Below are 57,714 nucleotides of genomic sequence, written 5' to 3'. Positions count from 1 at the left end.
TATATATATATATATATATATATATATATATATATATATATATATATATATATATATATATATATATATATATAAATAATAATAATATTAATAATAATAATAGTCAAAAAAAAAAAAAAAAATTGAAAAATAAATAAATAACTGAATTAAAAATGATAATACATAAATAAAATATAAAAGAAAAATAATAATAACCAATCCAGTCTCCATAACTCACTATACTCAACTCCCTCTCCCCACCCCCACCCCGCCAACCTTACCTTAGCTCCTACCCACCCTTACGTTCCCAGCCCACCCTTACCTCTTCAGCTCTTCTTCCTCCCCTACCCAACCTACCAACAATAATAAAATTTAACAAATTCCCCCAAAAAGATAAACTTTTAATTTCTTTTTAAATTCAGGTACCTGTTCCGCCACTCTAATGTTCAATGGTAGCTCATTCCATACTGATGGACCCAGGTGTTTCATTGAAAATGAAGACCTGGTACCACGACGCAAATCAACAACTATATTATCATTTTGCCTAATTCCATAATTATGCAGATCACTATTAATTTCATAAAAAATCTTTAAAGAATCAGGGGTTAAACCATTCTTACACTGCAAGACAAATCCTGCAGCTTGTTAATCTCCTATCTGACCCACGTTAAGAAGCTTCAGGTATCTAAAATAGGCACGTGTGTCATATACATCCTGGACATACCTACCGATTGTTCTAATAGCTTTGTTTTGTAGAACTTGCACTCTTCTATAGTTGCATAAGAAGTTAGTGCTCTTAAGAAGGCGACCGTAAGAGATGTATGGACAAACCAAGGAGTAATATATAGTTAGAATCATTCTTTGAGGGAAAAAGGTCTGCAGATGGTAAAGTATTACTATCCCGCGGGCCATTTTTGATGAAATTGTGTCACTGTGACACTTCCATGCCAGGGGGCAATCAAGATAAAAACAGAGGTAGCGGAGATGATCAACTTGCTGAACCAGATTACCACATAAAGTTACCTGGCCAGACACATCCAGTGGTGCACCAACTCTACAAAACTTCATTAAAAATATCTTGCTAACATTTACACACAATAGACTTAACGAAATGCAAATTTCCACACATACTAAGACAAGATTCACTTCTCTAGCCAGGTCCTTCACGGAAGAGGCAAACACAGTTAAAGCGGTATCATCAGCAAACGAATTAAGACACATATCTTTCAAATAAGGATGAACGAAATCAACATAGATGAGGTAAAGCAGGTGACCAAACACTGATTCTTGTGGTACTCCACATGCTACTGGAAATACTGCTGAGCACACATCATTCAATACTGCTTTGAGGGATCTCCCTGTGAGATAACTTTCAAACCACTTCAAGCACTTTCCATGGACACCTAACGACTCCATCCGACTTAGTAGAGCTTGAAAATCAACTATATCTAATGCTTTGCAAATATCTATAAATATAGATAAAAGTGTTTTACCTCTGTCCATACCACTGTTGATTGATTCTATAAGTTGTTGCAAAGCATTCGTCGTCGAGTGCCCTTTGCGAAATCCGAATTGGGTCTCACTCAGCAAACCATTAGTTTTTAGGAAACTATATAGATGTTTATGAATAACTTTTTCTAATAATTTCGAAAACAATGAAAGGATCGAAATCGGTCTCCAACTCTCAATTTCCTTTTTAGGGCCACCTTTATGAAGTGTTATCACTTTTGCAACTTTTAGCTAGTCAGGAAAAATGCCCTTTTCAAGTGACAGGTTTATAATAAAAATCAGACACGGTAGAATATAATGCATTATTGCCTTAAACACTCGAAGAGATAAGCTGCCCACTCCCGCAGAATTTGATTTCAGAGATTTTATTATTTTAAGAAGTTCATCACTTGTGCACGGATCAAAGGCTATTTCAAAACTCTCCCCTTTGTTACCACATATAATGTATTCTTGAAACTGTTCACATTTATTTTATAAACTATTTTGCACTTTAATACCAATAGTGGAGAAAAAATTACCAAATTCATTTGCAACTCCAGGCTTATCATCAGGGGCGAACCCTTCAAGTTGTACTTCATTCCTTCTAATTTGAGCATTCCCATTGGTCACGTCATTTATCAGTTTCCATGTTTCTTTCATATTTCCTTTACAATTTGAAAACTTTCCATCGTAATATTCGGCCATAGCTTTGCGACGCAATTTGTTCACTAAATTACGCTGTTTTTTGAACAATTCATACGAAACATCACTTTTATCATCTAGATATTTTTGATAAAGCTCAATCCTTAGCTTTCTTTCTTCCAGTATTAGTAGAAAGGCCCTTATTGATCGTGACAGGGCTCCTTTTATGGGCATAGAGTCCCTAGGGAGAACACGTGGTAATGTCAGTCGTGACGGGGCCCCAAATATGGGCATGGAATCCCCAGGGAGAACACGTGTGCTGTCAGTCGTGACGGGGCACCAAATATGAGCATAGAGTCCCCAGGGAGAACAGCTGTGGAATGTTGTTGTTGTTGTTGTTGTTTGACCAAGTGCACGCTCGGGGCGAATGTTAAGATCCAGGAATAGGGGACAGGGTCAATAACACCTTCCAAGGTCGATTTATTTGTTGTTGTTGTTTGGCCAAGTGCACGCTCGGGGCGAATGTCAAGATCCAGGAATAGGAAACAGGATCACGTGTTTCCTTCTAGACCAATCAGAGACTCGCTTACATCTCCTTCTAGACCAATTAGAGGCTCACTTACATATGGTTTTCCCCATTACATAACAATTCGCCCTTGGGATTTCGTATATAACGGACATGCGTTGTGATTGAACATTCAGAAAGTATTGTGACACAATGGATATAACATTTAATATTATCGACCTTGAAGCTTCATCTGCAATGATTAACAATGTGAGTACATTTTCATTTTTTATTTCCAAAATAAAATTATTTTCCTTGGTCACCCTCCAGTATATCTAAGTAAATCCCCTCCCCCACAATACAAACTCCCTAGAACTCACTACTCACTAGAAAACATAAAATATGTTCTTTTTACTACATAAACCCCCTCAAAACCCCCCACACTGTTTTTACAACGATAATTCTTGCAAATGGAATAATTCCCTTTTCGATAAATTCTTGCTTTTCTGTATTGTGATCTTTTCTTACCACTGACTTCTGTCAATTCTTAGACATTTTGTCGCTCTGTTTTGAAATAAAGCTCCGCACAAGCTTAGAAACAGTTTTATCACCTCTTTTCCTGTTTTGTTTACAATAGTGTTTGGGCTAGGCAATCTAGGTTTTCAGTGCTTTTTACGTAATTATGGGTTTGTCTGAAAAAAGCTGAGAACTAATTGTCTACAAAATTAGCGATAGATATTTAGGACATTAGAATTCTTTATACTATGTAAGAGCGAAACATGTTATTCTCCAAAAATAATTGCTAACAATATTATTATGGAATTGCTGAAAAGGGGGGAGGGGGGGTGTTTTTCTCCATCAAATTAAAACGGTTTTTCAGACAATTGCAATAATTAAGCGCAAGCCTATGCAATCTGTATTTGGAGGAGTGAAACGAGTTATTTTCAAATTAAGGTCTAACAATATATTTAGGACATTCCTGAAAGGGGGGAGGGGAACATGGCACAATTCTATCTCCATCATTGTAAAGTGAAAAAACAAAACTGTTTCTTCGCGTTAAGCAGTAAGAGGGCCGGGGGTTTCTAAGAAAAAAAAGATAGCTTTATTATGTGTAGCGCATATATATCATTTACATCCAAGATTGTAATTTAGGCCTATAACCTGCTAAGCTAACAATCTTTTTCTATTTGAAAAGCCTATAGACGGGAAACATTTTTAAAAATTTCTCGGCAAGGTAAAAATATGGGCATTTCTCGCAAATTTTACCTTTTGCTTTGCTTTTGGCTTAGGGGGAGCGGGCTTCTTAGTGATAAATGCTTTCTACACAAAATTATAGTTAGGTTATGAGTACTAATTTTCCTTCTTTAAAAAAGGGGGAAATTATTTTCCATACTAAATGTTTTCTTCTTTTTAAGGATGATTCCGACAAATGCCCGCCGCCTCCCAGTAAGAGAACAAGAGAGGATGAGGCAGCCCATATGCAGCCAGGCCGAAAACCAAAAAGAGACTGGATGACTGCTTTTAATGCCGCAGCACCGCCTATACAAGATTGTGAGCTTGCCCTCCAACATGCATTGCCCGAGTTTTCAAGACCCACCCCGCCTATACAAGATCATGAGGTTGCCCTCCAACATGCGCTACCCGGACCATCTGGCACCCAAGTGCAGCTGGAATTTGCAAATGCGAGCATTTTTTCTTACCTAACTTATCAGGTATATCTAAACATAGCCATTTTTCATCGCGTTGTAAAAGTGTGTCTCAGAGATATTAAAATATTAACCCCCCGCCCCCAACCATTGTTTTAAATTTCTCTGTTCCCCCCTCCCTCACAGATTTCTAAATATAATGTAATTTTTTTGCTTGCTTGTCAAAGAAAACCACTCTCTTTCCAATTTTCTCTGGCCCCACTGTAGGCATCTTTGCTATCTCTTCGATAATATTTTTAGCTAATTTCTAGTCAATTACTGTTAGAGAGCCTTTATATCTCAAAATTCTATTTTCACTAGAATATTATAGTTTTAAGGATTGTCTTCCAACAATCGATTCATTTCAACACTGTAAAAGTGTGTCTCAGAGATATTAAAGGACATTGTTCCCCCATTTTAAATCAGATCAATTATCGTATACATTCAGCCATCTGTATTCTCATAGTGAAGCCGAAAAGGGACACTATATCCCGGACATAATTTCCTCATAGAAAATTCTTTACGTTATAAACTGCTTTTATTTAAACACAATTCACTATCGGAAAGAGACAATGGCTATCAAGTAAAGACCGCGGTTTTTTTTTAAAGCTTATTAGTTTCTACCTTTTCTTCCATCTTTTAGGACTTTTCTTTTCGATTTTTTTTAAACACTGTAAAATTATGTCATATATTTTAAAAGATTTTTTCCCCCCACTAAATTTGAAGGACAGAGATTATACCATTTATCTCTTACACATATGGATTCTATTTTTCGTAATATTGTTGACAGCTTTCAACCTTACAACTTGCCAAGATTTTGGGGAGACATTCAATAAGAGTTAAAGGTTCCCATTTAATTGTATTTTCCTGAATATCTTGATTGTATAACAGACTGCTATTTAGAATAATTAAGCTCATGAGTTCACAAATACTGTAAGGAAGTAGAGAGAAACGACATATGGTCTAACAATATTTTTTTTTTGACATTATGTAAACGGCTATATAGCGCTGGTGGGCCCGGGAAGCGCCACGGGTCGGGTAGCGCCGCGGGAAGCGCAGTGGTGGCCCACTGGGCCGCTTGGAGGGGAGCATTAAATAGTGGAAATTGAGGGGGGGGGAGTTGTTTGAACAAAATCAAAACCTATTATGTATTGTAAATATCTTATATTAAGTTGGAACTTTCAGAATATCGATTGAGTAGGGAATTCAATGCTACTAAGCGTGTTTTCAAGTAATAATTCAATTAAAAAAAACAGTAGGGGTGATTTGAACACTTTGAAAATAAGCTATTTTTCATTTATAGGTTGCATTGGTCCCATATTCTTTGTCTTCCCCCTCATCAGTTGAAGAAGAAGAAGAAGAACCCTTTGACGCACCTATGGACTTCCACAGCAATTCACTATGGAGTGGTAATTCACTTGAAATACCAGACAACATTTACGACTTTTTAGGTGATTTTTAAATGTAGATTATAGCGCAGTTGAGCAGGGGGACTTACCTTTGCTGAGTCAAAACACATTACAGCTTTTAGATGATTTTAGCTGGGATTTAACAGGGAATTCTTCTCCCCCTCTAGCCTCCTATACCCTACGTCCGTTTCAATCAAATGAAGTGGCTTCCATTATCCAAAATATTTAAAACAGTGGAGGGGGAGGGGGTGATGATAATAAACAAAAGGGGGAGGAGGAGGGGGGCAATGTCCAATTTACACCATTTCCCAAATTTCAGCTGTCCAACACAATTTTAAATGCAATAGTTGTCTAGACTGCGACTTTTGGTGATCCTTTTAATTTACTTGGGTGTGTTAATTTTATGTTTGGTCACGTATAATTAGTGCAGGGCAACGTATATAAACTTTGGGAACGACTGGATAACTACATTCAGGTATGGGGAGGGGGGGGGATTTGATTCAGGTTTCTATAGTGTTAAAGGTGTTCTAATTCAATGAGGGAAAAGGTAAAGTTTACCACCATTATATACACTCCGAGATGCGCGTGATTTATCCGAATTTAGAGAATTTTGAGTGTTTTCATGGATCGGATAGGCCACAGTATTGCGCATCTTGAGAATTTTAATGAAAATGGGAGCGGCTCTGTAGTTGTTTATGTTGAAAATTTAAGCGTTAACATCTGTAAATTTAAGAAAGATTTTATTTTAAGAGGGGGACATAGTGATACGGGTATAGTTTTAAAATATAATCCAGATCTAGAAGGATGTAAAGGTGTGCAGTGGATTTGTTTTGAAACAGATCAAAAATGTTTCAAGTACGCTTTCCTCATATCAGCATTCGAGCCTCTAGCACGTAACGCTAACAAAACGAATTTAGACGATTGAGTTGTACATGGCTAGGAGGGATCTAATTTCCCCATTATAGATTTCACTGTTTTAGAGGGAAAATATCCAGTAACGCTAAGATATGTTGATATTTTTGAAAAGGCTAATGCCCATTTAAATATCGGCGTTACTGTGGTTCAGTATGAAACTGAATTTGAAGATGGGCTTCGTTCAAAAAAGAATGGGTTGGTTTTCCCAGTAAGGGGCCCGTCGATTGATTTGGTCAAAAACTGGGTTTGGTTGTTGTATACACCACCATCTAGTGACCTGGCCAATTCAATTGGCCATTTCAATCCAATCACAGACATCAGTGGAGTTCTGGGGGAGGGTAAGAAACAGAGTCCCCGTTTCTATTGTCCAACATGCCTCTCTAGATTATTGACATAATTAAAGCTGCGAAATCATGTGAAGCACTGTAGAAGGCCTGTCTACCAGACAGTGGAAACGGTTTCAGGGGATAGGGCCATTATACGTTTCAAAAATTTTCAAAACACCCTCCTCCAGTTTAAAAAAACATCTTTGGACTTTGAAGCTAAGCAGGTGGAGGTGAATGATCCTCAATTTTCAGATCAAGTGAAAGACCACCAAGCTCGTTCCGTTGCCAACGTCCATGCCAAAAAATAAAGACCAGGCGTTCTGCAGCTGTTGTAAATAATAGAAAATTCGGATGAGGGAGAGTTCATGGTCTGGGCATCGACCAGCCTAATCTGTACAGCTATTGGTGGTCTTTCTTATTTATGAAATACCTATTATCCTACGTTGTTGTCTGCAGATGATGGTCTCGCGATTAAAAATCAAAAAATATGTTGGGTGTGTAAGGGGGAGTTCGTAGAGGGGGTTAAAGGGACTAAAGGGAAAAGAGAGGGGAGGGGGAAAGTCAGAGACCATAATCATCGTAGGCAGGACATATCCTTTGAGGGTAGTAATCTTTGAGGGGTTGTGCATCAATCGTATAACTTAAATGTTAGCCAACAGTTTTTATCCCAGTTTTTATCCATAAAGCGAAATACGACTTAAAATTTTTTTACCGGCACTGGCATGTAAGCAAAGGGAACGAGGGGGAGTAGATAGTCCATGGGTAAACAGTTCAGTTACCGATCAAAACAGCACCGAATCAAATTAGAAGGTCCTGCTTCTCGAACTTGAAGGACAGGTAGTGGATAATAGACATACGTTTTGTAATAAAGTCAGTTACTTAAAGTCCTTTAGTTTTTTTCCCAAGGTATTGAGACACGCGATTAAAATGCAAAAATACTGCAATTTTGATAGCTGACCCTTGCTTAAAGAGCACTTTCCAGACATTGAAATTTATGACCTATTGACCTGCAAAGGTGTATACACATACGACTAATACTGTTCTGGCGCTCGCTTAAGCGAGGTGAAACCACCTCCAATTGAAGCTTTTTACAATTCACTCACCAGTAGTGAATGCACAGCCGAGGTGTATGAGTTTGCCAAGAAGGTGTGGGATAAGGGGAAGTGTAAAAATGGGTGGGATTATTGTAGACTGTACTTGGCCAGTGACGTTTTAACTCTGTTGGATATAGTCTGTAAGAAAACAGACCAAATCTATTCAGAGTTCGGGTTAGATATAGGTTACTATTTTTCCACACCACATTTGGTGATGGATTTGATTATAAAAGTTAGTAGGGAGGAAATAGGCCTAATCACCGATGTAGATCAGCCCCTTTTTGTAGAGCGTTCAATGAGGGGAGGGTATATTTTTCAATGGGGTCATGTCTTGTCGACCGATCCGAGAGGACAAAACAACAGCACAAGTGTAAATTCAACTGCAGTGTTCTTGGACATAAACTCATTGTACCCCTCGGCAATTTATTAATACTTTTTCCCGTGTGGGAACAATCAATAGCTTGAGAATCCTTGTGAGTTCCCCGACATTACCACCGTTGAGGACAATGGGCCACAAGGATGGTTCTTTGAAATTGACGGGCACATTCCACTGGCACTTCCCGATTCAGTCAGAGATTTTAGTTTTCCCTGAATCAATTGGCCTGTGAGCAGGGTCTCATTGAGACCCTATAATCGATCACATGTTGAGGATATGGGGTGGCATTGGCCCCCCTCTAAGCAAAAACTGATTGCTGATTTGGACCCTAAGGAGAATATCGTTGTTCACCATGTGCTTTTGCACTGGATGGTGAATAATGGTTTCAAGATCACCAAAATACATAGGGTCCTACAGCTCAATCAGAAACCATATTTAAAGACGTTTATCGACACTTTTGTTGATAAAAGCTCTAGGGCAAACTCCAAAGTAGAGAAGGAAATGTACAAACTCATTCTAAATTCAGCGTTTGGCAAAATGTGTGAAAGCGTACGTAACAGATCTCACTGCGACGTCGTGACTGACCCTCTAGAGTGTGCACGAATTATTGCCGACCCTAATTTTACATCGTTCACGAGCGTAGAGGCTGGCATGCTTCTTCTACACAGGAAAATGTGAAATGTTGTACTGAACAAGAATATAGCAGGCGGTAGTCCAGTACTTGAAATTTCCAAAAAGCTCAAGTTGTCGTTTTTTTAAAAAGTGTGCAAGGTTCAATTAGCCCGGGCGGGGGACGTTCAAGTTTAATCTTGTGATACACATTCTATGCTGCTAAATGTAAAAACTGAGGATGTATTGGGTGATTTAGAAAATGGGGTGCACATCAGCTCGCGGATTGATTTCACCAACCGGAATCAGTCGCTCTACCCCGAGTTGGTGAAACGTCAAGCCCCCAACCAACTATTAATGTTAAAATCAGAGACGGGGAGTGATTTGATATCCAGGGGTGTGTTCCCGGGTCCTAAAGTTTATTGCGTTGAAATTCATAATGGGGATGAAAAGCAGGCGTGTAAAGGGGTGCCTACAAATTTTGTAACGAGCAATTTCAACATGAGTGTGTACAGGGACTGTCTAGAAAGTAGTCTAGTGTCGAGAGCACTGGTGCTTGAAATTCGCTATCTAAAGTATAGAAACTATACTGTAAGAGTGGAAAAAAATGCAATGTCGTGTATATCTGACAAAGTCTATTTTCTCGAAAATGGTGTAAGTGTACTGCCACATGGCCACTACCGTATTTCAGACCGAGTTGAATGCATAGACTATCGCAATCAACTTGGTCTGGATAAATTAAGCTAACCAACTAACCCAACGACTAACCACCACCACCAACCCGTTCATAAATTAAATGCTCTAACCCGTTCATAAATTAACTAACCCAACCTCAACTAACCCAACCTAACCTGCAGTGACGACAACTATTGTACAGTTTTTTCCATCGCGGCTCCCGGGGGGCCCTTCCCGCGGCCGGCCCCGGGGGGTGGGGGGCCTCGCCCGTGGCCGGCCTTCGGGCCCGCGACCCCGGGGGGGTGGGGGGCCATTTTTAAATTCGTAATGTTCAACTGTGCTATCAGTTTTCCATGTGTTTTTTGTTTTTTTCAATTGCTGTTGTTGTTGTACAGAAAAGTGTGCTACTGTGTGTACTAGTGTTCTTGCTGGACAAAAAGTGTTTTTTTTTAAGACAATAAGTGTTGTTCTTGTTGCTGTTGATGGACAAAAAGTGTTTTTTTTAAGACAATAAGTGTTGTTGTTCTTGCTCTTGTTGATGGACAAAAAGTGTTTTTATAATAAATGTTGTACATAAAGTGTCATTTTTATTGTTGTTAATGTTGAACAAATAGAGTTTTCATGTTGCAAATAAATGATCATGAAATATTGTTTTTGTTCTTGTTGAACAAGTGTCATTTTTATCGTTGTTTTTGTTATTGTTCATGTTGAGCAAATAGAGTTTTCATGTTGAATAAATGCCCATGAAATATTGTTTTTTTGTTGTTCTTGTTAACGTAGATAGATCTATGGGAAAATTATTACTACTACTTCTTATTCACTGGACACGTATGATTTACAGTTATTCATAGTCCAACTGTTGTCAGCAGCAGCAACAGCAGCATGTATAAATTTAAAACACCCTTCAGATCGTTTCTGTGTGGTCCCACTATGTCAGGGAAAACAACACTTTTAGCTAAAATAATTCAAAATTGTCAGAAAATGTTTGTGGAAAAACCAAAGAAAATCTACTATTGCTATAGTATTTGGCAGGAGTCCTACGATCAAATAAAATCCAGTACCACAGCCATACCAATACAATTCATACGAGGACTTGATATTTTCAATAGTATTGAACGGAACTCGTGGCTGATTATTGATGATTTGGCTGAATCCATTGAAAAGTTCTCACAGGGAATGCCACAGCTGTTCGCTGTTCGCTCTCACCTTGAGAACATTTGCATAAACCTAGTTCTATATAATTCGTTTCATTAGAGCAAATGTATGCAAACCCTTGGATTGAATTGCACTATCTATATTATCTATCGAGTTGTTCGTGATTCTAGCTCGCTAATAACCCTCAATAAACAGATCTATCCAGGCGCCCCTAAATTTCTGTTGTCAGCGTACACTCAGGCGACCAGTAAGCCCCACGGGTACATTTTGCTGGATCTTAATCAGAGCACGCCAGAGGATCTACGCGTAGTCACTGACATTTTCAACAATGAAAATACAGTATATCTCCCCGCGAACACTAAAAAGACTATTAGTTGCCATTATGACACTGAAGAAACTACATGAACAACGGCATTTATTTTCCATTTTAAGAATTTCAAAACCCTCGCTTAGGAAGGCCATACTCAAACATGGTGTTGACAATGATTTCATTAATCTAATATCTGAACTTTGTTTAGATTTAACTGCGGGCAATGTTCACCTGCCAGATGGTTTTAGACAACAGACAAAGAAACATGGTTCCACTGTACGCGCCTTGGCTTGTAAAAACAAGGTAAAAATTTTTAAAGGAAAACGACTCCTTCAAGCAGGCGGTAGCTTTTTCACACTTTTACTGCCAATAATTGCAGGACTTGTAAACAGTTTTCTCTAGAGAGAGAATGGCTAAACACTATAAATTGACACCATTTGAACTTGTCCTCTCGCCCTTCGAACATTTTGAAGACAATCTAAGCGGATACATTAATGATGAGAATATTGCCGATGACAAAAAACTCCTTTTAGATCAAGATGTATTGCGACATGTGGACAAGCATAGAACTTATCGTGAGAGACCCGCCGTTGTCGCCGTCATCGATCCCTCTAAACAGGAATCATCTCCTCAAGACTCAGTAACAGCAACAGTGCACTCAAAGAAGAAAGACTTAAATTCGAGTGTTTTGAGAATTGGAAACTTAGTGCCACTGACCTATCGTAAACAGAGTAAAAGAGTATTATTATGTTTCGAGTCTGAAACTGATGGTGATCAAGTTTAGTTTGACAGCGTTTTGGAGTGTATTTTATTTCAGGGAAAAAGATAGAACCTATTTGATGTAATATTCTATATGATGACGACTCATACAGAGATTCTACCCTTTTAAAGACAACTATACACCTTTCTAAGTCTATCAAACTTCCCCAAAAGCCTTGTTGGCAATAAGCAAATTCTTAAGAAACTAAGAGAATATAGTCCTCCAACAACGCCAACACCACCATTTAAAAAAGAAGAAGATTCAATATTTGAAAATACTATCAGCAGTAGCAGCAGCAATGATTTTACAATACCCGTGGCTGCTAGTCAAAAGCAAAGACAAATTGATTCACCCTTCAGTGTGCAAAAGGGGAGTGGACATTACACTACGTGTTTGCGTTCAAAATGGATGAAGTTCTGTGTCTATGAAAATATTGGTAAAGTGGGAAGTTTAAGTTCTCCCAAAACGCTTTCTAAAGTTGTCTCTGACAGCACATTAAAAAAAGCAAAAGAGTATCTACAGAATGAACCGAGTTACACACTACATCGGAATCACAGGCTTCGAGGCAAATACTATCGACAAACTAAAGCCGTTATCCCTCTGCATATAATGTAAACGGATCTTTTAACTTTAGACGCAATTCAACGGCGTCACAATGCACCCAACAAATATATTCTGGTGGCAATCGGTGTCTTTAGTCGCTATGCCTATGCCATTTCATTACGGTCAAAGAGAGGTGTTGAAGTTGCTCAGGCCATTAAAAGTATTCTTGAACAGGATTCGTATAGAAAAATTCAATCGGATCGTGGCAGTGAATTGGTTTATCCACACATGCAAAAGTTTCTATCAAAATATAACACATTATTTTATCATACTCAATGCTCGATTTAGGCTGCATTGGCTGAACAATTAATAAGAACGATTCATCAGTTAATTTCAACACTTTGTACCCTGAAAAATACACGTGCTATTATTAATGATTTAGATAAAATCATGCGGATATACAACCATCGACCTCATCGATCTCTGTCTAACTCAAGCCCTCGGGATGTTCACTGCAGTGAAAATACATTTGATGCTTTTCTAAAGCAATACTCCAATGGTGGAAAAGAAAAAAAACTTTGAAGAAGAAATTCAATGTTGGTGATACTGTTCGAATTAATAGAACCACCAATATTTTCGAAAAGGGGAATTATTTATGGAGCACTGAACTTTTTAAAGTGTCCAAAATCCTGGACACTAAACCCACGACATATCAACTGCGAGACACTAAAGATGATATAATTCTCGGCGTTTTGTATGAATATAAACTGCAAAAATTTAGAAACACTAGCGAAATTTATAAAATTGAAAAGATATTAAAGAGTAGTAATCGTAGGGGCAAGAAACAGTTGCTTGTTCGCTGGCTAGGATACAACTCTGATATTGATTCTTGGATCGGTGCTGAAGATATTAACAATGCCCAATGATTTCTATGTGACTTTCATGTCCAATGTTTCTGATTCTCTCTACAACGACTTGAATAAAACAGGCGATTTTTGGACGAAACTCTCCCCCACCATCAATGTCGACGGAAAGCTTGAAGTGGCTCTTGTCGATTGTATTCTCAAAAATACCTACGCCATCCTGAGAAAAGATCCTAAATATGAAATTAAAATTAGACCCTCTGATTAGCCACTGCCACCCACAGTTGATCAAGAATAAATTCAAAAAATCAATTGGATGGATTATCCATATATTGAATTACCCTATGAGGAACTCAACTGTATGAATGATCTATGTCGTTCTATTAATAAATGAATTTCAGCTCGTTAGGATCTTTTCATTTCAACTATTCAAAGGAGGAGGGTATCATCTACATTAGTTCACCTATTGCCAACGAAAAGGTTATTCTCAATGATGATCTAAAGGATGTTCTTGGCTTTAAGCTTAATATAATCAATGGTAAAAATGCCGGAAACCCTAATTTCATTTTGGCTGACTATCCGCCTGCCTTCTCCACGGACACTTGTATATTTCTCTACGCCTCATTTGTGGAAACATCTCGGGTTGGTAATTCAACTGTTCCCCTCCTACAAGTGCTTGCACGACAAACCAATCAAGAATATATTCACCACTACAATATAAAGCATCTTCAATATAGTCCTGTAAACACTTCCTATTTGGAACTCTGTCAGTTAACACTAGGAACTGAATTGGGTGATCCCATAGCAATTATCAAAAGGTTCTGCGCTGTGATTACAAGTGCACATTTTCGTCCCATCGTTACAACAGCAAGATGTCGTCCAACTAGAAAAGTGAGTATTCACTTGTCCTGATATTGACTGCTATGTTAATACTCTTGCCAAGCCGGCTCGGCAACTGGACCTCAACAGGTCTTTCCGCAGCACGTTCTATGAATGTCTATCGGACTTCATTACAATAGTTGGGGTACAAGATTTTCGAAGACTCGTGTACAAGATATTAGTGTCTATGCGCCCAAGTCGGTAGTTGAAGAGCGTAAACTAGCTTAGAAACCAACTGCCAAGACCGTAGCCAGACATTGACGAGCGACCTTTGTAATAGTCCATTCCATTGCCCTGTTGTCTTGGACCAAGAGTATAACATAGCAGTCAATATCAGGACAAGTGAATATCACTTTATCTATTAGACATCTTGTTTTGAACGATGTGGATCGAAAATGGCATGTAATCACAGCCAAACCTTTTGAAATTGCTATGGGATCACCCAATTCAGTTCTTAGTGTTAACTGAGCGAGTTCGAAATAGGAATTGTTTACGGGAATATGCTGAAGAGGCTTTATATTTTTGTGGTGTGTATGCTCTGGAATCGTTGTCGCTTCCAGAACTCGTAAGAAGGGAGCATTTTAATTATGAACCCTAGTTGTTTCCGTAAATGAAGTGTACAAAAACATACAAAGATCCGAGGAGATGGCAGACGGGTAGTCAGCATGAATGAAATTGGTGTTTCCGGCACAGTTACTATTGATTCTATTGAACTTAAAGCCATGAACATCCCTTAGATTATCATTGATGATAACCTTTTCGCTTACAATAGGCGAACTAATTTAGATCTTGCCCTCCTCCTTCGAATAGTTGAAATGAAAAGCTCCCTTTTTACGAGCGGCAATTCTTTTATTAATATAACAATATAAATAATTCACACAGGTGAGTTCACCGTAGGGTAATTCAATATATGGATAATCTATCCAATTGATCTTTTGAATTTATTCTTAATCACCTGAGGGTGGCGGGAAACAGTCATAGTGTCAAATTTTTGTTTTATACTTACAACCCTCTCTCAGACTGTATAAGGAATTTTTAAGAATACACTGACCACGAGCCACTTCACACTTCCCATTGTGGTTGAATTTGATACTCGAAGACAGTTTTGTCCAAAAATAACTTGTTCTATTCAAATTCTTGTAGAGTAGATCAGAAACATTGGAAATAAAAGTCACATAGAAATCATTTAACATTGTCAATATCTTCAACATCGACGCAAGAATCTTAATCAGAGTTGTATACTAGCCAGCGAAGAAGCAGCTGTCTCTTGCCCCTATGAGTACGAATCTTTAATATCTTTTCAATTTGATAATTTTCACTAGTATTTCTAACTTTTTGCAGTTCATATTCATAAAAACCGCCGAGAATCTCATCATCTTTGGTGTCTCGCAGTCGATATGTCGTGGGTTCGGTGTCCAGGATTTTTGGACACTTTAAAAAGTTCGGTGCTCCATAAATAATATCCCTTTTCAAAAAAATTGATGGTTCTATTAATTTGAACAGTATCACCAATATTGAGTTTCTTTTTCACATTTTTTTTCTTTTCCACCATTGGAGTATTGTTTTAGAAAAGCCTAAAATGTGTTTTCATTATAGTGAAGCTATTAAGGGCCTGGATTGAACAGAGATTGATGAAGTCGATGATTGTGTATCTGCATGATTTTATCTAAATCCCGAATAAAAGAAAGTGTATTTTCAGGTTGGAATCTTTAAATTAACAGATGAATCGTTCTTATTAATCGTTCAGGCGATGCAGCCTTTGTCGGGCTGTTACTATAATAAAGTGTTGTATCATATTTCATAATATCCTGTTGAACATGTGGATTAACAAATACACTGCCACTATCCAATTCAATTTTTTTATACAAATCCTATTCAAGAATAGTTTCAATGGCCCGATCAGCTTCTAAATATCTCTATTACCGTAACAGGGTTTCACAGGCTGAATGAATAAAGATAATGATTGACAGCATAATATATTTGCTGGGTGCATTATGGCGCCGTTGAATCGCATCTAAAGTTAGACTATCCGTTTGCATTATTTACAGAGGGAAAAGGCTTTAGTTTGTCGATATTGTTTGCTTAGAAGCCTGTGATTCCGAGGCTGTGTTTAACTTGGCTCATTCTCTATATACTCTTTTGCTTTTTTTAATGTGCTGCCAGAGGCAACTTTAGAAAGTATTTCGGGGGATCTTAAACTTCCTGCTTCACCAATATTTTCATAGATAGCTTTCTTAACTTCATCCATTTTGAACGCAAACACGTAGTGTAATGTCCACTCCCCTTTTGCACACTGGAGGGTGAATCAATTCGTCTTCGCTTTTGACTAGCATCCACAGGTGTTTTAAAATCATTGCTGCTGCTGATAGTATTTTCAAATATTGAATCTTCTTCTTTTTTAAATGGTGGTGTTGGTGTTGGAGGACTATATTTTCTTAGTTTCTTTAGAATTTATCTATGTCCAATAAGACTTTTGGGAAAATTAGATGGACTTAAAAAGGTGTATAGATTATTGTCAAGGGCTAAAAGTCCTTTAAGATTCGTTACCATATCACAAATTAAATCAACTAGATTATAACCTTTTCGCTGAATTTTAATTTGATTTCCTGTGCTGTCGACTTGAACTTGATGCATCATCATTTTCCAACTTCAGATAAGACAATACTCTTTTGCTTTTTTCTGGATAGGTCACTGGCAATAGGTTCCCAATTTTCGAAACAACCGAATTCAATTCCTTCTCCTTTGATTGCACTGCTGCAGAATCTTGAGGAGATGTTTCCTGTTTAGAAGGATCGGGGACAGCGGTGGGTCTCTCACGATAAGGTTTATGTTTGTCCACACGTCACAATGCATCTTGAAGTACAAGCAGTTTTTTTGTCATCGGCAATATTCTCATCATTAATGAATTTGCTTAGATTGTCTTCAAAATGTTCGACAGGCGAGAGGATAAGTTCAAATGGTGTCAATTAATAGGGTTTTGTCATTCTCTAGGGAAAACTGTTGACACGCTCTGCAATTATTAGCAGTAAAACTGCGAAAAAGCTACAGCCCGCTTGAAGGAGGCATTTCGTTTTAAAAAATTTTACCTTGTTTTTACAAGCCAAGATGCTTAGTGTGGAACGATGTTGCTTTGTCTGCTGTCTAACACCGTCTTGCAGTTGAACATTGCCCTCAGTTAAATTTAAACAATGTTCAGATATTAGATTAAAGAAATCATTGTCGAAATCATTTTTGATCATAACCTTCCTGAATAGAGGTTTTGAAGTGCCCAAAACGGAATATAGATGCCGTTGTTCGTGTATTTTTATCAGTGTCATGACATCAACCAATAGTCTTTTCTACTGTTCACTAAAAGACGATCAGTAATTTTTCAGTTAAAAAGCTCGCTGACCGAATAAAGGTGCTCCGATAAGCTCTTATTACGATCCAACAAAATATAACCATAAGGTTTATTAGTCGCCTGAGTGTACGCTGACAACAGAAATCTTGGGGCACCAGGGTATATTTTCTGTCCTAGTTTTGATCGCGAATGAAACAAGAAAGTCTCGATATGTAGTATAGATGTTACAATTCAAAGCAAGGGTTCGCATACATGTGCTCTGATAAAACAGATTGTGTATAGCTTATGTTATGGAAATCTTCTCATGGTGGGAGCGAACAGGTAAACAGTTGTAGCATTTCCTGTGAGAACTGTTCAATGGATTCAGCCAAATCATCAATAATCAGCCACGAGTTCGGTTCAATACTATTGAAAACATCAAGTCCTCGTATGAATTGTATTGGTATGGTTGTGGCAATTGCTTTTATTTAATCGAATGAATCCTGCCAAATACTATAGCAATAGTAGATTTTTTTTGGCTTTTCCAAAAACATTTTATCGCAATTTTTAATTATTCTAGTTAAGAGTGTTGTTTTCCCCGACATTGAGAGACCACACAGAAACGATCTGAAGGGTGTTTTAAATTGATACATGCTGCTGCTGTTGTCAACAACAGTCAGACTACAACTAACTGTAAATCATACGTTTCCAATGAATAAGTAGTAGTAATAATTTCCCCATAGATCTACTACGTTAAGAAGAGTAACAACAAAAACAATATTTCATGATCATTTATTCGCAACATGAATACTATATTTGTTCAACATGAACAACATAAAAACAACACTTTATGTTCGACAAGAACAACAATATTTCATTGTCATTTATTTCGGAAAAATTTAAGCTATATATGTTCAACATGAACAACATAGAAATAACACTTTTTTTACAACATAAAAAAAACACTTTTTGTCCATCAACAATAACACTATCTGTACAACACTTTTTGTCTTAAAAAAAACACTTTTTTTTGTCCAGCAAGAACACTTTATGTACATTAGTAGAGTTGTACACTTTTCTATACAACAGCACTTGAAAACAATAAAAACACTTAAAAATTTATAGCACAGTTGAACATTATAAATTTAAAATGGGGACCCCCCCCCCTCTGGGGCTGCGGGGACGAAGGCCGACCGCGGGTGGGACCCCCCACTCCCCCGAGCCGGCCACGGGCGGGACCCCCCACCCCCCGGGAGCCGCGGGGGCTAAACAGTATACAATAGTTGTCGTCACTGCTGCTACAGGTTAGGTTGGGTCAATGTTTAAGGTGGTGAGATGAGGTTAGTTAATTTATGAACGGGTTGGTGGTTGGGTTAGTTGGTTAGGTTAATTTATCCAGACCAAGTTGATTGCGATAGTCTATGCATTCAACTCGGTCTGAAATATGATAGTGGCCATGAGGCAGGACACTCACACCATTCTCGAGCACATAGACTTTGTCGGATATACACAACATTGCATTTTTTTCAACTCTTACAGTATAATTTCTATACTGTAGAGAGCGAATTGCAAGCACTTGTGCTCTTTGCACTAGGTTACTTTCTACACAGTCTCTGTACACACTCATGCTGAAATTGCTCTTTACAAAATCTGTAGGCACCCCTTTACAAGCCAGCTTCATCCCCACTATGTGTTTCAACGCAATAAACTTTAGGATCCGGGAACGCCCCCCTGGATATCAAATCACTCCCTGTCTCTGATTTTAACATTAATAGTTGGTTGGGGGCTTGACGTTTCACCAACTCGGAGTAGAGGGACGAATTCCAGTTGGTGAAATCCATCCGCAAGCTTATGTGTTCCCCATTGTTTAAACCTCCAAATACATCCTCGGTTTTTACCTTTAGCAGCAGAGAATCTGTAGTCGCACAGTAAAATTGGACCGCCCACTTTCACGGCTATTACGCCTTGAATATATATTAAGAAAATGATATACAAAACCTTTTTGACATTTCTTGTAATGGCCTGCCGTCTACCATACTCTTGTTCGGCACCATAGTTCGCTTTTTCCTGTGTAAAAGAACCATGCTAGTCTCTTTGCTCGTGAAAGATGTAAAATGGGGGTCGGCAATAATTCGTGCACACTCTAGAGGGTCAGTCACGACATCACAGCGAGATCTGTTACGTACGCTTTCACACATTTTGCCAAACGCTGATTTTAGAATTAGTTTGTACATTTCCTTCTCTACTTTGGAGTTTTCCCTAGAGCGTTTATCAATAAAAGCGTCGATAAACGTCTTCAAATATGGTTTCTGATTGAACTGCAGGACCCTATGTATTTTGGTGATCTTGAAACAATTGTTCACCATCCAGTGCAAAAGCACATGGTGAACAACGATATTCTCCTTAGGGTCAAAATCAGCAATCAGTTTTTTCTAAGAAGAGGTCCAGTGCATCCCCACATCCTCAACCAATGATTGATTTTAGGGGCTCAGTGAGTCCCTGCTCACGGGTCGATTGATACAGGGAAAAACGAAATCTCTGACTGAATCGTGAAGCGCCAAAGGAATATGCCCATCCAATTTCAAAGAGACATCCTTATTGCCCATTTTCCTCGATGGTGGTAATTTCGGGGAACTTACAAGGATTCTCAAGCCATTGATAGTTACCAAATGGCAAAGAGTAGTGAGACATTGCCGAGGGGTACAATGAGTTCATGTCCAAGAACACTGCATTTGACTTTGCACCGGTGTTGCAGTTTTGTCCGCTCGGATCGGTTGACAAGACGCGATCCCCATGAAAAACCTACACACCCCTCATTGAACACTCTACAAAAAGGTGCTGATCTACATCGGTGATTAGGTCTATTTCCTCCCTAATAATTTTTAAAATCAAATCCATCACCAAATGTGGTGTGGAAAAATAATAACCTATATCTAGCCCGAACTCTGAATAGATCTGGTCTGCGTTCTTGCAGACTATATCCAACAGAGTTAAAACGTCACTGGCCAAGTACAGTCTACAATAATCCCACCCATTTTTACAATTCCCCTGATCCCACACCTTCTTGGCAAACTCATAGTCCTCGGCTGTGCATTCACTGTTGGTCAGTGAATTGTAAAAAGCTTCAATTGGAGGTAATTTCACATTGCTTAAGCGAGCGCCAGAACAGTAATAGTCGTATGCGTATACACCTTTGCAGTTCAATAGGTCATACATTTCACTGTCTGGAAAGTGCTGTTTAAGCAAGGGAAAGCTATCAAAATTGTCGCTTTTCTGCACTTGAATCAATTGACTCAATGCCTTGGGAAAAAAACTGAAGGAATCTAAGAACCTGATTTTATTCCAACACGTATGCCCATTATTTACTACCTCCCATTTCAGCTCGAGAAGCAACAACTTCTCGGCCGATTTGGGAATAATTTTATAGGTAAATGAATTATTTACCCATGGACTGTCTACTCCCCCTCCCTCCCTGTGCATACGTACCAGTGCCGGTAAAATAAACTTTAAATCATAATTTGCATTGTGAATAAAAACTGGGATAAAAAACTGCTGGCTAACATTTAAGTTACACGATTGATGCGCATCCCCCCTAAAACTAATACCCCCCGATGATGTGATCAATCACAAGTGGTCATGATCTCTGACTTTCCCCCTCCCCCCTCTTTTCCCGTTATTACCATCATCCCCAGCTAACATGTCTCCCTTACACACCCCAACTCTGTTTTTATTTTTAATCGCGAGTCGATCCTCTGCAGACAACACCATTGGGTAATGCGTATAACTTACACTATAAATAGTACCATTATCTTTGTAAATTAATCTGGTCAGTGTATTGACCACAAACTCCCCCTAATCCAAAGTTTATACTATTTATAACAACTGCATGGTGTCAGAATTGTCTCTCTGGGCATGGGCAGAGGACACTGCAATAACTTGATGTTCTCTGACTCGGTTTGGAAATCGAGGATCGTTCACTTCCACCAGCTTAGCTTCACAGTCCAAAGATATTTTTTTGCACTGGAGGAGGGTGTTTTGAAAATTTTTAAAGCGTAAAATGGCCCTATCCCCTGAAACCGTTTCCACTGTCTGATAGCCGTGCCGCCTACAGTGCCTCATATAATTTAGCAACTTCAATTCAGTCAAGAATCGTGAGAGAAATGTCGAACAGTAAAAACATTTCCCCCTCTTCTTGCCCTACCCCAGAATTCTACTGTTGTCTTTGATAGGATTCAAATGGCAAATTAAATTGACTAGTTCACTAGATGGTGGTGTGTACAACAACAAAACCCAGTGTCTGACCAAATCAATTGACGGGCCCCTTACAGGGAAGACCACCCCCTTCTTTTTTGAACGAACCCCATCTTCAAATTCAGTTTCATACTAAACCACAGTAACGCCGATATTTAAATGGGCATTAGCCCTTTCAAAAATATCAATAGATCTTAGCTTCACTGGGTATTTTCCCTCTAAACAAGTGAAATCTACAATGGGAAAATTGGACCCCTCCTTCCCATGTACAGCCCAATCGTCTAAATTCGTCTTGGTAGCGTCATCTGCTAGAGGCTGAAATGCTGATATGAGGAAAGCGTACTAGAAACATTTTTGACCTGTTTCAAAACAGATCCGCTGTAAACAACGACATCCTACTAAATCTGGATTGTAATTTAAAACTACTGCCCACCCCGACCCTGCCCCCCTCTTGAAATAAAATCTTTCTTAAATTTACAATTATTCACGCTTAAATTTTCAACACAAAGAACTACAGTGCCGCTCCCATTTTCGTTATAATTCTCAAGATGCGTAATAATATGACCTATCCACTCGCAAAAGGCATCCTCATAATTTTCTAAATTTGTATAAATCACGCGCATCTCGGAGTGTATATAATGGTGGTAAACTTCACTTTTTCATTTAATTTCTTTTCATTTCTTCACTTCCTCATTTAAATAGAACACCTTTAAAACAATTGAAACCTTAATTGAATCCCTCCCCCCTCCCCATAATTGAATTTGGTTCTCCAACAGTGCATGAATTCTATCTAGGTAGTCATGCACAATTTCTACGGGGTCAAACACGAAATTAACACACAAAAGCGAATTAAAATGGTCACCAAAAGTCGCAGTGTAGACAAATATTGTTTTTCAAATTGTATTTGTTAATTAAAATTTGGGAAAAGTTGTAATTTGGACATTACCCCCTCCCCCTCCCCCTTGTGTATATTATTATCATCACCCCCTCCCTCTCCACATTTTTAAATGCGAGGGGTCTTGGAAGCCACTTCATTAGATATAATGGGAAGTGGATTATAGGGGGCGAGAAAAGGAGGGTTCCCTATTAATTCTGGGGTAAAAACATCCAAAAGCTGTAAGGTTTTTGGACTCAGCAAAGGTAAGTCCCCCTGCTCAACTGCGCTATAATCTACATTTAAAAAATCAGTTAAAAACTCATCAATATAATCTGGTATTTCAAGTGAATTACCACTCCATAGTGAATTGTTGGAGAGCTCCACTGGCATGATCTCTCCTTCTCCAACTGACGAGCAGGGGGAGATGGTGAGTATGGGACCAATGTAACCTATAAATGAAAAATAGCTTATTTTCAATCTGTCTAAATCACCCTTACTTTTTAAAAAAAAATTGAATTATTACTTGAAAACACGCTTAGTAGCATTTAATTCCCTACTTTATCGATATTCTGAAAGTTCCAGCTTAATATATTTTAAAAATGACATAGAAGGCAATTTGATTTGTTCAAACAACTCCCCCCCCCCTCAATTTCCACTATTTAATGCTCCCCTCCGAGTGGGCCAGCGGGACACCGCAGCGCTTCTCGACCCGCGGCACTTCCCTACCCGGGCCCCACAGCGCTTCCTGGCCGCCACCGGGCTCCGCGGCTCCCGGCCGTTTACATAATGTCCTAAAAAATATTGTTAGACCATAATTTTGGAAATAAGTCGTTTCTCTAATTCCTTACAGGTTGTGAACTCATTAGCTTAATTATTGTAATCTCGTCTGTTCTGTTCCAAGATATTCAGGAAAATACAATTCAATTGGAAGCGTTAACTCTTATTCAATGTCTCCCCTAAAATCTTGGCAAGTTGTAAGGTTGAAAGTTGTCAACAATATTACGCAAATTAGAATCCATATGTGTAAGAGATAAATGGTATAATCTCTGTCCTTCAAACTGAGTGGGGGGAAAACATCTTTTAAAATCTATGACATAATTTTACAGTGTTGAAAAAAACACGAAAAGTCCTAAAGGATGGAAAAAAAGGTAGAAACTAATTAGCTTTTGAAAAAAACCGTAGTCTTTACTTTATAGCATATCTCTTTCTGATAGAGAATTGTGTTTAAATAAAAAGCATTTTATAATGTAAAGAATGTTTTATGTGGAAGTTATGGCTGGGAAATAGTGTCCCTTTTCGGCTTCACTACGAGAATTTACCAGGCTGAATGTATACGATAATTGACCTGATTTAAAAGGGGGAACAATGTCCTTTAATATCTCTGACACACTTTTACTGTGCTGAAATGAATCGATTGTTGGAAGGTCCCTTAAAACTATAATATTCTAGCGAAAATAGCATTTTGAGATAAAAAGGCTCTCTATCAGTAATTGACTAGAAATTAGCTAAAAATATTATTATGAGATAGCAACAGTTTATGGCCTACAGTGGGGCCAGAGAAAATTGGAAAGATTAGAAAAAGAGAGTGGTCTGACAAAGCAAAAAATAAAAAAAAAACATTATATTTAGATATCTCTGAGGGAGGGGGGATCATAGAAATTTAAAACAATGGTTGGGGGCGGGGGGTTAATATTTTAATATCTCTGAGACACTTTTACTGCGCGATGAAAAATGGCTATGTTTAGATATTTCTATAAGTTATTTAAGAAAAAATGCTCACATTTGCAAATTCCGGCTGTATTTGAGTGCCCGAAAGCCCAGGCAAAGCATGCTGTACCTCCTGACCTTGTGTATGTGGGGCAGCTCTTGAAGGTCCATGGAGAGCGGATGGGCCGACGGCGTTACGTTCTAGTGCAGATTGGGCTGCGGCTTGTGCAGCAGGCACGGGATTGCACCGATGAGACGGCGGGGATCTCCTTATTATGAGAAGCCGCCCATTCTCTTTTTGGTTTTCGACCAGACTGCATATGGGCTGCCTCACCCTCTCTTGCTCTCTTAGATGGAGGGGGCACACATTCTTCACAGTTTGCCTTAAAGAAGAGAAAATAGTTAGTATCAAAATAATTTCCCCCTTTTTTTACAGAAGGAAAATTAGTATCCCCACCCCCACTAACCATAATTTTGTGTAGAAAGCATTTATCACTAAGAAGCCCCCTAAGCCAAAAGCAAAGCAAAAAGGTAAAATTTGCGAGAAATGCCCCTATTTTTACATTGCTGAGAATTTTTTTTTAAATGTTTCCCGTCTATATGCTTTTAAAATAGAAAAAAGATTGTTATCCTAGCAGGTTATAGGCCTAAATTACAATCTTGGATGTAAATGGTATCTATGCACTATACATAATAAAGCTATCTTTTTTTTCTTAGAAACCCTCGGTCCTCTTACTACCCTAACGCGAAGAAACAGTTTTGTTTTTTCACTTTACAATGATGACGATAGAATTGAGGCATGTCCCCCTCCTCCTCTTTCAGCAATGTCCTAAATATATTGTTAGACCTTAATTTGAAAATAACTCATTTCACTTCTCCAAATACAGATTGCGTAGGCCTGCGCTTAATTATTGCAATTGTCTTGAAAATGTTTTAATTTGATGGAGAAAAACAATCCCCCTCCCCCCCCTTTTCAGCAATCTCATAAAAATATTTTTAGCAATTATTTTTGGAGAATAACTTGTTTCGCTCTTACATAGAATATAGAATTCCAATGTCCTAAATATCTATCGCTAATTTTGCAGATAATTAGTTCTCCACTATTTTCAGATAAACACAGAATTACGTAAAAAGCATTGAAAACCTAGATTATCTAACCTAACCGCAAATGAAAACAAAACAAGAAAAGGGGTGAAAAAACTATTTATAAGATTGCGCGGAGCTTTATGTCAAAACAGAGCGGCAAAATGCCTAAGAATTGACAGAAGTCAGTTACAGAAAAGATCACAATACAGAAAAGCAAGAATTTTATCGAAAAAAGAGAAATATTTCAATTGCGAGAATTATACTTGTAAAAACAGTGGAGGGTTTTGAGGGGGGTTAGGTTTATGTGGTAAAAATAACATATTTTATGTTTTCTAGCGAGTATAAAGATAGCATAGTGGTGTTTTTATTGTGGGGGTGGGGATTTACTTAGATATAGTGGAGGGTGACGAAGGAAAACAATTTTATTTTGAAAATAAAAAATGAAAATGTACTAAAACAGAACTCACATTGTAAATTGAGGCTGTCAAGGCTTCAAGCTCATCAATAATATCCATTCTTGTTTCCACTGTGTCACAATACTTTCTGATAATTTAATCACAATGCATGTCCGTTATTTACGAAATCCCAAGGGCGAATTTTCATGTAATGGGGAAAACCATATGTAAGCGAGCCTCTGATTGGTCTAGAAGGAGATGTAACCAACCCTCTGATTGGCTGAGAAGGAAACACGTGATCCTGTTTCCTATTCCTGGATCTTAACATTCGACCCTAGCGTGCACTTGGCCAAACAATAACAAAAAATAACTTGACCTGGGAAATTTAGTTCCCAATCGATTACGCAATCATTCTCCCTGGGGATTCCATGCCCATATTTGGTGTACTCGTGGGACTGACAGCACAGGTGTTCTCCCTAGGGACTCTATGCCCATATCTGGTGTTCTCGTGGGACCTTTACCCCCCTTTCTACTGTTTTAACAAAAAAATTTACAATAAGGAACGAACTGTAACCCATAGTAAGTGAAGTATTAAATCAAACATTTCATGATCATACTAAAGAGGTGTGTAATGGCTTATTTTAAAGCAAACTTCTGTATATAGAACCTTTTTGTAACTAACAAAAATAATGATTATAATAAAATAAATTGTTATGATATGGTAAAGAACTAACTCTAGGCCATAGTAACTTTGATTGAATTTTTAAAAGAAAGAATTACCGCAGAAACCTAAATGTTCGTATAAGTAAGCTATATTTCATAAAAACCGTCCACCGAGATTTGAAGTCAGATCGCAGGATTCAAAGTCCTAAGTGCTAACCACTACATCAAGAAATGTTCATATAAGAAAGAATTTTAACAGTATATGATAACTTAAAGACCGAACTCTAACCATCATCTGGGTTACAGTGGTAGCTAGAAACCTTGTAAGAAACGATCACGCACCATGGTAAAAACTAAGGTAACCCATAACTCCTGAAACAAGATTCAGATCAAAACAAAAAGTACAGTATTTGAACCGCCTTGTCCAAAACATCTATATAGCAAACTTACCGTCCCTTGGGTGGAATAACAAAAAAATTATATTGGCTTGAAAATCAAGAAAATTTACTTTAACCACGATATTCTCCACATACGGCATCTTTTTTTCTTTCCGCTTGATTTTACTCTTCAGCTAGCTGGGCACTGGAAAATCATAGAGAGCTGTATAATGGCTCATTTTATTACATTAAAGAACGAACTTCGAACGAACGAACGAACGAACGAGCATTAAAAAAGAACGTCAAAAGAACATGAAAAAGAGCGTTAAAGAACTAACGAGCGTATCAAAGAACTCTATTTTAGAAGTTTCAAGTTCCTATCTGCAAAAATGTGGAATTTGGTATTTTTTGCCAAAAGAAAGATCACGAATGCGTGTTAATTTGCCTTTTTTTGTTATCAGGGATGATTGTATCGACACAGTGGTCCTAGATTGTCACGAGAGGGCTCATTTAAACAGAAATTCGAAGATCTAGTGCCTATTTTAATCAAAAAACAAAAAAAAATGAAAAATAGAATCACTTTTTACAAAAACCTGCATTTTTTATGTCTTTTCATAATACAGTCTTTTCAAAGATATTTTATAATAAAGAACCACCTCTAAATTTTACACGCCACTTAAATAAAGTATAGGTTAATTCCACAGATAGTTATATTAAAGATCATATGCGGTTTCACTTCAGAACCAATTCACTAACTAGTCCGTCGTTAAAGAAACATTAATGACACCATATCTTATAAAAATCCTCACTAAACATGACATTAGAAATTTTTATAAAATTCATATTTTAGGACAAATGAAGTACATTAACTTATATTAATAAAATGTTAAGGTAAATTCATTTACGGGGTATAACTCGTATAAGGTTTATATTCTCCCCGAGGGGTGATTGTTCAGACAAATATCATCATACACTTAGGGGGTAATTGACGCCTATTTAATTCCAACACAGATTTTATTTCTTACAATATAACGTCATGCACCTATGGTTTCTGAGTTTTAAAATCTTCAGTTTATCTTTTCTTCACTTGTAAACTTTACAATAGCAAAAATAACTTATGTTCAAGCTTTCAATAAACATAACATGAAAATAATATTTAGACACGAGTAATAAAGTTTTAATAAGAATTTAAAAAGAAGCACAACAGCAACTAATTGCTTGGTTGACTTTAGTTAGGACCAAATAAAGCAGAAAACAATGGCTAGTAATTTCGAGAATAAGATTATTAGACATGTTGAGTTCTACTTTGGTGACTCCAACATTGTGAGGGACAAATTTCTTTTAGAAGATATTCAGAAAAATGATGAAGGATGGGTTCCTATGGAAATTTTGTTTAAATTCAAACGACTGGCATCTCTGTCGGATCATCCGTTATTAGTAACTGGAGCATTGAGGAAGTCTGAATCTGGTTTGATTGAAGTTTCTGAGGATGGTATGAAAATCAGAAGAGTAAAGCCTATACTAGAAATTACAGATGAGATTAGGAGAGAAATTGCTCTTAGAACAGTTTACTGTAAAGGTATCAATAAATCTGCAACACTGGATGAATTATTAAAGTTTTTTAAAAACTTTGGAGATGTTGAAAAAATCACAATGAGGTACTATGGGTCGAAAAAAGAACCGCACTTTAAAGGTACTGCATTAGTTAAATTTAAAACTAGAGAGGATGCTGGTTTTTTTCTGAAACAGGAGAACGTTAAATATGAGAATGTTTATTTGTTCAGACAGTGGTATGATGATTGGTCAGCTGAAAAGCGCGAATTGTTTAGTAAAAAGGAAGCAATGAAGAAAGAGAAGCTTGACAGGAAAGAAAAAGAAAAGGAGAATCTAATAAAGAAATTGACCGAAGCAACTAAACATGGCTCAATTATACTTATTACAGATCTTGATAAGAGTGTTTCCTGGAACAGTATTAAAGATAAATTCAAAATCCTTGTTGACCCAAGTGAAATTAAATTTGTAGACACTACAGACAAAGATGGTAAAGTTGCTGCCTATGTCCGTTTGACTAATGCTGAAAAAGCCAAAGAGGTTAAAGAGAAAACTGGTGATATTGTCGAAATTGATGAATGTGAAGGTAAAGTGAATATTCTAGAAGATGATGCTGAGAAAGAATACTTAGAGACTGTTATTGAGAAAAGAGTGAATGCAAGATCAGGAAGAGGGGATAAGCCCGGTGGAAAGAGGTCTTTCAGAGGAGGTAGACAAAGGGGAGGAAGACCATTCAAAAGAAAGAAAGTTTGAATTCAATTGTTTTATTGTCTTTCGTACTGAATTAACTTGCATTTTAGATTAAGGAAGTTTGTTGTAAAAAAAAGAAAAAAGATACACATAAGAGGAACACCATCTTTAATGAATAAATGTTGTTCCTAGTTTACTTGTGCAGCTACATTTACAAAGATAAGAGACATTTTCAAAGGTTATTTATGCCTATATTGAACCCATCTGCTCTGAATTCCATTTCAAAGCTCAAGTTTGCTGTCAGCTAATTTAGTGCTGAGATTTCAATATTCTCTGCTTGAAGTATCTGGAAGCAAATTAACCCATCTACTTTACGTATCAATAGATGGCCTTGAATATATACTACAATTATTGCATTTTTTTTCTTTTTCTACAGTATTCTCTGCAATATGACCGAGATGCTGGTAATAATAATTTTTGAGGAGATCAATGACTGATGGTGCGAAAATTTAATTAATAGTAAAACAGCTTCTGCTTACTATAATCGAGAATTTTTTAAGTTAAAAAGCTACTAAATACTGAACTGAATGTTTCAAGCCCCTTGCTAACACATTTGAAAGGTCAGGACAATATTTTTCGCATGACCTAAATTTGTTATAGTGTACCCATTCGAAGCTTTGACCATGCGGGAGGCAGTGGACGCAATGGTTGTATCCAAAGTGAATGAACTCGAAAATTACAGTCCCTTAGCTTTATCAACAAGGAAAATTCATTGACTTGAAAATCCAGGAAGTCTTTGCAACCTAGTAAAATCTGCATGGGAGGCATCTTTTCTTCCGTTTTTGTTTCATTTGCAGCCAGTGGGGCACTGGAATAATATAGAAAGTCTAAGGGCTCATTGTGATTAAAAATAGACCCGACTATAATCTGTGCTTGGCTAATCATGGTTACAGCTGATATTTGAACCCCGGAACCCAAAAAATAACCTTCAACCCCCTAAAAATAGTGTCAGATCAAAGCACATATGAAGGAAGGACTAATTTTAAAATTTTTGGTTTTTTTTCTGGTTTGAATTACAAAACTAAAATTATACCGTTCCTTGATCTTTTGTTTGGCTGTCTCAATTTTTGCATGTCTATAATCTTCATCATTGTGATAACACATCTTGCTGTTTTCTTTTGCTCTCTCAATTATTACTTCTCGATACGCCTGGTCGGTTGAATACCTTTGTTTTGCTCTCTCAATTATTACTTCTCGATACACCTGGTCGGTTGAATACCTTTGCTTTTTTCTTTTCAAGTTACTATCTCTGTTGTTTGTGTAGTACTCTTTCTTCAACTTGCGTATAGCCTGCTTTGATCTAACCATTATTCTAATCAAGAATGAAAGAATTTTCAGTTTTGACTTTCCTTATATACTAATTATGACGTTACTCTATTCACGTCATAGCTCTAATATAAAACTATGATGACGTTCATTATTTATCTAGTAGGGTTTCAGACAAGGTATTTCTAATGATGTACTTTTGTTTTGATCTGACTCTATTTTTAGGAGTTTTGGGTTTTTATATTTCTTAGCATTGGACTGATCGTTTATTACTAGGTTGTTAGCTACTGCTGCAACCCAAATTCACATATATATTTATTTATGAGAGGCAGCCTGGCCGAGTGGTCCAAGGCACTGGTGTTAGCCACCAGTCTCTTCAGAGGCGTGGGTTCAATTCTTACCGCTGGTATACGATTATGTTTGAAAGACTGCAGTGTGAAAAGACATCAAAATGCAGTTTTTGGTGGAAAAATTTATTCTCTTTTAGAAATAATTTATTTTAGTTACTATATATTTATAACCCAATTAATTTCCTTTAAAATGAGCTATTGAAAAACCCTCTACGATGTTCCAGTGCCAAGCTATCTCTGAATACAAAAAAAGAAAAAAAAAAGAAAAAAAGAAAAAAATATCCCGTTTATGCAGAATATTGTAGTAGCTGCCACTTTTCTTGATTTTCAAGCCAATATATTTCCCTTGCTGTTCAAGCCAAGGGACAGAAATTTTACTATGCAGGGGTTTCGGACAAGGCGGTTCTAATGGTGTACTTTTTGTTTTGATCTGACTCCTTTTTTAGGAGCTATGGGTTTTTATATTTCTTAACATTGGACGTGATCGTCTCTTACTAGGTTGCTAGCTACCGCTGCAACCCGGATTCAATTCTTACCGCTGGTATAAGATTATGTTTGAAAGACTGCAGTGTGAAAAGACATCAAAATGCAGTTTTTGGTGGAAAAATTTATTCTCTTTTAGAAATAATTTATTTTAGTTACTATAGATTTTTAACCCAATTAATTTCCTTTAAAATGAGCTATTGAACAACCCTCTACGATGTTCCAGTGCCAAACTATCTCTGGATACAAAAAAAGAAAAAAAAAGAAAAAAAAAGAAAAAAATATCCCGTTTAGGCAGAATGTTGTAGTAGCTGCCACTTTTCTTGATTTTCAAGCCAATATATTTCCCTTGCTGTTCAAGCCAAGGGACAGAAATTTTACTATGCAGAAGTTTCGGACAAGGCGGTTCTAATGGTGTACTTTTTGTTTTGATCTGACTCTTTTTTTAAGAACTACGGGTTTTTATATTTCTTAACATTGGACGTGATCGTCTCTTACTAGGTTGCTAGCTACCGCTGCAACCCGGAAAAAAGCCCACGGCTTTTTCGTCTTTGAAATAGTAAGAGACGAACCTCAAACGATCAAGTAGCTAACTAAGTCTATTGTAAGCAATAATTTATTATTCCAATGATCTTCTTTTAATGTAATAATTGACAAACACCATTTATGATGAGCTATATTGGTCCTTTATGTAAAAATTTTACGAATGTTTTACAGGGATTACAAAAAATATTCAAAATTAAAGATTAAAAATATCTCTGAAAGAATAGATTTTGTTGAAAAGTCAGCTAGATATACTTTCGCAAAACTTCATAGTAATATCCAAAAGAAGTGTTGCATGTTTAGTGAAAAGCTTCCAAGGTATGGACCGGCAACTGTGGAACAGTTTACAGATGTAATGGGAAATCTTATACATCACTGTGAATATATGGAGGCATAATTGTCCTTTACTTAGTTTCAGCTTAAATTCGATGATCGAGCCTTTATGTAACTACATCCAAAGACTATGACGTCATTGATTAATATTGTATATAAGAAATTAAGTTTTTCGTAAAAAAAATTAATTAAAAAAAAATTAAGTACAAATAGCGCTAGATCTAGAGATTTCCTTTAAAATGAGCCATTGAACAACTCTCTACGATGTTCCAGTGCCAAGCAATCTGTGGAAAAGAAAGAAAGAAAAAAATATCCCGTTTGTGTAGAATAACGTGGTTAAAGTCAATTTTCTTGATTATCAAGCCAATATATTTTCTTTGTTATTCAAGCCGCAGGGCGGTAAGTTTCCTTTATAGGGGTTTCGGACAAGGCGGTTCTAATGGTGTACTTTTTGTTTTGATCTGACTCTGTTTTTAGGAGTCAGGGGTTTTTATATTTCTTAACATTGGACGTGATCGTCTCTTACTAGGTTGCTAGCTACCGCTGCAACCCGGAAAAGCCCACGGCTTTTTCTTCTTTTAAATAGTAAGAGACGAACCTCAAACGATCAAGTAGCTAACTAAGTCTATTGTAAGCAATAATTTATTATTCCAATGATCTTCTTTTAATGTAATAATTGACAAACACCATTTATGATGAGCTATATTGGTCCTTTATGTAATAAAAATTTAACGAATGTTTTACAGGGATTACAAAAAATATTCAAAATTAAAGATTAAAAATATCTCTGAAAGAATAGATTTTGTTGAAAAGTCAGCTAGATATACTTTCGCAAAACTTCATAGTAATATCCAAAAGAAGTGTTGCATGTTTAGTGAAAAGCTTCCAAGGTATGGACCGGCAACTGTGGAACAGTTTACAGATGCAATGGGAAATCTTATACATCACTGTGAATATATGGAGGCATAATTGTCCTTTACTTAGTTTCAGCTTAAATTCGATGATCGAGCCTTTATGTAACTACATCCAAAGACTATGACGTCATTGATTAATATTGTATATAAAAAATTAAGTTTTTCGTAAAAAAAATTAATTAAAAAAAAATGAAGTACAAATAGCGCTAGATCTAGAGATTTCCTTTAAAATGAGCCACTGAACAACTCTCTACGATGTTCCAGTGCCAAGCTATCTGTGGAAAAGAAAGAAAGAAAAAAATATCCCGTTTGTGGAGAATAACGTGGTTAAAGTCAATTTTCTTGATTATCAAGCCAATATATTTTCTTTGTTATTCAAGCCGCAGGGCGGTAAGTTTCCTTTATAGGGGTTTCGGACAAGGCGGTTCTAATGGTGTACTTTTTGTTTTGATCTGACTCTGTTTTTAGGAGTTAGGGGTTTTTATATTTCTTAACATTGGACGTGATCGTCTCTTACTAGGTTGCTAGCTACCGCTGCAACCCGGATCTAGTAGCAACTTTTTTCTTATGTTTGTTTCGGTAATATTTATCGTTATCATACCGTTCCTTGCTCTTTTGTTTGGCTGTCTCAATTTTTGCATGTCTATAATCCTCATCATTAACATAACACTCCTTGCTGTTTTGTTTGGCTCTCTCAATTTTCGCATCTCGATACGCCTTGTCGGTTGAATACCTTTGCTTTTCTCTTTTCAAGATGTTGTCTCTGTTTTTTGTATAGTAATGTTTTTTTTTAATTACGTATAACTCTATTAGAAGGCATCTTATTACAAAACAAGAAATAATATTCTTATCTAATTGAAACTTTTTAAGACTCGTATCATGTACCCATAACCTAACAAAAAATAAAACTAATTTTTAAATTTTCAGGTATTTTGTTATTTTTAATTAAAATATTAAAATTATTGCTCATATATCATAAATATTTTTGCAGTTTACATAATAACTTTAGCGATTCTAAACTGAAAAATGAAATATATTAAAAAATTGAATTTTTTGGTCTGAAAATACATAGTAAATTCCACATCGGGTCGTTAGAACCTAACTAAAAATAAAACTAATTTTAACATTTTCAGGTATTTTTCTAGCTTGAATTGAAATATTCAAACTTTTGCTCGGATACCATGGATATTTTGCAGTTTACACAAGCTGCAAAGAACGCATAAGGGCAAAATTAAAAATTATATTCAGAAGTCCAAAAACATGGCAACAATGCTGGCTGATCTTAGTAAATTTAGAAAAATTTTACGAATTTTTTACCGGGATTACGAAAAATATTCAAAATTAAAGATTAAAATTATCTCTGAAAGAATGGATTTTGTTGAAAAGTCAGCTAGAGATGCTTTCGCAAAACTTCATAGTAATATCCAAAAGAAATGTTGCATGTTTAGTGAAAAGCTTCCAAGGTATGAACCGGCAACTGTGGAACAGTTTATAGATGTAATGGGAAATTTTATAGATCACTGTGAATATATGGAGGCATAATTGTTCTTTACTTAGTTTCAGCTTTAATTCGATGATCCAGACTTTATGTACTAACTACATCCAAAGACTATGACGTCATTGATTAATATTGTATATAAAAAATTAAGTTTTTCGTAAAAAAAATTAATTAAAAAAAAAATTAAGTACAAATAGCGCTAGATCTAGAGATTTCCTTTAAAATGAGCCATTGAACAACTCTCTACGATGTTCCAGTGCCAAGCTATCTGTGGAAAAGAAAGAAAGAAAAAAATATCCCGTTTGTGGAGAATAACGTGGTTAAAGTCAATTTTCTTGATTATCAAGCCAACATATTTTCTTTGTTATTCAAGCCGCAGGGCGGTAAGTTTCCTTTATAGGGTTTTCAGACAAGGCGGTTCTAATGGTGTACTTTTTGTTTTGATCTGACTCTGTTTTTAGGAGTTAGGGGTTTTTATATTTCTTAACATTGGACGTGATCGTCTCTTACTAGGTTGCTAGCTACCGCTGCAACCCGGATGATCGTCTCTTACTAGGTTGCTAGCTACCGCTGCAACCCGGATCTGACTCCTTTTTTAGGAACTATGGGTTTTTATATTTCTTAACATTGGACGTGATCGTCTCTTATCTCTTAGTTCTAATAGTTCTAATGGCGTACTTTTTGTTTTGATCTGACTATTTTTCTAGGAGTTAGGGGTTTTTATATTTCTTAACATTGGACGTGATTGTCTCTTACTAGGTTACTATCTACCGCTGCAACCCGGATTACTATGGGGCGTGATCGTCTCTTACCAGGTTCATAGCTACCACTGCAACCCGGATACCAGTAAGTATGGGCTATAGTTCGTCCTTTAATATAAAACATAGTAAATTCCACATCGGGTAGTTAGAACCTAACCAAAAATAAAACTAATTTTAACATTTTAAGGTATTTTTCTAGCTTAAATTGAAATATTCAAACTATTGCTCAGATACCATGGATATTTTGCATTTTACACAAGCTGCAAAGAACGCATAAGGCCAAAATTAAAAATTATATTCAGAAGTCCAAAACCATGGCAACAATGCTGGCTGATCTTAGTAAATTTAGAAAAATTTTACGAATGTTTTACCGGGATTACGAAAAATATTCAAAATTAAAGATTAAAATTATCTCTGAAAGAATGGATTTTGTTGAAAAGTCAGCTAGAGATGCTTTCGCAAAACTTCATAGTAATATCCAAAAGAAATGTTGCATGTTTAGTGAAAAGCTTCCAAGGTATGAACCGGCAACTGTGGAACAGTTTACAGATGTAATGGGAAATTTTATACATCACTGTGAATATATGGAGGCATAATTGTTCTTTACTTAGTTTCAGCTTTAATTCGATTATCCAGACTTTATGTACTAACTACATCCAAAGACTATGGCGTCATTGATTACTATTGTATATAAAAAATTAAGTTTTTCGTAAAAAAAAATTAATTTAAAAAAAAAATTAAGTACAAATAGCGCTAGATCTAGAGATTTCCTTTAAAATGACCCATTGAACAACTCTCTACGATGTTCCAGTGCCAAGCTATCTGTGGAAAAGAAAGAAAGAAAAAAATATCCCGTTTGTGGAGAATAACGTGGTTAAAGTCAATTTTCTTGATTATCAAGCCAATATATTTTCTTTGTTATTCAAGCCGCAGGGCGGTAAGTTTCCTTTATAGGGGTTTCGGACAAGGCGGTTCTAATGGTGTACTTTTTGTTTTGATCTGACTTTGTTTTTAGGAGTTAGGGGTTTCTGTATTTCTTAACATTGGACGTGATCGTCTCTTACTAGGTTGCTAGCTACCGCTGCAACCCGGAAAATATAAAAAAAATGATTATTTTTCGTTGGAAATATAGGACAGCAATATAGAGATACGTACTTTACGGGTCAAGCCAAAAAAGTTTGGTTCCAGGATACAATAATAACTTTAATTTAAGATGATATAAAAGTAATGGCGTAAAAAAAATGGCGTAACGATTCAATTGAAGCAAAAGGACAACCAAACTAATTTTAAGATTTTTCTCGTTTGAATTTAAAAATGGAAATTATTGATCAGACACGATAAATATTTTGCACTTTGCAGTTAAATAAAATCATTTTATTATGTTTGCTTAAGTTGCGTTTTTAGATAATTCGATAACAACCAGGAATGTTTCAAAGCCTGTGTACTCTGACTCATCTAGATCCCGTATTGACATAATCATCGTTTTATTCTTTAGTTTTAAGTCTTGGGATGGCAAATCAGCAATTTCAGAGAACTAAAAGATCTGACGTGAATCTAAATAACTGTTTCTGTTTATCTTTTACAGATTCTAAAATAACACGTTCCTTATTCCATTGTAATTCTTGAAATTTACATCTAAGAGTAGGGGGCGGGTATTGATTACTAACGGGAGTGACATCACAGCCACATGCTCAGTGAATACAACCAGTACAAGATCATTGACCTCCAAATCACAGAGCAAGAAATACTAACGGGAGTGACGCAACTAATATAATAAAGGATACTTTCTTGGAATGTTAGCTTTGAAACATGTCATAAATGCAAGAATATTAAGCGGGACTCTAAAGAGATAGAAATGTGTGACTTAACGCTAAAAAAGTTGAAAGTAATAGACTCATCAAGATGGCTTGGCTTTACAACTCGAGTGTGTTCTGAATATTACACAACTACCATTGAGCAGTGTTGTCAATATAAAATATGCAATAAAAGATATAGAAATTTATGACTTAACGCTAAAAAAGTTGAAAGCAATCGACTCATCAAGATGACCAGGCTTTACTTCTCGACTTTGGTCGCTATAATAGACAAGTACACAATATGGGATTAGTGAGACGATTATGGATTGAACCATCAAGGACTGCAAGCACCAAAAACCTCAACCTCCAAGGGTCCCCTCTCCCCAACCTCCTAGGGGCTCCTTCCTCCATGACCTCAACCTCCAATTGTCCCCTCTCCCCAACCTCCAAGGGGCTCCTTCCTCCAACTATTTTTTCGAGACACCCCCAAAATTCAGTATAGAGGTTCCATGAAGTGTTATGAATGTGTAAACAAAAAGTTATCAGAACGTCATTTCTGACATCGTCTTTCAGGATTTAGACAAGCGGGTGCTTTGAACATTCAATTCTGATACTTTTTGCCTAACATTATCAAATATATCATTTAGAATGTTATCCTTTTTTTTAAAGCCCCGTCCCCCATGTCCTAAAATGTTTCCTCATTACGACTTTTCTATTTACTAACCTTAGCACATCAGCTATTCATGCAAACATCCAGCAATAAAATCACTATTAAAAGAAATTAACAGCAGTTTAAAAATTAAGACACATCGAAACATCTATTTTCAAAGCACATTTTCTGATCAATCTGCTGCATTAATTGTCTTCTGGTTAGATATAATTTGAAAATCACTTACGAAACGTTGAATTGTTTATTGTTCCTAAGCAACGCACTTGAGACGCAGAAATTAACAAACAGAAAAGGTCTCTCAGCTAAAGCAGGGAACAGGTTTACAACTTAAAATAAATATAATTACTCTTTATTTATAAACACTTCTAGTTGTTTTCCAAATCATACCCAGACCTATCCAAGATATAATTTGTGGTATCGGCCCCTCAAAATCCTGATTAAGTGCGTTTAAAACATGTTAATAAATAGTTTAAAACTTAAAATAAATATAATTACTCTCTATTTTTACAAAACTTCTGACTATTTTTCAAATCATACCCGGAACTATCCAAGATATAATTTGAGGTATCGGCCCCTTAAAATCCTGATTAGTTGCATGTAAAACATGTAAATAAATAACAATATTTAAGGTATTGCAAAAACATGAAAATCGGAGGGACATGGAAATGTCTAAAAAAACATTTTTTCCCCTCATAAAAATTTGGGGTAACGAGATGACTACTTTAATTGAATATTCTCGTTTACATGATTGATTTTGAGCCTATTTTTATCTTTCTTTCGACTCTGATTTTATTTAAATAGAAATTTGAATAAAATCAGAACAGTTACAAACACAATTTATCTGCAAACAACACTACTACAACATTTAAATAAAGCAACAATATAAAAATGCTTTTACCTACTCCCACTTTGCAACCACTAACTGTTTGATTACGCATCAAATCCAAACAGAGATAATTTTTTTACGTTACCAAAAGTATTGGATTCTTAAGACTTTACAGTTTTATAAAATGTAATTAAAGAAATAGAAAAGGTTTTTCGGCTAATGTAGGAACAAGTTTAAAACTTACAATAAATATAATTACTCTCAATTTTTGAAAACTTCTGGCTGTTTTCCAAATCATACCCGGACCTATCCAAGATATAACTTGAGGTATCGGCCCCTTAGAATCCTGATTAATTGCATTTAAACATGTAAATAAATACTATTATGTAATGTATTGCAAAAACATGCAAATAGGGGGGGACATGGAAATATCTAAAAAGATATATTTTTCACCTCATGTAAATTTGGGTTAACGAGATGACTTCTTTATTTGAATATTCTAGTTTACATGATTGATTTGAGCCTATTTTTATCTTTCTTTCGACTCTGATTTTATTCAAATAGTAATTATAGCTAAGCACAGCTAAAACACGATTCATCTGCAAAATAGGTTTGAAGCATCAAGTAAAATCATCAATGACCTTAACCACCAAGAAATACTATTATGTAAAGTATTGCAAAAACATGCAAATAGGGGGGGGCGACATGGAAATGTCTAAAAAGATATATTTTTCACCTCATGTAAATTTGGGTTAACGAGATGACTTCTTTATTTGAATATTCTAGTTTACATGATTGATTTGAGCCTATTTTTATCTTTCTTTCGACTCTGATTTTATTCAAATAGTAATTATAGCTAAGCACAGCTAAAAACACGATTCATCTGCAAAATTGGTTTGAAGCATCAAGTAAAATCATCAATGACCTTAACCACCAAGGACCTCAATCTCCAAGGATCCCCTACTCCAAACTCCAAGGGCCCCTCCAACTTTTTGGGCCCCTCTCCCCATTTTTTAATGCTTTTTTTAAGTTTTTTTTAATTGTAATTTCCACGCTTCCTTTGCATGCAATAGATTCCGAGAGTTTTATGACTCCTCCCCGCAATAAGTTTGACGAGTTTTATGACTCCACCCTACAATGAATCCAGATGCTTTTAGGACTCATCCCCCTAGCCATAAGTCATTTTAACCAAAGCACCGAGGACAGTGGAAATACAATCTGTTGTTCGAATGGGTTAATGTAATGTTTGAATTGAGTGTGCTAAGGGGTTATTGAATTGGCTTTTAGCTATCCATGGAAAAGTAGTTTCTTATCTTCATGGCGAATATTCACAGTCAAGGTATAACTTTTTTCTACCTTCTACGAAAAATTTAGAACTGAACTTTAAATTTTTTATCTCTTTGAGAAAAATCGGAACTGAAGTGGAACCTTTTTATTTTCTTTGGGAAAAACTAGAATTGATCTGAAACATATTTCTTTTTCATTGCGAAAATTTGGTATTGCGATATACATAAAGTTGAAAAGTAGTGTTGGACTTTTTCGACATGCTGGATTTTAAAGTTTAATTTCAGAGAAATTCTTTAACCTTTTAGGGTTAACTTACCTTTTTTAGGGATGACAATTTAGGGTTCTCCAACATGCTGAATTTGAAAGGGTGTTCCCTGACATGCTGAATCTGAGAGTATAATTGTTATGGCGATGAACTATTCTAAAGAAAAAAGACGGGTGAAGCTTAAGATATTTATTGCTTAAACATATTAAAAAGATTTTGAAAAAACACATATTTACATAAAAACAATACTTAAAGTTCACTGTTAAACATCCACAGACGATGATACCATGATATAGAATACTTTTTACAATGTCTCATGCACTTATCACGATCAAGTATGTCCCTATGTAACTACTGCGCGAAAGAACCTAACCTTCTCTTCAGGATGGTGATAAGTCCCTTCAAATTTAGGACACTTAAATTCTTCTAAATTGAAAAGTGGAGTCCTAGGATCATAATTTCAAATTAAAACTTTATCTGTAGGTACATTACCCTTGACATAAAGTGCTTCAACCCCGAAAAAGCTGCAAATTTCACTAACTTTTTCCTGAATATTTTTCAGTTCTTGACCACTTTTATTATATGGTGTAATCACTCTATCGTAGAATCCCAGTTTGTTTTTACGGCGTAATGTAGTACTCCATAAGCTTTTATCATAATCAAACAAGTTAAAGTTCACCATCCAATGATAACAGTCAATCTCTTCGAGTTCCATTGACAATAATAAAAATGCACATTCAAATATAACACCACGTAAATATTTTTTCAAACCAATAAATTCTGTGTCATATAGTCCTATCATTCTGGAGGCTATTAATGTAATATTTGAGCAGAAAAGCACTTCATCAAACTTTTATATCTTTGCTCAAGGTTAGAAAGACTTATGACTAGGGGGAGGAGTCCTAAAACCATCTAAATTCATTGTAGTGGAGAATCATAAAACCCAAAGAATTCATTGTGGGGAGGAGTCATAAAACTCTCGGTATCTATTGCATGCAAATGAAACATAGAAATTGTTACGTAACTCCTAATTTCCAGAACTTAAAACTATGCATGAAACATGAAACTTGTTACGTAACTTAGCTTGTAAAATATTACATGTTTGTTAATATCATATATCTCCAACTTTTTAATAGATATTTTATGCGTTTTTGGTGGTAGCGTACTCTAAAATATTGGAAATATAAAAAAGTAATGTATAGTATATTTTTAATGAAGTAATGACATGTTGAACATTAATATAAAAATATGTTTCATACATTATTATACATTATTAACTTTATTGAACAACTTTAGACAGTCTGAATCTGCATCATAAAATAATTCGTCGTGTTGTCGCATGATTGTGCCCTCTATAGAGATATCCATCTTGTCTTTGTCTCTTCTTTATATCTTTCGTTTCTGCTATATCGTACCTCCTTTGTGACAGCTTCCCTGTGCTCCTGATCTTCCTTGTAATGGAGAGGATTTCCAATGTCTGTATTGTTTCTTGTGATAATTATCCCTCTCTTCCACTGCAGAAACTGACGACCCTACCCTTTTCCTCACCATTTCATCAAAGATTCTCCTTCTCATTTCATGTAGATTGTCCTCTTCTCTTTCATTTTCCATGATTTCTAAATTTGCTGCATTACTCTCATACAAATAACTGAAGTCATGATAGTGACCATTACAAATAACACACTTACAATAAGGATATATTTCTAACCCTACACTTTGATCCATGTTATAATCTGCTATGCTGTTGTTTTATGTAACTTTAGTTCTCAAATGATACAGCCTTTTCGTGTCAATGATTAGTCATAGAGTACCATAGGGAAAACTTTGCCGTGTCTATGAGGAAGCATAGTGTATCATTGTTACTGTCGAAAGCATATTTCTTGTAATTTTGAGAAAAAGTTGGAGGGGGGGTAACCTAAAAGGCAATGTTACTTTTCCATGGATAGCTTAAAGCCAATTCAATAACCCATTAGTATACTCAATTCAAACATTACATTAACCCATTCGAACAACTGATTTTATTTTCACTGGCCTCGGTGCTTTGGTTAAACGGACTTATGGCTAGGGGGATGAGTCCTAAAAGCATCTGAATTCCTTGTAGGGTGGAGTCATAAAACCCGTCAAATTTATTGCGGGGAGAAGTCATAAAGCTCTCGGTACCTATTGCATGCAAATAAAGCGTGGAAATTAAAAATTTTTCAAAAAAACTTCAAGAAAAAGTATTAAAAAATGGGGGGAGGGGCCCAAAAAGTTGGGGGGGGGGGGTATTGGAGGTTGGGTAGGGGATCTTTGGAGGTTGAGGCCTTTGGTGGTTAGGGTCATTGATGATTGCGGTCCTTGATGCTTCAAACCTATTTTGCAGATGAATAGTGTTTCTAGCTGTGCTTAGCTATAATGACTATTTGAATAAAATCAGAATCGAAAGAAAGATAAAAATAGGCTCAAAATCAATCATGTAAACGAGAAGACTCAAATAAAGAAGTCATCCCGTTACCCCAAATTTACAAGATGCGAAAAATATGTCTTTTTAGACATTTCTATGTCCCCTCCCCCTTATCTTCATGTTTTGCAATACCTTAAATATCGGGATTTATTTACAGGTTTTAAATGCAATTAATCAGGATTTTAAGGGGCCGATACATCAAATTATATCTTGGATAGGTCCGGGTATGATTTGGGAAACAGCCAGAAAATTTAAAAAATAGAGAGTAATTATATTTATTTTAAGTTTTAAACGTATTCCCTACTTTAGCTGAAAAACCTTTTCTATTTGTTTAATTACATTTCATAAGACTGTAAAGTCTTTAGAATCCTATACTTTTGGTAACGTAAAAAAGATTATCTCTGCTTGGATTTGATGCGTAATCAAACAGTTAGTGGTTACAAAGTGAGAGTAGGTAAAAACATTTTTATATTGTTGCTTTTTTTAAATGTTGTAGCAGGGGTGTTTGTTATGCATCGTGTTTGTAGCTGTGCCTAGCTATAATTACTATTTGAATAAAATCAGAGTCAAAAGAAAGATAAAAAATAGCCTCAAAATCAATCATGTAAACGAGAATGTTCAAATAAAGAAGTCATATTGTTACCCCAAATTTACATGAGGCAAAAAATATGTCTTTTTAGGCATTTCCATGTCCCCTCCCCCTCCCCCATTTTCATGTTTTTGCAATACCTTAAATATTATTATTTATTTACATGATTTAAATGCACTTAATCAGGATTTTAAGGGGCCGATACTTCAAATTATATTTTGGATAGGTCCAGGTATGATTTGGAAAATAGTAAGAAGTTCTATAAAAAATAGAGAGTAATCATATTTATTTTAAGATTTATGTTATTTATTTACATCTTTTAAATGCAATTAATTAGGGTTTTAGGGAACCAATACCTCAAATTATATCTTGGATAAGTGCGGCTATGATTTGGAAAACAATCAGAAGTTTTTAAAAATAGACAGGAATTATATTTATTTTAAGTTTCAAACTTGTTCCCTGCTTTAGCTGAAAGACCTTTTCTGTTTGTTAATTTATGTGTCTCAAGAGCGTTGCTTAGGAACAATAAACTATTCATGGGTTCTTAAACGATTTTCAAACCGTATAGATCGATAGCAGATCGATCAGAATATGTGGTACAAAAACAGATGTTTCGATGTGTCTTAATTTTTAAAGTGCTGGTAATTTCTTTTAATAGTGATTTTATTGCTGGATGTTTGCATGAATAGCTGATGCGCTAAGGTTAGTAAATAGAAAAGTCATAATGAGAAAACACTTTAGGACATGGAGGGGGGGCTTTTAAAAAAGGATAACATTCTAAATGACCTATTTGATAATGTTAGGCAGAAAGTATCAGAATTGGATGTTCAAAGCACCCGCTTGTCTAAGTCCTGAAAGATGAGGTGAGAAATGCCGTTCTGATAACTTTTTGTTTACACATTCATAATTCTTAATGGAGCCTCTATATTGAAAATTGGAGGGTGTCCCAAAAAAAGTTGGAGGAAACAGCACCTAGGAGGTTGGGGAGAGGGAACCCTTTGAGGTTGAGATCATGGAGGAAGGAGCCCCTAGGAGGTTGGGGAGAGGGGATCCTCGGAGGTTGAAGTCATGGAGGAAAGAACCCCTAGGAGATGGGGGAGAGGGAACCCTTGGAGGTTGAGTTCAATGGTGCTTGCGGTCCTTGATGGTTCAAATCCATAATTGTCTCACTAATCCCATATTGTGTACTTGTCTATTTTAGAGACCACAGTCGAGAAGTAAGGCCTGGTCATCTTGATGAGTCTATTACTTTCAACTTTTGTAGCGTTAAGTCATAAATTTCTATCGCTTTTATTGCATATTTTATATTGAAAACACTGCTCGATGGTACTTGTGTATTATACTGAACATACTCGAGTAGTAAAGATAGGTTATCTTAATGAGTCTATTACTTTCAAATTTTTTTGCTTTAAGTCACAAATTTCTATCTCTTTAGAGTTCCGCTTATTTGCATTTATGACATGTTTCAAAGCTAACATTCCATGAAAGTATCCTTCCTTATGTTAGTTGCGTCACTCCCGTTAGTATTTCTAGGTCTGTGATTTGGAGGTCAATGATCTTGCCCCGGTTGTATTCACTGAGCGTGTGGCTGTGATGTCACTCCCGTTAGTAATCAATACCCGCCCCTACTTCTAAGCTAGGCAATAGCATAACTGTCATGTTAATTTTTGTAGTTTTAAGTCACAATATCGTTTGCATTTTGATGGGATCTACATTATTTCTTGTCCTTCCCTTTTTCCTTAAGTTTTCGAAGCTATTTGTGATCCTGTATAATTTTGCACGCATCAGATGTTTAAAATCCATTCCACTTTTCTGTTTATCCTTAACAGACGTGATAGTTTAGCTTCACGGGCAAGCTAAACTTAAGCGTTCCTTCACTCAATGCAATTTTGCTATATCTTCTATCCTCAAATTTCGTCCTACAACATTTTTGTTTGCAATTCGAAGTGATTTTTACTTGTTCTATACCTTTTTCTTTAGCTGTTCGAATCATTTATCATTTTTTCTAATTATTTTTGTGCCATATATTAAAAACAAAACGACCACTCTTGTGCTCTTTAAAAATGCTAAATAATATGTCTGTCATTTATATAATTTGTTTTCAAAGACTATATTTTTATATTTTCCAAAACTATGTCTATATTTTTGTCTTAGTTTTGTTGCTATATAAATAAGTAACAACCTTGAATGTTCCAATGCATATATCCTCTGACATTTATAAATCCTGCATGGTATTATAATCATTTATTTTTTATTTCAAATCATGGGTCGGCAAATCAGCAATTTCAGTTGAATTAAGAAAATATGACATGAATTAAATTCCCCCTTCTTTCTAACCATCCACAGGTATTAATTTAAAACTTTTCTTATTGCATTGTAATTTCTCATATTGTTATCTAAATTTCGCAATAACATAGTTATTGTTTTATTCTTTAGGTTTAGGTCACAGTTTCGTCTGCAATTTAATGTGATATTTGTGTTTTCTTGTTCCTTGCCTGTTTCTTTAGCTGTCTGGACTTATTTATAATCTTGTAGAATTTTGCACGTGAAAGATGCTAAGAATCAATTCCTTTTACCTATTATTCTTTGACAGACTCATATAAGCTAAAATTACATGTTCCTTCATTCCATTAGTTTTGCTTTGTCTTTTAACTACAAATTTTATTGTGCAGCATTTTTTTTTTGCAAAGCATAGTTATTGTTACTTATTCATTATACATATCTTTTTCTTTTGCTGTCCAGAATCATTTATCTTTTATAGTTCTGCATAAATCATATATACTGCAAAACGGTAATACCAACTCTTGGGGGGAAATGATCAAATCGTCCTTCTGAACGGTTCGTTCTAGTTCAAAATTGACTGTCAGTGGTTTCATAGAATTTTGAAACATTTCAAATAGCTCTGACAACTTTTTCTCCTTACTCTTTGACTGTCATACTATTCTTATTATTGAATTATCTAAAAAAAATGCATTCGAAAACGTTTCAAATGTTCAAAGTTTAAGGCAACAAATTTAAAATTCACTCTCAATTGATTGCGTTTAAATTGTATAGAAAAAAATCTTGTACAAAAAATATTTTGCACAATACAGCAAAATAAGATATAATTTTTAAACCAATTAATTTCCATTAAAAAAGTAATTAGAATAAACTGTTTGCAGGTTTTTATTGAATTCAAAATAATATACAAGGCTATGACTTATGGTAAATTTATAGGCTAAACAAAATACATCTAGAATTTTTGAAATGCTGATGAAATAGAAGATTGACTGATTGACATCCTGATCTTCATCAATGAGCAGAGACAGTGATTTCGTCACAAGGGTTGTGACTTTACAATATTTTTGTTTGCATTTAATTCTTACCCTATCTCTTCACCCTATCTCGACATAGATCGAATTTGCACCTTTTTAAAAAATAAGGATAGAAAAAATTCAAGTGCAATAAGAAATTCAAATTAAATTATTTAAGCGCAAAAGATAGAACAGATAGCCCGTATGATCTCTGTTATATCTGCTTGCGCCGTTACCCAGTCATCTTTATGGTATTCTCGACAATTTACGAAGAAGTAAATCAAAGTATAAATAAATAAGTGAAAACATGGTAATTCAACATTATATTTTATAGAAGGTTATCAAAAGCTGTTGGGCACAGCCATTCATCCGAGTAATGGAAAAGAGAGAAAACAACACTCAATAAGGCGATGGAAAAGTAACAACCAAAACAAACCTTTTCCAAGTCTACCCTCAAACTGATAAAATTCTGCAAAGATTTTAGGCTTATGCTAAATTTTAAAGCGCGAATAACAACATCTGCTTTTGATAGACGTTTTTCCGAAATTAAAATATTATCTTATCAGCCAGAAAAAAATCAAGAGAATATAAACTTCAGGTGCAAAAAGGATTGGATCCATTGACTTCTTGGATATTGCATGGATTTATGTCACTGATAACCATTTTCTTTTAAAGACCAAGCTTTTTAATGGGTTTAAGCGTTGGAAATTTGTCATAACTGATTGTTACGCTATATTGAACTCCAAAATGGTCTTTCTACTATTTGACAGGACGAATTTATTCCCTGATTTTTTTTAGTGTAGATAATAATCCTTTTTTACATAAGAAGATAGCGTCACCAGACACTTTCACACCTTTGACCTAAGTTGTTTGGATTCATTCAAGATCATTTATCTTTTTCAAGACGTCATAGATACCAAAAACTTCTTTCCAAGACTTTCCCCAGTCTTATTTTTCAATAATACGGTAGCAACAACAGATCGTCCTATTATTTTGTGTGGCGTTCGAATTACTTTGGATTAACTGATTAAGGATGCCAGAGTACGGTGGTGAATAACAAAGCAGGTTCCGCGGACCACCGGGCCAGCCGTGAATCGTAGATTGCCACTGCTGCCGTGGACCTGCCCACTGAAAGTTAAGTTGATTTTTCTTCTCTTTTTTTTTGGTTTTTCTCGTAGTAGCGAAGTAATGTCAAAATTCCAACAGTTCCAGCTTGCGTTAGCGAATTTCAAAAGATTCCCGCTGTGGACCGTAAGAATTATCCAAGTTTCAAAGGATAAAAAAGGAATTTTCAACTATTTAGTTTTTGCGTATGGAGATCACACAGAGTCGCGCCTAATAGAGAATAGTCTCATCTCGTTTGAGTACAATTACTGCGAAGCATCTACAAAAACTGATAAAAATGTTGGAAGTGCGTTTAAAGAGGTTAACCAAAACCCGGACATTTATAAGACGGCTTCCAAAACTTTCGTGTCGCTGAAAGCAGTTTCTTCTGAACCATCTACCGCGGATTTGCTAGCTAAAATAGTCGCAACTGAGGAAGAAATGGCTAAGACAAAAGAATCAATGATGAGTGCGATTACTAAGCAAGTTCAAGATAAATGCGGAAACGACCGGACTCTGAAAACTTCTGTTGAGACTATTGTGAGTGAAATATACTCGTCAGTGTCGCTTGAGTTTAATCCGAAGCTAGAGCAATTGTTGGTATCAGTAAAGAATACCAAAGTACTGATTGAAAATTTAGAAAAACCAAATTGCAAAATTAGAAGTGAAAATTGATGATTATGAGCAAGAAAAACAGCTTGGAACTCTAGTTTTTCACGGTGTTAAGCAGCAGCCGGGTGTTGACTTGAAGTTGACCATTCTGAATATAGCATCGCAAAAGCTGGGGCTTTCCGGTATCTCTGATTGTGATTTTGCTATGGTTTACAGGTCGAAATTGAATAATCCAGGGTCTGCAAACGATAAAGTCGCACCAATAAAGTGTTTGCGAGTAAATCAAAATTGGCTGGTTCGAAAAATATTTTTGTCTTAGTCTCTAACCAAGCGCCGTCGTGATATCATGAGTGCCGTGAGAGACAAGTTTGGCATTAAAAATGTATGGCCAGATCGTGGCCAGGTTCTCGCAATGCTTCCAGATGAGCGAGCTGCTCGTCGAATAAACTTGCTTTCAGATTGCGTTTAGTTTGTTGTTTACGATTAGTTTGGTAGTGTTTATCTCGTTAAGATGTTCTATATTGTTCTTTATTTATATTTTTATTTTGTTGGTTAATTTTTTATTTCTTATGAGTATAAATATCATCCAGTTTGAGCGCGGAAAAGGGATGAATTATAGGATTCTTTTTTGCGTAAGTTGATATGAGTAGTAGTTTACGTGGAAGATTGAGTGATTTGCAAAATAATCCATTTAATGTTGATGATTATTTGTTGACGGATATTGGAAATGATGGGTCGCAAATTAGTTTTCGTCCGTCTTTTGTTAGTAAATATTGCCGGTTATCAGCTTTGGAGGAGTTAGACCGGTCTGGATTTCATGCATGTGCATGGAATTGTTATTTAACGTCTTCTTACCATGAGATTTTTGATTTTATTTCTCGATCTAATAATTTACATATAATGGCATTATGTGAAACATTTTTTCGGTCATGATACCCTTCTCTCGTCCTTTAACTTTCCAGGTTATGAACTGATAGCTCTAAGTCGATCTTCACTGGGACGTGGAGGCCCGGCTTTCATTGTCCGACAGAATTTGAACTGGAAAATTAGAAAGGATTTGGACATTTGGAAGGAGGGTAAGATAGAAACCTTTAGTATAGAAATTCAGTTTGAAAATCGAGCGTGTATTTTTACTGTTGTATATAAGCCACCAAGTGCATCATTTGAAAGTGTTTTGTCGTGGTTTACCTTGTCACAGTTACATTCTCTTAATTTTTCAAAGTTTATTTTGAATTTCTTTCGTTGAAATGCAAGAGTTGGAATGCTTCAGTAGTCTTTTGTTATGGTTTACCTTGTCACAGTTACGTTCTCTTAATTTTTCAAAGTTCATTTTTGATTTCTTTCATTGAAATGCAAAAGTTAGAATACTTCAGTAGTGTTTTGTTGTGCTTTACCTTGTCAAAGTTACATTCTCTTGATTTTTCAAATTTCATTTTGAATTTTTTTCGTGACATACAAGAGTTGGAATATTTCACTAGTGTTTCGTTGTTGTTTAAATTATCACACCTACATTCTCTCGATTTTTCAAAGTTCCTTTTGAATTTCTTACGATGAAATGCAAGAGTTGGACTATTTCAGTTGTGTCTTGTTGTGCTTTACCAGGTCACAGTTACATTCTTTTGATTTTTCAAATTTCATTTTGAATTTCTTTCGTTGAAATGCAAGAGTTGCAATATTTCAGTAATGTTTTGTTGTGCTTTACCTTGTCACAGTTACATTCTCTTGATGTTTTAAAGTTCATTTTGGATTTCATTCATAGAAATGCAAGAGTTGGAATATTTCAGCAGTGTTTTGTATTGGTTTACCTTGTCAAAGTTACATTCTCTTGATTTTTCAAAGTTTATTTCCGATTTCTTTCGTTGAAATGCAAGTGTTGGAATATTTAAGTAGTGTTTTGTAGTGGTTTACCATGTCATAGTAACATTTTCTTGATTTTAAAAAGTTAATTTTTGATTTCTTTCGTTGAAATGCAAGAGTTGGAAGATTTCAGTAGTGTTTTTTTATTGTTCTCATTGTCTCTACTAAATTCTTTTCATGTTTAACAGGTCATTTTTGGATATTTTTCATTGAAATGCAAGAGTTGGAATATTTCAGTAGTGTTTTGTTATGGTTTACCTTGTCACAGTTACATTCTCTTGATTTTCCAAAGTTCATTTTGGATTTCTTTCCTTGAAATGCAAGAGTAAGAATATCGTTTTTCGTTAAGTGTCAGAGTGAATAAATTTATTATCAACATCCTTTATCAGATACATCAAATAAAATTGACAAAATCTAAGTATCGTAGTGACTGAATTCTATATCAATATCCTTTTCTCAGATACATAGGATAAAATTGACAGAATCTAAGTGTCAGAGTTAATGATTTTTTTTATAAGCATCCTTTGTCAGATATATCAAATAAATTTGATAAAATCTAAACTTCAGAATGAGTTAAGTAATTATCGGCATCCTTTTTCAGATATATCAAATAAAATTGACAAAATATAAGTGACAGCTTGAATAATTTTTTTATAAACACCCTTTTGTCAGATACATCAAATAAAATTTACAAAATATAAATTTCAGAATTAATAAAGTCATTATCAACATTCTTTGTCAGATATGTCGAACAAAGTTGACAAAGTATAAGTGTCAGAGTGAATAATTTTTTTTATCAACATCCTTTTGTCAGATACATCAAATAAAATTGACAAAATATAAATTTCAGAATGAATAAATGCTTTAACAACATCCTTTATCAGATATGGCGGATAAAATTGACAAAATCTACATTTCAGAATGAATAAATTCTATATCAACATCCTTTGTCGGATATGTCGGATAAAATTGTCAAAATATAAGTGTTAGAGTGAATAAATTGTTTTTATCAACATCCTTTGGCAGATACATCGGATAAAATTGACAAAATCTAATTTTCAGAATGAATAAAGGCTTTAACAACATCCTTTATCGTATTTATCGGATAAAATTGAAATAATCTAACCGTCAGAGTGAATAAATTCTATATCATCATACTTTTCTCGGATACATAGGATAAAATTGACAAATTCTAAGTGTTAGAGTTATTACTTTTTTTTTATCAATATCCTTTGGCAGACACACCGGACAAAATTGACAAAAGTTAAATTTGATAGTAAACGAATTCATTATCATCATCCTTTATTGCATAATTCAGATAAAATTGACAAAATATTAGCGTCAGAGTGACTAAATTCTATATCATCATCCTTTTATAGGATACATAGGATACAATTGACAGAAACTAAGTGCCAGTGTGAATAATTTTTTTTTATCAACATCCTTTGTCAGATACATCAAATAAAACTGACAAAATCTAAATTTCAGAATGAATAAATTCATTATCAACATCCTTTGTCGGATATGTCGGATAAAATTGACAAAATATAAGTGTCAGAGTGAATAAATATTTTTTTAATCAACATCATTTGTCAGATACATCAAATAAAATTGACAAAATCTAAATTTCAGAATGAATAAATGCTTTAACAACATCCTTTGTCAAATACATCAAATAAAATTGTCATAATTTAAGTATAAGAGTGACTGAATTCTATATCAACGTCCTTTTCTCAGATAATTAGGATAAAATTGTCAGAATCTAAGTGTCCGTGTGAATTAATTTTTTTTATCAGCATCTTTTGTCAGATACATCAAATAAAATTGACAAAATCTAAATTTCAGAATGAATAAATTCATTATCAACATCCTTTTTCGGATATGTCGGATAAAATTGAAAAAATATAAGTGTCAGAGTGAATATTTATTTTTTATCAACATTCTTTTGTCAGACACATCAAATGAAATTGACAAAATCTAAATTTCAGAATGAATAAATGCTTTAACAACATCCTTTATCGGATATGGCGGATAAAATTGACAAAATCTAAATTTCAGAATGAATAAATTCTTTATCAGCATCCTTTGTCGGATATGTCGGATAAAATTGTCAAAATATAAGTGTCAGAGTGAATAAATTTTTTTTATCAGCATCCTTTGGCATATACATCGAATAAAATTGTCAAAATCTAAATTTCATAATGAACAAATGATTTAACAACATTCTTTATCGGATATATCGCATAAAATTGACAAAATCTAAGTGTCAGGGTGACTAAATTCTAAATCAGCATCCTTTTCTCGGATACATAGGATAAAATTAACAAATTCTAAGTGTTAGAGTGAATAATTTTTTTTTTATCAACATGCTTTGGCAGATACATCGGATAAAATTGACAAAATCTAAATTTCAGAATGAATAAATTAATTATCAACATCCTTTGTCGGATATGTCGGATAAAATTGACAAAATCTAAGTATCAGAGTGACTAAATTCTATATCATCATCCTTTTCTCGGATACATAGGATAAAATTGATAGAATCTAAGTGCCAGTGTGAATAATTTTTTTTTATCAACATCCTTTGTTAGATACATCAAATAAAACTGACAAAATCTAAATTTCAGAATGAATAAATTCATTATCAACATCCTTGTCGGATATGTCGGATAAAATTGACAAAATATAAGTGTCAGAGTGAATAAATTTTTTTAATCAATATCCTTTGTCAGATACATCAAATAAAATTGACAAAATCTAAATTTCAGAATGAATAAATGCTTTAACAACATCCTTTATCGGATATGTCGGATAAAATTGTCATAATCTAAGTATCAGAGTGACTAAATTCTATATAAACATCCTTTTCTCAGATACATAGGATAAAATTGACAAATTCTAAGTGTCAGTGTGAATAAATTTTTTATCAACATCCTTTGTCAGATACATCAAATAAAATTGACAAAATCTAAATTCCAGAATGAATAAGTTCATTATCAACATCCTTTTGTCGGATATGTCGGATAAAATTGACAAAATATAAGTGTCAGAGTGAATAAATTTTTTTATCAACATCCTTTGTCGGATACATCAAATAAAATTGACAAAATCTAAATTTCAGAATGAATAATTGCTTTAACAACATCCTTTATCGGATATGTCGGATAAAATTGACAAAATCTAAGTATCAGAATGGCTAAATTCTATATCAACATCCTTTTCTCAGATACATAGGATAAAATTGACAAATTCTAAGTGTTAGAGTTAATAAATTTTTTTTATCAACATCCTTTGTCGGATACGTCGTATAAAATGGAAAAAATCTAAATTTCAGAATTAGTTAATTCTATATCATCATCATTTGTCAGATATGTTAGATAGAATTGACAAAATCTAATTATCAGAGTGAATATTTTTTTTTAATAACCTCCTTTTCCAAATACATAGAATAAAATTGATAAAATAAAAGTGCCAGAGTGAATAATTTTTTTATCAACATCTTTAGTCAGATACATCACATAAAATTAAAAAAATCTAAATTTCAGAATAAATAAATGTTTTAACGACATCCTTTATCGGATATGTCGGATAAAATTGACAAAATCTAAGTATCAGAGTGACTAAATTCTATATCAACATCCTATTCTCAGATACCTAGTATAAAATTGAAAGAATCTAATTGTCAGAGTGAATAAATTTTCCTATCAACATCCTTTTCTCGGATACATAGGATAAAATTGACAAAATCTGAATTTCAGAATGAATAAATTCATTATCAACATCTTTTGTCAGATATGTCGGATAAAATAGGCAAAATCTAAATTTCAGAATGAATAAATGCTGTAACAACATCCTTTATCGGATATGTCGGATAAAATTGACAAAATCTAAGTATCAGAGTAACCAAATTCTATATCAACATCCTTTTCTCGGATACATAGGATAAAATTGACAAATTCTAAGTGTTAGAGTGAATAATTTTTTTTTTTCATCAACATCCTTTGCCAGATACATTGGATAAAATTGACAAAATCTAAGTATCAGAGTGAATAAATTCATTATCAACATCCTTTGTCAGATGCATCGAATAAAAACTGACAAAATTTAATATCAGAATGAATAAATGCTTTAACAACATCCTTTATTGGATTTGTCGGATAAGATTGACAAAATCTAAGTATCAGAGTGATTAGATTCTACATCAACAACCTTTTCTCGGATATATAGATTAAAATTGACAAAATCTAAGTGTTAGAGTGAATATTTTTTTATATCAACATCCTTTGCCAGTTACATCGGATAAAATTTACAAAATCTAAGTGTCAGAGTGACTAAATTCATTATCAACATACTTTGTCGGATATGCCGGATAAAGTTGATTACGCCGGATATGCCGGATAAAGACGAGGTTGCGTGCGCGCACGTAACCTCACCTAAATTAACCTTAAAAAATGAAATAAAGCTATGTCGACTTTGCATGTCTTTCTCCCTATGTTTGCGCCGTCGTGGTGTACACTCAATGTCTTTCTTGTCAATTTTATCCGACTTAGCCGACAAATGATGTTGATAATGCATTTAAAGGATGTTGATAAAACATTTATTCACTCTGATACTTAGATTTTGTCAAATTTATCCCATGTATCCAAGAAAATGATATTGATATGGAATTTAATCACTCTGATACTTATATTTTATCAACTTTATCCGGATTATCCGGAGTTTGCTGAAGGATTTGAATGTCTTGCTGCAAAGGTAAATAGATCTAGTCAAGAATTTATATGTATGGGAGACTTTAATTTTGATTTGTTAAATATGCGTGGACCAAATTTGAATTTTTTGAGCCTGATGTTGTCAAATGATTTATACCCGACCGTGAGCCTTCCAACGAGGATCACGGAACATTCGGAAACGCTCATCGATGATGTGTTTGTGTCTTCAGAGATACTAAGTAAAGCGCGCTGCTCTGTTATTATAAGCCCAGCCTCCGACCATCTTCCGGTTGTATTATATTTGAATTCTGAAGTGAAGAAAAATAACAGAAAGAATAAAATACCAATGCGTGAATTGAAGCCAGTTAATCTGAATAAAATTTGAAGAAAAAATTAGTGTTATTAACTAGGAAACAGTACTGAATGAAGATCATCCGTCGGAAGCATTTGAAAAGTTTAACCAAACAGTGCCGAATATTTATGATAGCACGTGTCCGCTTAAACAAAACAAACCCCAGAAAGAATAAACCTTGAAAACCATGGTGTGATTATGAGCTGCTTAATCTATTTAATATGAGAAATCAGGCGTGTGAGGAGCATCTGAATCATCCGCAGAATAATGAGCTCCATGTGATGTATAAAGAGCTAAGAAATAGGGCAAATGCAATAAGAAGGAAAAAAAAGAAGGCATATTTTACAATTGTATATGAAGAAAGTAAAGGTAACCCCAAAGTAACCTGGCAAGTTGTGAATGATCTTCTAAAAGATCCTATGAAGCCATCAGAGCCAAAAATTGTGCTAAATAATAGGACCTTGGAAGAAACTGAGGAAGTCTGCAACGCATTTGGACAATATTTCTCTGAAATTGGCTGCAAGATTCAAGAAGAAGCAAGGAACTCCCATGGTTTCGAATCAAGCAGTTTACTGGATTAGCGAGGAAGAGGTATCGAAATGAATTTCCAGCCTTGTACTGAAGAGGAGGTACGCAAAATTGTTAGCACGATTAAGTCAAACAGTGCAGGAGTTGATGGAATGAGCCTTAGAACGCTCAAGTCGGTTCTGGTTTATTGCTTCCTGTCCTCGTATACCTTATCAATATTTCAATGGAAAAGGGGATGTTTCCGAGTGCGCTTAAAATAGCTAAAGTTGTACCGTTGCAAAAAGGTGGAGTCAAAACTGACATATCTAAATGGAGACCAATATCAATTCTCCCGATTTATTCAAAAATTTATGAAAAGATTGTTCATCACCGGCTTTCCGAGTATCTGATGAAAATTGGTGTTTTACACGATGGTCAATTTGGCTTCCGGAAAGGACATTCGACGGCACAGGCAGTCCAGCATCTTCTGGAAAATATTAACTCAGCACTTGAGAATGGTGAGCAGTGCATGGGCGTTTTTATTGATTTTAGAAAGGCTTTCGACACTGTTGATTTTAAGATTTTATTGGAAAGGGTGTATTATTTAGGCATAAAGGGTAGTGTTTTAAATTGGTTTGAATCGTATTTAAGTGAAAGGAAGCTATGAGTGACTTTGAGTAACAAATCTTCTCAGCCGTTTCCCATAAAGTGTGGTGCTCCATAGGGCTCAGTTCTTGGTCCTCTCTTGTACCTGATATTCGTAGACACAATGAGATTCTACATTTCCGGAGCCTCAGCTACTTCGTTTGCTGACGACACGGCCTTAGTGATTGCAGCAAAGTCACTGCACGAGCTCTTGTTCAAGGCGAATAAGACAGTTGATGGCCTACATGAATTTGTTTGTAAGCTAGCCTACTTAGCCTCAATGCATCAAAAACTAATTTTATGATGTTTACGAGGAATGGTTCTGCTCCCACTCTCCCTGGTGTCATTATTTAAAATGGCCTACCGCTCTCACAAGTCGAAGAGATCCGATATCTAGGATTCATCCTGGATCGAGACTTGAGTTGGAGAAAACACTGAGACATCATAGTATGCAAGCTGGCGCGGGGCCTTGGAGTTCTGAACCGTTTTCAAAATTTTTTACCTTTGAAAATTCTGCTTTTATTGTGTTTTTCATTAATAGCGCCTTATATAAATTATGGTTGTTTGATTTGGGCGAGTTATTTTAGTTACAATTTTAGAAGAGTTCAAGTTCTGCAGAATAAGGCTATAAGGTTGATTGGAAGGTATGATCGGGGTATTGATAGCATTGAGTCACTTTTTCGACAGTTTAAAATTTTAAAGGTTGGTGAAATAAGGGATTATCAAATTGGAGTATTTGTATTTCAGTGTCTGAATGGTCTTGCACCGAATTTTTCTTATGAATATTTTTAAGCCTAATTCGTTTTATCACGATTATTCGACTAGGAGTGTGGATAGTCTTGCATCGGAGCCACGGAACACAACGAGAGCGAGTCATGTGACCAGACACATGGGCCCGTCAGTTTGAAATTCGTTTCAAGATTCTGTTCGTCAAGCTGAAAGTGTGCCGCAACTTAAAACCCGTATTAAAAATCATTTCTTTTCAGGAATTTGGTAGTGTTAAAGGTTCGAGAGAAGGCTTTTTTTTTGTAGATATTTTATTTTTATTTTTTATATTTTGTGCCATTATATATTTATTATTAATTTCAGTAATCATTATTGTTATCCTCTTTTTTAATTATATTTGGTGTGTTGAATTGGCATGCATGATATCCAACCGGTCGCTTTTTCAAGCATATTCTTGCTTTAGTGCGACATGTTTTAACAATTAGCTGTTTTTTTGTTTATAAAAATGTATTAACCTGAACCTGCTTTAGTTGCGTTTTTGCATAACTAAGTAACAACCAGGAATGTTCCAAAGCCTACATACTCTGACTCATCCAGATCCTGTATTGGCATAATTATTTTTTTGTCTTTTGTTTTAAGTCTTGGGATGGCAAATCAGCAATTTCAGTTTAGCTAAGAAGTTCTGATATGAACCTA

General features: G+C 35.3%; 1 protein-coding gene across 1 annotated transcript; it reads left to right on the top strand.

Annotated features, from left to right (window-relative positions):
* Positions 1-28,145: 28,145 nt before the first annotated feature.
* On the top strand, positions 28,146-29,192 carry LOC148942226 (la protein homolog). Its single transcript, XM_089103359.1, has one exon. It carries the CDS (start codon positions 28,146-28,148, stop codon positions 29,190-29,192), a length of 1,047 nt encoding a protein of 348 aa, XP_088959485.1.
* The last annotated feature ends 28,522 nt before the right edge of the window (positions 29,193-57,714 follow it).

Source organism: Artemia sp. Qi Xiang Cuo, chromosome 17 (genome assembly GCF_049724085.1).
Source record: "Artemia sp. Qi Xiang Cuo chromosome 17, ASM4972408v1, whole genome shotgun sequence".
NCBI lineage: Eukaryota > Metazoa > Arthropoda > Branchiopoda > Anostraca > Artemiidae > Artemia > Artemia sp. Qi Xiang Cuo.
This window is presented reverse-complemented; position numbering and strand designations above follow the sequence as displayed.

What these genes read in the sequence shown, in the direction of transcription:
- LOC148942226 (XM_089103359.1), top strand. Translation starts at nt 28,146, where the DNA reads ATGGCTAGTAATTTCGAGAATAAGATTATTAGACATGTTGAGTTCTAC.